Source organism: Anser cygnoides, chromosome 2 (assembly GCF_040182565.1).
Source record: "Anser cygnoides isolate HZ-2024a breed goose chromosome 2, Taihu_goose_T2T_genome, whole genome shotgun sequence".
Taxonomy (NCBI): domain Eukaryota; kingdom Metazoa; phylum Chordata; class Aves; order Anseriformes; family Anatidae; genus Anser; species Anser cygnoides.
The window spans coordinates 35,122,567-35,194,655 of record NC_089874.1 but is presented as its reverse complement, the minus strand read 5'-3'; the positions used below and the strand labels follow the sequence as shown (position 1 = coordinate 35,194,655).

The window sequence follows — 72,089 nt, the reverse complement described above, 5'->3', positions numbered from 1 at the left end:
CAATGCACACTCCCTCTCTTTTGAAGATCCCTGGCAGAATAATACACCACCTGTTCAGCCCCCCTTCCTACCCCCCCTCCTTACTAATTAAGCTCTGAAACTGTTTCCAAACAAAATTGGATTTCTTTTCTTCTGCTCCCCCTGCCTTCATTCCCTGACTGCACCTTTGTAAACATTTTTGATCGGGTGTGAAAGGCACAGAAACAGCCACAAAGAAGAGGACCTGTCACTGCAGCCAAAGCCATTAGTGCTGCCTGGTCAAAGCTGTCTGGGCTCATACTGAGTGACTATGTGACATGCCCAGAGGTAGAGAGCAACAGAGAGGATCCCTTACTGGTGTCCCAAGGGGTCTCAAAAATAACGGGGTGGACAGGACAAAGCTTCTTGGCTCTTCTTCTGACCTGTGAAGGCTACTGGTTGACTCACTTTGAAAGTAGGACATACAAACAGCTGACAGACATTTTCCAAAGAGGGGGTGGCCGTGTTAAGTGTGTGTATTCTGAGTTTGTTTCCACCAAGGAAAAGGCAGTTGGAATTTTAATCCACGCAACTTTCTTCTCTGTAGTCGTACAGTACCTTGCACAATGGGTCTTTGTCCGTTGCCAGGGTACTACTGCAATACATACCATAAATAATCATTGTAATAGCAGTTATAAAGCTAAGATTCTTTTAATGGTCTCTAGAGCTGGAAGTTTTTCTGGGTAATTGGCATTTTTGAAAATCAGGTCACCTAGTTAGGTGCCTAATTCTGAATGCAGAGTCTTATTTTACCATTCATTTTCTTTAAAGCATAAGCCTCCAGCTTGGCTCATGTAGATAAATATTAAGTGAAGGGGAAGCAATGGAAACACTTGTCAAAATAAACCAAGCATAATTATTGGATTCCATTCACAAGTTTTTGGAGAGGAAAGACTAGGCGAGCCATCAAATAAGAACAGCTTCAGCCAAGATCTACAAGTAGAGGGACATTGTTCTGCTTGACAGTTCTTCACTGAGGTGATTAGCAAGCCTGAATGATGACCCTTTGGGCTCAGATATACAGTTAGGGTATTGCACATCAGCTGAGCTATCAGCACACTTCCTGTGTGCGTGGCCTTGCAAATACAAAATAATGTGACTTGGCTTCACTGCCTTCATTGGGGCTAATCAAAGTCACGTTGTCTTATATTTGCTGTCACTAAAACCATACATGTAGATACCAAAGGGCTTAGACAGACAATACTGGCAACTACTGAAAGCAACAGACTGATTGCAGTTGGGATGCATATAACCAAAAGCAGAGCTATTCCTGAGACAGCTTGGGTGCCGTCCACCTTTTCATAAAGTACAAGTCTTGAAGTAAGCAGAATTGCACCTGAAAAGTGCCGTTTTTCTCTCCTGGTTATAAAGGGAGCCAACTCAGTCACCTCAGATGGATAGATGGACTCAAAGCAAATAACTTTACCCGGTATGAGTCCTATTCTGTGCATCTTAAGCTCTCAGATGATCACTTATCCTCTAACCTGAAAGTTCAAGTTTGGACTCCTACATCCAAGTTCATCCAAGCACAGCAGAATACAAAAGGATGTAATTAAATTGAACTTTGGTTCAGTCCAAAAAGAAAGTGCTATCTGGGTTCAGACCCTTTCAGGCAACCCCAGATCATATTTCTTTTCTGGGGTACCTCCAGGGCAGAATTGAACTAGTGACCAAAGGACAGGCCATGCAAAGGGAGCCTGCATTCGTCTGTCAAATATATTTCACAAAAATGTTTATTAACCTAGCTAGGCTCTTGCTCTGCTGAACTTCCAAGCTCACTAAATCACAATTCTGTCACATCCTGATTCAGGAGCCAATGCAATCAATTGCAGCTAATTATACATCCAACTTGTGAGTTTTTAAAAGAGTTGTATGGAGCTGGTCACAATGTATAGCTGGAACATTGCTGGAAAGCAGGGTTTTGGCAGGGTTTTTGTGTGAAGACATGGTTTCAAACTAATGAAGAAGTGCAAATATAGTTTCAAAGCAGAATTTGGTTTCAATATTTGTGGTTCTACTCCTACTTCTACTGAAATTAATAGCAAACCTGCCACTGACTTCAGCAGAACAGCCAAGGTCTTTGTTCCACTGAAACTCCAGCAGCAAAATACAAGAAATTCATTTTAGCTATTATATTTTGGAAGGCTGACAACAGCCTCATGGAGAACTGAACCTACATCTCCCAGGGAGACACATAACACTTAAATCACTAAGCCATTCCCTTTGATATCCTTGCAGTATTATAAAATTAATCTTTTGTAGCAATTAATTAGAGTAGTTATGAGGAAAGTCATGCAGTCTGAGACTCACATTTATTGCTCAGTGTGGCCTTGTTTGTTTAGTCAGATTCCCTTAAGCCATTAATAGAGCTTTATGTTAATTTCCTTAATGCTTCCAATCAGTATGTTCAGAGTTACAGCTCCACTAGGGCTTCACAGATTATCCCAACATATAGCACAAATAAACAATAGATACTATTTCCCCATGCATGTCAATCTTCCCTGATACACTAATGAGATTACATCTATGCCAGTCAAAAATGGTGGCAATGAGTAACTGAAACTTCTCAGATTGTGACTGAATTTTCTTACTCATTCAGCCCTGAAGAGGTTAAAAATCAAGAGCTGCCTGGTTTTGTTGCTGAAACTGCAAATAAGTAAAGAAAGCAAGTACATTCTTCAGCCAGATTTCTTTTCTCCAAAGGTATTTCTCTGGAAATGCTTGAAAAGCTGGGTAAAGCACAGTCCCAATTTTGCTGAAAGGAAGTGAGCTAAGAGTAGATCCTGAAAATGCCAGACCTAAATACTGAACTGGAATTTATTCAAATGCCTTTCATGTCTAATGTATAAAGCCTGGTTATTCCATCAAAGTCGCTTTGAATCAATCCTAGGTGCTTAAATAAGAAAAACCCTAAGCTCATGTAGGAGATTTTGAGCTTATGTATGTAACTCAACAACTGCCCCAAATCTCCACTGGTCTCACATTCCAGTATTGATATGGAAACAGCCTGTCATTTGTTTCAGGATGTCAGAATATGATTACTACATTTGTCACATCTTCCTAAAGAAGTCAGCTAATGGAAAATTAATGTGCCAAAAATAAATTACTGCACTCCTAAAAAAAACAATCCAACAAACAAAAATCCCTGATCCAAAACCGTGACAATCATTACACAGCGGCTGCTTAGTGCTCTTTGTGTTGTCTGTTTTCTTCTTCGCACTCCAGAGTGGCGACTAACAGCTGCAGAGCTGGAGCAGTGATCCTCGAGCCCTTCATTTCTTCAGCCTTAACTGGCAAAAACAGGAGTTTGAGGCTTTTTCAAAAAGCCAGGAAGCCCTTGGAACAGCCTGTAAATGGCAGACTGAAAGCTGTAAATCTCACGTACCAAGAGACGAGACGCTCCACCCCATGGAAGGGAGAAGCTCCTGCATGCACACAACAGGTCTGAGCAGAGCACGCAAAACCTCCAAGCTGCTTCAGGCACCAGGAGCATGGACCCCAGCATGGGGTATCTGACCTTCCTACCCAGACATTTAGCCACTGCATCTGTATGTCTCTCCCCATCTCCTCAAAACCTGCTAATCACCCACCATTATTCAGTCTCAATGTCCACTGATATATTTGGCACTGAGAGTTTAAACTTGGACATGTCAGCATTACTTATAAGAAGAAGTTTGATCCTTAAATCTCTCTTCTTTGCTGAGTAGAGAACAGACTATTTTAACAGATTTTTGTCTTGGCCCTGAATAGCAAAAGCAATCAGCAGTCAGCCAGTACCTACATTTACATCTTGGCCTCTTATTATTTACAATATGGTGGTTTTTTTTTTTTTTTCCCTTAAATCTTGAAAAAAAAGTTTTACAGCCTCGTTTCATTTTTCTTCCTACTCAACTTCCCACTTGTAACCAAACCTTACACACTGCAGATATGCCCACTGCAGTTCAAAGGCACTGCCTTTCCATCAACTTTTTGGAAGAAGCTGTGCTAAAGAAAAGCTGTGGGATACAGAACCTACCATTAGAGCTCATTGAACTCTGAGATCTTTGCTCCAGAGATGAACTTAGAGAAAAAAGATGAGACATATATTCTGAGAGAAATGGATATGTGAATGTCAGTGGTATATCAGTTTCTAATCAATATTAAGCCTCTAAATGCCAAGATCAATAACAGCTGCAGGATTATTGCTGTCACATAGTTTCTCAAACATATCAGCTAATAATGACTTTTGCTGTGTGTTTTTTATGTCTAGTGGATGAGGAATCTCTACTTTCATCTTTGATATTTTCAATATTGAAATTCAAATATTCTCTCATGATCGGATGTCAAAGCCATGAGTAAGCTAACCCCCTAGCTGCACAGACAATAAACACACCACAAAAATCCTACACTCTTTTCAAAATGCAGTTCTGCAATGTTGAGTTGATGTGGTGTCAGAGGCTCTTTTCAGTAATGTAAGTGGTCAAAAGCTGTTGGTTTGGGGAAATGTCTGCCAGCAACCAAAGCAATACCACAACAGTTCAGCATGATACCTAAATGGGAAGAGTTGTTCTGTATCATATTGCTTCCTGTACCTTAAAGAATAGCTGGCAAATTGCCAGTGCCTACAGATCCTCAAAAATATGACAGCTGTATCTGTCTGATTGAATCAGTTACTTAAGCATGCTGTTCTCCTGTGTTTTTCCGTAGGGAGATGCTGACTTCGTGCATCTCACAGATATGTAAAACAATTGCATTGTCTGGTGAAGTTGTATCTTTGTTGTAGTTGGCATGGTATAGAAGTGGGCAGGGTTTAAGCAAAAGCGTAATATATTTTATAAGACTAGCCACTGCTGTAGGAAAAAAATTATACACTCCTAGGCACATGATTTTTTCTTTAGGTCTGAATAAAAGCAGCTGTATTGTTTTTTAAGCTAAATGCATACTGGGAATAACTAGCTTTAACTGGATAATTGCAATTGTTAGGCTGTCTGAGTGAAAGAGCAATTAGTTCCACTGGAAAAGGGATGGATCGTGAAGCTTCCAGTTTTTCAGCTGTAGAAACTTGGTACAGGAAATTTTAAGTGTTGCATGGTTTTGCTCCTTTGGTGTACCATTCCTTGCAGTCTAGGTAGGTATAGGAATGTGGAGTTGCAGTGTGCCCTGGTTGAGAAGTGACAACGGTTTTTGTAGTGCTCCCAAAGCAGAAAAGGAAATGAATTTTATGTATTTCTTTCCTGTCTCATCTCTCATTCTGATAATGGTGTAGCTGAATGTGGGCTCTGTTCATCCAGTGTGTATGGTCTCCGTTGTCACAGGAACTGGAGGAAAAGACCCACACAGTAAACTCTCTTTACCTAATTATCACCCACAGTGCCAACTGCTACACAGTGGAGAAGGTAAGATTTCCTTTATTCCCCTGTGTCCTATCATGAGGGAAGAGCAAAGATTTTGTTTAATCACATTAAAATTTGGATTAAGGAATGAGCTTACTTTTTTTTTCTGAGAACAATACGTTCGTATACACAGTTTATAGCTGATGTACACATGGTGAGAGCAAAGACACTTTCTTTTATTGTTTTATTTAATAAATGTATAACAGGAAAACAGACATGACCACAATAAAAAGTGGGCAAGATCTTTAAAAATGAACTGAATTTATAATGCAATCCCCCTTTCTCTCTCACTTATTATATGTGAGTTTTTGTGACAATCAAAGCCTGTAAGTGATTGGGTTTTGCTCTGTTTGGAAAGTGTTTTCCTTTGTTGGCATTGAATGGTTTTACAAGAGAAAATAATGAAAGCAAATAAAACCTGTAACCATCCCCAGTGGGGCAGAAGTCAAACGAAGAGAAAGCTGATGTCTTTGAGCTGACTGAGCCACAAAAGACAGGTCTTAACAGAGTAAGGCATTCCAGAGACTGCGTTAGGGACTGTCAAACCTACCTCACTAACACCAATTAACTGGGAGATAGGGGGATCTTAGAGTTTGGATCAAAGCCTTTCTTGTCCAGATGAAAGATCACATCAGCTTTGAAAGAAAGCTCCAGATGTCTATGGAAAAAAAAAAAAAATCTCTCTTCCATTCAGCTTGTTTTTCAGTGAATTTTGAATCACTTTGTCAAGAGGAAGAAAATAACATCCCAGCTGGAGAATGTGTCAGATGTTTCATTTAAAAACAATATGAAGTCAGGAAGGTGGTAGCCAATTTAGGGGGACTGTTTGATCCTTTCCCAAGATTCCATTGCTTTTGAGGCAAAGCAATATTAAATCATTCTCCCTAATCAGTTCTCTATTTATGAACAAGAAATCGTCAAAAAAAAAAAAAAAAAAAAAAAAAGAACCACCCCAAATCACCAAACTGCATTCTCCTCCTTCATACAGGGATGTCAGGGATATCATGGTAAAAGCGTGTAGTATAAGATACAGCAAGCCACATCCAGGAATAATGACCTCACTGTGCTGTAACTTACTAAAAAGGTTACAGTGGTTATCAAGCAAATTGGCTTAATAGCGTTCCATAAAAAGTTATGTGAATAGTAAATTCAAATATATTTGATGCATTAGTGGATCAGAAAAACTTACGGGAAAACAGTATCTGACACCATGTTCATTGCCTCATCCATTCCAGGGAGCGTATAGATGAACTGATAGCTTCAGAGATTAAAACATGCCAGGGCTTCATTGCTAGCAGGGAACAGGCATACTAGGGAAAATAAAGGAAACACAAACAAACATACTACATGACTTTACTTTGGGGACAGAAATTGCACGCTTGGTATCAGTGGGCATTTCGCCAGAGCAAGGCTGCAATATGGACTCATCCTCTGGTTACTGGTCGTAATTCCCCGCATACATTTCTGTTTTAATTCTGAGGAAGAACATGGTAAGGAGACACGCGAATTTCTTTGTTATGCAAGAGGAGCAACAGTCTCAGGTTATTTTAATGTTTGTTAGGAGGGATTTTCCCGCAAGCTTTCACAGAGCACTTATAAAAGGCAAGATGTCAAGAAGAAATCGTTGGAGCAATCAAATTGGATCTACAGGTATTGAAATAAGAAGGTTTTGTAGCTTTGGAAAAAATATCCAACAGTTGTTTTCTGGTAGTTCAGGAATTAGTTTCACTGTGCTATACCAGCTACATTATGCTCAGAAATAATTTTGCCTCTGCCTGCTATGAATCTGGGCATTATTTTGACTGCCTGCAAAAATGTATTTACAACAAAGATGGGTTTATACCAAAGCCAAAGAACAAAGTACTCTGGGTTTCGGTGATGTACAGGTTGAATTCAGAAATGCCTTTCTCAACTTACTCTCTCTGAGAGGAACAGGAGGACAGTGCTCCCTGTTAGAATTCACCTGTGTGCAGTAATCTTGCTTGGATAGGGGTCAGTATGTCAGAGACACATGCTAAAAACTGCAGAGTGGAAAGCATACAATAGCTCAAAATAAAAGACCTAAATTTATGGCTCCTTTGAGCTGGGTGAGCATTAAATATTTGGATCAGAAATGTGAGGAACAAAATCCTGATTTTCAGCTTATTTTGAAAAGAAACAAACTTTCACGTACTGTGAACACTGGTTTATATGGTGTTACTGCTGCTCATTTTACTTTGATTTAACATTGCAGAAGCAGAAGTAAAAATATTCCATGCTCTTAAATACCAATAAAATGCAAGAATTATCTTATAAATAAAAAAGTGCGTAAAATAACAGACTTGGAAATATTCATATAAATATTCAGCTTTAAACAAACCAGTTGACTGAGCAAAATAAATTTATAAATTTAGGGGAGAATAACAGCAGGAAACAATGAGCATTCATTCCCTTTGGAAACCAAAGTGGATAAATAGGTTTAGTCATCTCTGTCCCAGGAGAGTCCCATAGTATGCATTGTTTTCAATGTAAAGTGCAAAGAATTGCATTGCATTTTGAATTCAATTTTAAAACTAATTAAAGGTTTGATTGTGCCACTTTCTCTGTGCTGGAATGCACTTCAATATGTACTCAGCTTAAGGCATGTGCTCAAGGAGAACTATTCCAGTACTTAATATCATTAACTATGATTTTATGTGCTTTGCTGGATCTGGGCCTAAATGTATAGAGCATATTACTCATCTTGCAAGTGAATGACAAGAATTAATGTCATCTAAGCAATTAATGAAATGGATTTACTCCAGATTGAGGTCATTATATCTCAGAGTTGCCTCCTTTTCATTTAATTTAAATATTCAGGTTATTTAAGTCAGATATGTAGGGTTATATGGAGGATTTCAGATTTTGTTTACAGAGCCACCAGAATTCAAAATAGCGTCATAAAAATATATTTAAAGGCCAAGTTAAGTAATGGGGATATTTAAAATCTGATTTTCATATTCTCTCCTGTCCACACTGTATTTTTTTTATTATTATTATATTTTAGGTTAATGTCATTTGCAATAATTATTTGCTAAGTATTTCTGAAGGCAAGCAGAAAAGCTAACAAGCAAGTGACAGTTCTGACCCTTTTATCAGTAAGGCTTCCTATCTTCATATATTTCCCAATGACTGAAAAGCTCTCTTAAATAAATATCTCATGCCCCCGTGTGGATAAATTGAGAGAATGCTGAATAAACCCTTTAAAGTTGCTTTTCTGTTTCTTTTTATTTCCATACAGCACTTCTTTTGCATACCAAAAGAAGAATGATAACCAAACTGCATAATAGCCTAATTTAGATATTTTAGCAACAATAAAGGTCTGCACATAAGTAAAATCTAGAAAATGCAGCACTGTTTTAGGCACTACCATGACCTAACATGGGAGAGAGCGCACAAAAATCTGATAAAAAATTACTCATTTGAAACTGCAATATGTATTGCATTGACCAGTGATTGGGAAGGCATTAGCTAAAACCCATCTGTTAATGACTAGTCACCTTAGGCTTTTAGGTATAATTTAATTAAAAATACAGCCTGAATATACCAAATTATGATCAAAATAATAGATTTAATATCAAGGAGGGGATATATGTTGTTGTGTTTTTCTAAACCAAAGTCTGGCTTTTAGTGTCTTGGCAAAGCAGAGGTGTATCAAGAGGGATCTATTATCACATTTCTTCACATCCCACACTGAAAAAAAAAAAAAAGAAAAAAAAAAAGAAAAAAAAAAAAAGAAAAGAAACAAAAGACTTCCTACATCTGACAGATCCTATGGCTCTGCAATGGTAATTTTCTGGATTAGAACTGAAGATAACTCGGTATTCACAACAGAAGTCCATTCTGATAATTTGTGTTCATCTAGAATCACAGGCCTGCAGACATGTCCATTATACACCCATTAGTCTGCATGTGGAGAGAGAGGTTCCATTCCTTTTGGCCACAGACATACTTTTTGACCTGCAGTAAAATCACTGCAAGTTTTACTGAAAGATGTAAGTGGGGGCACCATGAGTTTTTCTAAATGCCAAGGTCAGTTACTTCCATCAAAATCGAAGGCTTGTGGGCATCCCCTACCTCTCAATTCAAATTCTTTTAACTCTCATAAATAGCTCCCCAGCTTTGCTGCCAAATTTGTGCTGTCTCCTCTCCCAGTTCTCGAGGTACAGTGGGTAGATGTCCAACTGAGCTTATTGTTAGACGCAACTTATTTATTTATTTGCACTAAATAATTGGCAAAATTAACTGTGGAGCAGAATATGGCTGTGATGCTGCAGCAGGCTACAGCATGACACTTAAATTAGCTACCTGCCGTGCTCTTCCTCTTTTGCTGTGATTACCTCCCTGCCACACTCACAACTAATCAAATTAACTGTACATCCATCTGTTCTGAACGAAAATCCATGGGACTGCTTCAGTGTGGGGTCAAGCCCAAGCCCTGTTTCTGCACGCGATGTACCATGCTGACCTCCCCTCAGCCGTCTCTTATGGCCCCATCCTGTGCAGCAGACTGGTGAGATGGACCTTAATTGAGAAATTAATGTACAGCAGGAGGCAAGAAAGAGAAAACAAAAGATGTGAAAGTGGGAGTCATACAGCTGTTTGCCATACCGCGATGTGAAATTGGTCGTCATTATGCCCTCCTGTGTCTGGACAAATAGTTGCTAAATTAAACAGTCTTTAAAGAGACAAAGAGAGGCAGATGACGTAGATGACGTAGCGCCCTCCTCCCTTCCTCTCCCCTCCACCCTCCCAGCTCGTAAAGAATGGCTTTAATTTTTTCTACAAAAACAAATGCAAGAGTATATGGAACTACATGCCAGAACTAGGTGACCGTTATCAGTATCTCCAGTGATGTACTGTTGTAAATAGAAAAATAAACAGCTCACTATTGCAAAAAATTACAGTGCTGTAAATCCACCCAGGGATTGTGGTGATATCGTAAACTATAAGAGCAAAGCTCAAGTGGCCTTATACAGTCACCACAATCCAGTGATGGAATTATAGCCCTATAACTCAAAATTTACTTAGTTCTTACACTTTATAGAGAGAGGATCTGTGCTTTGGATCGACACCCTGCACAGACTTTCCAGGTTTGCTGTTCCCCTTATGCTCTATCTGCATCTGCCTCTTGCTCTAATTCCTTCACAGGCCCCACACACAGCTCTCACTGCTCCTAGTGCTTCCCCTACCATGCAGCACCTGCCATCACAGCTCCTTTCCTACCAGGACTAAAACTCCTTGATTTTTGTCTCTGAGAAAGTCAGCACATGGTGCAGGGAACTGAATGGCAAACAAGCTGGCTTGGCATCTGATGAGGTTTTTGAGGGATGATGTGGTATTAAACCTTTCTCCAGTACGTGCTTATCTGCTGCCCAAGCCAATACATCAAGAATTAAAACGTGACTCTTCAGGCCACTGCCAGCCCATCACAGAATTGTTGGGCATTACTGGTAACTCCAAGCAGCACTGACGGATATTCTTAACTCATAAATTTGGGACACATTGTGCAATGATTTTGAAATGCTACAGAACAGATAGTGCATGAGCTCCAGTACTCACTTGCACCTTACCACTTGCAGTTTTCCCATTAGAAACCGATTGTTCCTGTGGTCACACCACAGAGACCAGTGGATCAGACCTTCACAAAGATCTCTCCTCTGTATTTCAGATTAACAGGGATGCACAGACCATTAAAAAATAAATAAATAAAATAAATGAGGAAGTAGTGTAGAAGAGTGACTCTTTTTTCACAAGAACATAAAAATGTTGGTGCTAAAGCAGCCAAACTCTCCAGCTAACCTACCATGCTATCTCAAGCAGTATCCAGCAGCACGTTTCAAAGAAAGTTGCACAAAATCTGCAATAACGGAACAACTTTCTGCATTGTTAATCTTGTCTGTTTTCAGTCAGTTGGTACCCCTCTCCCCAGGCCTCACTTCAGTCAGCTGAGAAACCCTTTACCCTCTTCTGGGAGGTGGCCCTGACAGGAAGCTTGTTTGATGGCTTTCTGGCTCCTGGCAGGTTTAATTTCCTTCCCAGGTGAGAAAGAAAATAAGAGAAGTCTGCCCAGAAGACTTTTTCTGGCTCCATCTTATTTGATCATCAGCAGAACGAGCTGGCAGGCCTCTGGAGCATCAGACGGCCTCTTGGTGGCCTGGTTTGTCAGAGGTGAGCCCAGCCCTGCCCTGAGGCAGGGAGACGCATGCCTGAAATGAAGCATGAGTGCATCCCACCTCTCTCCATGTTCAAAATGGTGGCATGGAGACTTCTTGCCCTTTTGAGCTAAGTTTGCGAACAAATATTTCTATGTAAACAACAAAAATAACTGCCAGTCACGGACCATGACCCCAGTGTGATGGCTGTGCTGCTTCACCTTCCCTGTCATTTTTTCACAATGTAAAGAGATGTTACAGACCTCATGGCTAACACTCAGCTCAAGGTTAACTGATGGCACAGTCATCTCCTTCGCCACAACATGCAGAGCTCAGTACTTCCCAGTGAGATGCTACTTCCCACCTCAGGATACTGTCTGACATAACTGTCATAAAACAGCAAGGATGAAAAGAACAGGTTTTTCTCTCCCCCTTTCCCTTTGAAAAGCTACAATAAGAAAAAGAAAGAAAGAGAAGCTTTATTTCAAACAAGCTAGACCTTCTGCTTCCCCAGCTTTGTTAGCAAAATGCTTGCAGCCTATGTCTCACTCCAGGAAACTGGGTGTTTTCCTTTAACTTTTTTTCTCTCCTAAATTGCCTACATTTTTTCCTAAAGTGAAAATCAGACATTGCAACCACAATTCAGATAATAAATAGTGTAATCTTCATGCTCATCAATGCTTATGTACAAGGCATAGGGGAACCATTAAATGAGCACCATATTTCTAGGGGGAAAAAAAAAGTCATTCTGAAAAAGGGAAGAATACGGAGTAAGGGCATCTATATCTGTAACACAGGTTCCAAATTGCAAAAGGAAAGGGGGAACTTAGAATAATAAATCTATTAAAAGTCTCTTGGTTAATAGTTAACTTGAATAAAAGCTATTAATTATTTTTTAAAGTCTTGAAAGAGTTTTTAAGACATAGTTTAATGTTGTTGGCTTTTTTTTTTTCTCATGTACTTTCCATTGCTGCCTGTGGACCATAGACTTAATCAGATTTCTCTTTCTTCTAAGACTTTATGAAGTCTTTCTTGATTTGCAGCCAACCAAAGCACTTTTAATAATGTATGGTAAAAGAGTTTAATTTTTAATAGACAAGAATGGGCTAGAGCTGCTACACACTGTAGTAGATTGGTAAGTACAGTATTATACTCTGCAGAGTAGTTAGTAAAAAAGAAGAATGCATTTATATCCCAAATGCTATTTGAATACATGTTTATTTTATTACTAACACCAATGTATAATTGAAGAACCTGTCTAACCTTAAATTATCGTTCACACCTTTTTTTTAACAAGAAGATAAAGTTGTTTTCAGCCTGTTACCTTAATAACTCAAGCCTTTTATTGTTTTCTGTCTCCCATGCTGTTCTGCTGCTCCAAAAGCTCAAGGAAAATAAAAACATTAAAATGTGAAGTTACACATTCATATTCCAGATTTAGCTAATCAAGGTGTGAAATATCTTCTGACACTGTAGAATGATTCATAAGGCTTTACCTTAAAATAAGATTATTTGTACCATGATGTTTGCATGCATTTGCCTTTTGGCTACTACTACCCAGCTAACAGGAAAGCTCAGAGCGACATGAAGTTGAACATTTAGTTTAAAATCAAAGGTCTGATTCTGCAAATCAGGGAGGGCAGTTTCACAAAGGATTTTTTTTTCTTACCAAGTCGTACTTCACAAAAAAGGGGGCTTTCATAGAAGAGTAAATTCCCCTATTTTCCTGCAAAATCCCAAAAGCTAAACTAATGCCTCATTAATAAAGATAGAAACTATCACTGTGCCCACAGTAATTGTACAGATTTTGAGTCTTTACACCTGTGGTATTTCACCAGAGTCATTTCTGATTTAGTACTGGTTTCCTAATGAAATGAGGCAAATCTGTTTCTCTGTGCAGAAGTGTGTGTCTGTCAGTGACCCTTGATAACTTTCAAATCTGAAGCCAAGTTCAGTTTGGCAGGGCAGAAGTCTCACTGAAATTCTTCTTCATGATAACATGCAAGGCAAGAGAGGACAGACATGCAGCTCATGCAGGGATCCTGAAGTAAGGCTAATCCTTACTGAACCTTGGAGAATTCACGCTAACATTTGCTCTTTAGTCACAAAGTCAAGGGAAACCAAGCTTCACTGGTTACACTGATCAGTGAAATATTTATTCTCAGTATGAGGGAGAAGCCAGGCCTGTATACATATACAATGTCAGGATACTGACTGCAGTGGAGGTATGACTACCTGCTTAGATCCATAAATATTATGGGCAAATATACCTCGGATTGCATGCCAGAACTGAAGCACAACACAGCAACGCCTGCACAAACCCATCATTGCATGCCATAGGATGGGTGAAAAACGAATGGAATTGTTTGCCAATTAAAAAATGTATATATTTTTAAATCTTCTTAATTCAAAATGAGCCATAGAATAGGTCATATAATACATAACGGCAAAATGAATATATTATGAATGATTTATCATTATGGAAATGTGCAGATGCATATTGGTGGCATGAGTCATATAACATGCAATTTTCACACAATATGTTTTTAATAATAGATAAGGATTTATCAGTATATTATTATATGAAACAGAAGGAGCAATATTAAAACTTGTTCTTTCACTGGAATCAAATAACTTACAGTACATTGAGTTGCTTATGACGCTGAGCTACTCATACCATTACTACTAATTACATTTTAATGTCAAATTTTTAAAGTAGATATACATCAAGTCACTGTAGTAACTCATCACAGACCAAACTGAAATTACTGTTGTACCACTAAGCCAAAATAAATGCCCTTTCCCATGCCTACCTACACTAAACAGAGAAAAGAAAAGAAGCAAGCACTACCTTGTCCTAGCTTGTAACATAAACCTGTAGGAAAACTCTTTAAATTAGCCCTGTGAGGCTTATTTCACATGCAGATGGGAGGGCTCATTCCTATTTAACTGTCTGGGGAATTTTCAGAAGTTCAGTTATGGTCAAGTCCTCTGAACAGCCTGGTTGATGAGTGACATAAGATAGCAAGACAAAACAAGTCTGGGACTTGAGTCCTGGGCTAGGAACACTAAAGTTGTTTTCAACAGTACTCAGAGATTCCCATATGCCTTAACCAGACGTTTTTGTGGATCAAGCTGGAGCAATCCAAGTATAGACAGCCCTCTTCCTCAACATCATTTGTTACCACCAACAAATGTGTCTTCCCTCCCCAAATAAATCATTTTAATAGATCATGCCAGGATGCTTCAGCTGCCTCTGCTCCAAGTCAGCTTGGTCAGTTTATGCCACTACTGCAGGTGGTCTAAACATAGCAGAATTTGTAGTCGCAACGATGAGGAGTGCTCCTATTACCGTTTCCAGTACTTGAGCTCTAGGGTCTGATAATTCCTACCTCAGGAAAGGTAATGATCAATCATCATAGCTGCACAACTTGAAATTTCCAAAGAGTTCCTGTCATAGTGCCATCAAAGGCAAATTAACCCATGAGAAAGTACAGGGGATGTACACCTCTCTGACTGCCTGGCATGCAAAATGCCTGAAAAACTTCACTTTACATTGTCTTAGAAAATCAATATACATAGAAGACAAACTGAATGTCACGAAAGCCCGATACAGCTTAGACAACAGCAATAAATTTTCCTATTCTGTCTAGGGAAAACAGAATTTGTATTTGTGCCAAACAATGCAGACGAGTTTTTGGATCGTGCCAATTCCATTTATTTTAGAGATCAAATATTTCCACACAGTTAATTGAAAAGCCGTTGATCAAGAGAGGTTCATAATCCAGCAGCAAGTTAAAGGAAAAACCAATGGTAAATGACCACATGTTCAATAGATATTAGCACAGGAATTGCATGCATTATTGTTTTTATTGTTACCATTAAAAAAAGGAATTTGGAAAATCCATCTGTTCCCACAGATGGAAGCCCCATGACATGAGGCTCCAGAGAGTCAGGAACCCACCACACTCGGCCTTGGTGAAAAGAGACAACTGCTGCACCTGACCTGCCAGAGCACTAAGAGGATGTGGGCTCCTTTTAAGGTATTCTCCATTAAAATCTTCCTTTTATTCCCTCTGTTTTCCGATGAATTTGGCCTGGATTTGCAAATAGTTCAGGCACCCCCAAAACTCCATTTCCCCACCCCTACAATATTTGTTATTTTCCAGACACAAGAGGTCACTTACTCTGAGAGGGCTATCACCATGGAACTCTGAGGGCAGATGATGCTTTCTTACTTCCTACATAAATTTGTTTATGTACCCACATACAACTACACCTCATGAATCATTACTGGTCCAGTATCCTTTTCCCTCCATCTACCACACCACACTCCAAAACAACATCTTTTACAACAGGCTCGGAGAATGCAAGGGGAAGTATTGCCCCTGTGCAGAACTGTGCTTAGTTTCTCGTCATACTCAATTTTTTCCGACAGTTTTCTGAAGGAAGTCCCAGATCTTTGAACCCAACCTTTTCTGCTGTCAGCCAGGGCCAGAAGGATTACATACAGCAAAGAAACAAAGAGGAAATGAATGCAAATAATGTCTCTAACAACAAGGGAAAGCTGAACACAAAAGCCAGTGACTAATTAAAATGTACTCTTCTCTCACATAAGCTCCTAATTAGCTTACTAATAACATTCTCATATGTTTTAACAATGTAATGGTCTCCTGCCACATAAAAAAATGGGCAGAATCTTTCACACCTTCTCCACCTGAGAAAATCTGCTTCCTTTTCACTTGCAGCTCTATCAATGGTATTTCCCTTTCCCCTAGGGAAAGGGGATACTTCCCCACACACGGTGTCAGGCAGGTTCACCTCTGATACCAGTAGCAAGCCACAGGTCCCCATACACAGCTCACCTCACACAGCTATGCTTACAGATGTTATCTCTACATCTGGCTCCCAGGTCAGCACTCTCATCTGGTTCATTCTGTAGTCTCAGTCCTACTGGAGGAATGGGTGGCACAGCAAACCACAGTTTGGCACGGCATAGCAAAACATAGACTTCCAGACGAAGTCTAGTGGTCCTTGTCTTAGGGATAGGATTACAAACGATCCCTGAACTCATCCCTCAGAATTCAGAGAGAACTCAAGACAGAGAGAACTCAATCCAGGCACACCATTTGTCTGGAACAAACATGAAAATTATGGGTGATGGACTAGCACTGAGGCCAAACTGAAAGAGAAGTATTTCACAGGAATTACCAGGTAAGACCAGTCACACAGCCTTTCTGGTCCGTTGTTTACTGCTCTCTCATGGTAACATGCCAGATGCTTCACTAGAAAGTACAAGAGTTAGCTAGTAGGCATTGTGTAGCATGTCCCAAGCCCCATCATGTTATCACAAAATCACAGAACGGTTGAGGTTGGAAGGAACCTCTGTAGGTCATCAGGTCTAACGCTCCTACTCAAGCAGGGCCACCTCGAGCAGGTTGGTCAGGACCATGTCCAGAAGACATATCCTCTTCCCAAGAAGGCTTCAAATTCCCTCTAAAACTGCTTACTCTTAACATCTTCAAGGAGACACACCCAACACATTGTCATCCTACCCTAGATGTTCCCCAGTAACAGGAGGAGCTTACTGTTCCTTGTGCTATTGGATAAGGATTAAAGTGTGGGAAAGGAAAAGATGTTGTCATTTCTCCTGAGGAGATCAGCCATTGGAATTTTTTTTTTTTTTTTCTTTTTTTTTCTTTTTTCACTTTAAGTGCCTCTAGTACAGAGTTTAGGAGGTATGGTTAGTGTTCCCTGTTATGTCAGTCAAGTTACAGTAACAATCATCTCAGAGAAGTTTCCAACACTTGACCTGCAGTCCGAAGGGAGGTTTGAGTATCTTTTTAGCTCTAATACAAAGCAGTTTAAGGCCTCTAGGATCTCAGTCTCAGAGAAGCTAAAACAGAAATTACTCCATGCATGTCACACAGCTTTAAACCCATGGAAACAGCCAACTTAATTCTAAAATGAGGTTATTCACAAATGCTTCAGCTTTACAGTGCAGTAAATGCTATCAACTTGTCTAGAGTCCAGTTTTCCAGCATGAATATTTATCATGAGCAGATTTCTCATTATGCAGCTGATTTTAAATATTAGCATATGAGATTTAGGCAGTTTTTAAGAATTTAAGAATAACAAATGGAAGAGCAACAATATGCTTTCTTATGGCAGCTTGGCTCACCAGCCTATCTAGCAATCAACTCAGTGTGTGCCTTAAGGCCACATATAACATGCAGCCTGAATCACCTTCCAGGACAGAGCATGCACAGGTGGTCCAGTGCTTTCACTGCATGCAGCAAAGTGGCAGAATCCTTTTTTAAAACTACTGTTGGAAATTTTGCCCTAAGAATATAAATCTAACACAACCTTTGAAATTTCTAAAACCTTAAATGATGGACAGGGTTTTAAAAACACGTTCCTAATTCAGTCTGAATGCAAATTAACATGTTTAATTTAGAGCAGAGACACTATGTATATCAATAGATCTCATTCATGTATAATGTCTTTTATGTCTCTCTTGGGAGACTCCGTCAAGGGTGGAGAGGCCTTGCAGAGAGATCTTGACAAATTAGAGGGCTGGGCAATCACCAACAATGTGAAGTTTAACAAGAGCAAGTGCCAGATTCTGCACCTGGGAAGGGGCAACCCTGGCTATACGTACAGACTGGAGCATAAGAGGCTAGAAGGCAGCCCTGTGGAAAGGGATCTGGGGGTTCTGGTCGATGGCAAGTTGAATGTGAGCCAGCAGTGTGCCCTGGCAGCCAGGAGGGCCAACTGCACTTTGGGGTGCTTCAGGCACAGCACCGCCAGCCGGGTGAGGGAAGGGATTGTCCCACTGTGCTCAGTGCTGGTGCGGCCTCACTTCGAGCACTGTGTGTGGTTTTGGGCACCACGGTGTAAAAAGGACATAAAACTATTACAGAATGTCCAAAGGAGGGCTACAAAGATGGTGAAGGGTCTGGAGGGCAAGATCTATGAGGAGCAGATGAGGTCCCTGGGTTTGTTCAGCCCAGAGCAGAGCAGGCTGAGGGGAGGCCTCATGGCGGCCTGCAGCTCCCTCACGAGGGGAGCGGAGGGGCAGGCGCTGAGCTCTGCTCTCTGGGGACAGCGACAGGACCCGAAGGGAACGGCATGGGGCTGGGACAGGGGAGGGTCAGGCTGGGTGTCAGGGAAAGGTTCTGCACCCAGAGGGTGGTCGGGCACTGGGACAGGCTCCCTAAGGCAGTTGTCACGGCACCAAGCCTGCTGGAGTTCAGGATGCATTTGGACAACACTCCAGATATATGGTCTGATTTTTGGGTGGTCCTGTGCAGACCCAGGATTTGGACCTGATGATCCTTGCTGGTCCCTTCCAATTCAGGATGTTCTGTAATTTGATGATTATATAACCTGATCAACAATGTCAATATATAGCACTTGTTTTAAATGTCCCCATATCTAAAAACGAGAATTATATGGTCCAAAAGGACCACTGAAGCAGAAGAATGCATACATGGAGAAAGGTTCCTGTCATAGTCTTTCTGAGGACACTGATACAAAAGAAAGAGGTGTTTTTTTGTCTACAAATAGAGATAGAACATTGTGGCTGTTGTCTCTACTGTCATGGCTCTCAAATTTAGCTAATTAAGACATATTTCATGCAAAGAAAATAATTGTAAAGTCAGCGTGTCCCTAACAAGAAGCTATGTTGATTAAAAAGGTTCGCACAAAAAAATTCCCAACATTCTTCAAATATATTCAAATTACTTCATTAATTAATATTAAGAATTGAAGCTTTTGAGATTGATGTCATAGGAAACAATGTCTTTTTGTTTTCTGATGATATAAAATGATGGCAATTTGCTTTTCTGTACAGATTCTGAGCTTTCTAACTGAGCTCAATTTGAGAAAAATGGAAGTCATTTCAACCCAGAAGTTTATTCTACTTGCTTTAGCTATGGTGGTCTTTCTAACATCGAATAGTATGTGCCTAGATGAACTGATGAAGTCCAGTCTGCAGAGCAGAGATGATGAGGATAAATATTACAAGGTAAGATTCGTATTACTAAGACAGTATTCGGGGGAACTGTAGGTCAAATCCTGAGTACTTTGAATTTTTTGACAATGGCTCTCTTAACCTCTTTGCACAGTATTTGGCATTACAGCACTAGCAGTATGAAAGAGGCTTGTTGAGAAAATTTTCGGGAAATTCATTTGCTCTGACACACATACTGTGTAAATCAATTCGTGTTTCAATTTTCTTGCAATACAGCCTTGCGATTAGGTTGAGACTTTTTCTGAAATGTTTCTTACTTACACAGTGGGGCCTCAATTAACATTCCTGTCAGGCATTTTATGCACATAATATAACAAATATATTATTAATCCAGAATTAATAAAGGCATGCTTGTAATACTCAAAGAATAATGATAAACAGAGAACATTATAAATCTAATAAAGTTAATGTTCTTAAATTCTGCTCTGGAAATTGACTATAAAAATATCTTTGCAGGGTTGCACATTTATTATATCTCAATAGATGCCAAATCAAATTTGCACAGCTCATCTGTATTTTTTTTTCTTGTCTGCCCTGCAAATACTTCCCGGGAAGTGAGAGCCAACTTCTCTTTTTGTCTTATTGTCATTGGTGTAATAAAGATCCCTCAAAGCAAAATACACCTTTAATTATTTTAGTGAAATCCCCTGGTGTTCAGATCTCTCTTCAGGTTCACAGGTGCAATCAGAGGCATAGTTTATTTGACATTTTAATCATGGAGTATGAACTAGAATGGTTCATTCCTTGGTGGTGGGGAAACCACCAAATGTGGATAAGAAACTGAAATTAGGATTAGTAGCATTTGTGTCTTTAACTGAAGTAGAAAATCATATTTGTACATGTTTGCTGCTAAGGCAGAGAAATTTATTTTTGTCACAAAAATCAGAATGAGTTATTTTCAATACACCCAGGGAAAGAACACTGATATATAGGAAAGGGGCAGGTTGATATAGTTATTTTGCAGGTAAAAGCTGCACTTTACATCGTATGAGAAGTAACATACTGAGCTCAATTATTTACTGTAGCCACAGAAGTTAGGTTTTGTACTGGTTGGCTCTGACAGCCCAGGAGCAACTCATGTATCTTGCGTATTAGTGGAGGATTAAAGTAATTTAAAGCTCAGGGCAACCTCTGTGCTACAAGGCCAGAACAGGTTTGAGGTGGACTTGACCCAAATACTTTCCGTTCATTTTGCTGGCTGTTAGCCCATTATAATCTTGGGTCAAAAGCACCCACACAGTGCTTAGGAAGAAGTGAGACATACCTCCAGGTGGCTTGGCCCATCCTCCTGTTCATCTGGACCAGATGAGTAAGAGGTTGTATCTGTATCAAGTCACTAAATATAGCCAGCATCTTCTCCCCAAGATCATCTTCCCCTTCAGCCAGTGATATTCGCAAATGTGGACCTGACAACACCTGTCCACACAAAACTGATGGCAGAGTTACCAACACCTGTGCCCAGAATATTTCCAATTTACTCCATTTGAACAGTTGCAGAAGCTGATGTGAAGTGCTCTTGCAATCAGAGGACTGAAAAGGTATGCAGGACAACGTCTTCAAATGAAGTAATCCACACTAGAATGGAGTTCAGCAAATACAGTTAGAAGCATTAGATAACAGAAAAAGAGAAAAAGAATGCTACACAGCAGATTTCTAGGGAGATATGAAAATGAATACCTTGTCTGATTGGTAGCTGAAATAATATGCTATACAGATGCTCGTATCCTTTTACTTTTTCTTCAGATTAAAGACAGTATCTTGGAAGAAAAACAGAGGAGTCTGAATTTTGAAGAAATGAAAGACTGGGGATCAAAAAATATCATTAAAATGAACACTCCTACAGTAAATAAAGTGCCAAATTCAGTTGCTAATTTACCTCTTAGGTTTGGAAGAAACTACCCAGAAGAAAGAAGCATTAAACCAATTGCTAATTTGCCTCTGAGATTTGGAAGAGCTTTTGGAGAGTATCTACCTAGGCATGCTCCAAATTTATCACAGAGGCTTGGGAGATCTCCACTTGTTAGAAGTTCCATTCAATCACTTCTAAATTTGCCACAGAGATTTGGGAAGTCACTGCCTGTCAGTCTGTCTCAAGGTGTCCAGGAATCTGAACCAGGTAACAATAAACAAGTATTCAAGCCATTTATTAAAATGTATATTAAATCACAAGTTAGCAATGATCAAACACAACCAGCCTTCCTCAAGGGATATTCTCTAAACATTTCAATATGAGACCAACTTGCCAAAAGAAGGATTTGCTGTTCATGAAATCAAAAAGCTTCATCACAAGAACTAGTAGAGAATCTCTATGAAATCTTTGCTAATGAGAAAATACCAAATAGTCAAAGCCAAAAAGCTCGTATGAGAAGATTAAGTTTGGCAACACTTTTTTAGATCAGGTTTCATTTTAAAAAGTTTAAAGCTTTGGTGAAAAAGGTTCAGAATCATTAAAATATCCCATTTCAGCACTATAAAATGACCAAAGAAAATTACTTAAAAATTACTCTTTCATTTTCTAAATGTATGCAAATTAGAGGGGAAAAAATGAACACTCAGTTGCAGCATTTTGAAATGGTCAGAAAAACTTGTTTTTTGATTTTTTTGATTTTTTTTTCCTGATCCAAATCTATTTTTTCAGATTTTCTTACTGAGGTAATGTTTGAGATTTTGATTTTTCATTCCAAGTTAAGATGAGAAGTTTTTTTGATGTCTCAAAAATTTTCTCAAGTTAGGAAAAATATTTCCTGCCCTTTCTAAGAATAATTTTAAACAGTTCTTCAATAACAGTCCTTCTTTTCATAGCTGCTGTTTTAAATCTGAACTGTCTATTTGTTTTGGAACCACGTTTCAGTTGGCTAACCCTGACTTGCGTCTGCCACATGCATAAAGTGGAAGTTTAGGCCAGGAAAGATACCTGATCTATCAGAAGCCAATATTCCTTCCTATTTAACTGGATTTCTTTTATTCTTTACTCACCATCTAACCTGACTATTATAGATTTTATTTTTCTGATATTTTTAGGGATATGAATTTAAACAACTACATTAATATCGGAATCAGAAGACTGAAAGTGAAAGACTTGGAGAAGATGCAATGTGTATTCAAAACTAAAAGTCATGAGAAGAAACATATATGAGAACTGAAATGCAAACCTGTCTTCATGTTTTAATGTATGTATTCTATACAAATGATTGATGTATAAGGCAATGATTGTAGTGAGTGTTGTACTAGTTTACTTCAGTGGCAGTACAGTATAAATTCTATTTACTTCTGTGCAACTGATATCTTGTTGGTTGTAAAAACTAATTTCAAAACAATAGCTGTATAACTGAAAGCATTTTAAACAAAATTAAAAGAAACATAGTAAAAATAAAGAAGCATGGTACAAATAAAAAGAATCCTACTGTGTGAATAACAAACAGATGCAGGACCAAAACCACTGGTACCTTTTTGTCATGTAGCTGAAGAAAATCAAGTAAAATGTAGAGAAAGCACTTTTCCTGTTGTTTATGAGTCCTGCAAGATATAAATCTGAAAGGCGACTAGTCAGGAAAAAAACAAGCTTCTTGGACCCCCACAGAGGAATAACATCTAACCAAAGTCATACTGTAATGCAATTACCTTGTTTTTTATATGTGAGATAATGTCCTCCCTAATGTCCTACAAGATCTGCCCTGTGGGTGTCCTGATTCCTCTGTTAATGTGAACAACATTACAGTTACCAGATACACATGCAGAAGGGGCTCCTCCATTATAAGCCCATATTTCCATTTCATATTTCTTATCAAAACATTCTCTTCTAAGTGGAATATTGTTTCTTTAGGCTTCCTCCAAAATTTCAGTAAGTTTTCAGTAAGTTTTGAAAAGAAACTGAATTTGTCCCCGTTAAAGGGAAGCCAAATCTGTTGGAGTACACCCAAGACCTATGGGATTCTTCCTTCTAGTCCCCAGAGGCCTCAACTAACCTGATGCCAGGTCCAGCCAGTGGTGGCACTGTGCATCCCCAAAAAAAACACACAACACGTATACACTATCTATAGTCAGTATAGCTAACTGTCAGACCAGACAGCAATGCCTTTGCATACACCACATACACACCAACAGGACTCACACAAACTTGCAAATGGCATGATCCTGTTTTCACTCACAGGTTAATCAAACTCAGTGCTTGCTAGCAGATCTGTGAGCAGAATCTCCCTCCAGCAGCTGTTCCAGACCTGTGGTCCCTCCAGCAGCTGGTTCACAAACCCCTGGTCCCCCCCAGTGTCCTGACCTATGCTCTGGTAGCCAGCTGCCACACCTATTTTGCTGCTCACCAGCTAGTCCAGCTTTAAGTTCATATTAGGACTGCACACACACATAAAAATGAGTCCCATTAGATGTTCAGACTGTCTAATAGCCACTGCCCAATCAGTCTCTCCCATTGGTAGCCCTCAGGCCTGCAAATCCCTTTGAGCCCTGGTCTCCATCTCAAGAAGCTGGCACTCAGAACAATCTACTCACCACATAGCCTAGCTTGAAACTTGCTAGTCATGCATACACAAACGCACACAGACCAGAGAGCACACTCATACAGGAAAACATACAGATATTAACACAAGGATAGGACAAACCATGATGATCAGGCACAAGACATGACCAGACAAGCACAGTAGATTGCTTGCATGCAGCCAAATTCCTTTATCCTCCCTCTTCTCCATTTTCCCATGCATGTTCTTCCGCCATCTATCTTGACCCCTCCCCTTGACTGTCTTTGGCCCTCCCCTAAACCGTCCCCAAATAAGTTCAGCACTTTCCCACATCCCTTTAAAACATCCCATAGTAAGTTTTATGTGATCCCCCAAGCCCTTTCAAAAACCCCATCTTAAGTTTGCTCTTTCCCATGAGATCCATGATAACCAGCTACAAAGCTCTGGCTGAACCTCCATGAGGCGTTGAGTGGTTCTTTAAGGCCCCATCAATCACTGATCTAAAAGTTCTGCTCTTTGTTACTGTTTTGTTATCTCCTCTTCCTCAGGGTTTGGATACTGAGAGTTTAATTTATTACTTCTCCTGTCTCTTGTTTTAGCCTTTTATGCTGTATAACCAGTAACCAGATATCCTTACATTCCACATATCTTTAGAAGACACCCCCCCGAAAAAAAAAAAAAAAGGAAAAAAAAAAAAACATGATGAAATTGATCCTTTTTAATAGAAAAATTCATAGCTGGGACATGGCCTGAGCTCTGCCATTCCTCTACAAAGTTAATATGGCTACTTGAAAGACAATACTAATCAACTGGTGGCTGAAGAATCTTATTCAATCCGAAGTAGTGAGACTACAGTTCTCAGAATATCTAGTCTTGATATTCATTCAGACTTGAAACATCAAAGAGGTCAGTCAAAAAGATTATGAAAGGAATTGTGCCTTTTGAAAGTAGAGGCCCAAAACAATCTTTTTTCAGAAAATACTTTACCTAAGAAGTATTGGTGAAACACCAGTTTTGCAGCGTGACACGTTGACACTTGGGCACTGCTGCCAGTTCCATGCTGAAGGATGCTGGTTAACACATTGTCTGTATGGGGGAAAATCCAGGCCCCAGCCTATGAAGCAGAAGTTTTTTCATCGCCTGCCACCAGGACAGGACATTATTCTTTCTGTAATCAGGAAAACTGCGGAATTTCTTAGTGATTTACGGACAAATGAACAGCAGAAGGAAATTCCCCGAACTTTGTGTTCTGGTCCTGCAAACCTCACTGCGTATCATGTGAACCGAGAGCAAACAAGATTTGTGAGAATCCCTGAGCAGCAATAGGAGCTGCTTTTTTAAGGCACATATCACCTAGCAACAGGGAAGGGCTATACATCAAATGGCATTAATGATGGCTGCTATGGGACGAAAGGAGGATCCCAAACATTGGCCCAGCAGCAAGTACAGTTAGGTTGCCCTCTTATTGCAAGCTCCACAGCATGGACACAGGAGATGGCTTTTGATTTATTTTCCTTCAGCAGAGGAAGAGCTAGGTGAAAAGTATATAAAGGAGGAATTATGCTACGCTGTGCAAAATTTCTGTTTGGTTTGAGAGCATGTGAGCCAAGAAAACAATCACTGGATAGTGCAATGGGAAGCAAAGGGGTACAACAGGCAACATACATTGCTATAGCTATTACTCACCAGATTATTTATTATCCAAATACAGATATTATTCATGAATTGGGAAAAAGCAAGGAAAGGACTAAAGTAAATCAAGTGACAGACTATCAAGGCTTACCGGCATGAATTCTAGTAGGGTTCAGGAGCTCCCAGCCTTCCCTGCCATATACATAATATTTATGTCTGTTATTAAAGCCTCCATGCAAAAACAACACCGGGCTTATTTTAGATTCTGACTTAAGCTTATAGAGAGGACAGCTGACAATCTACTGATTAATTTAAAAGTCTGAGTGCTCATCATGCGGTTGATTGCAATAAATCATTTGGACAGATGTAGTGGAATGTAAAGAGTGTTTTACTCTCAGAAGGAGCTGAAGACTTGGGCATGTGGCATTACAAACTCCTATTCCTCTGTCAATTTTCCTTCACAGGGGCAGGAAATCAGTCTCTTGCACTTCCAAAGACCTAAGGTGCCAGGCTAGGCTGGTCAGTGGAATTGAGACCATTTCTGTCTTTATACTTAGAATCTGGCACACAGGTACATGATCAGTTTGATCAGCTCTGACTGCAGGCTCTTGGCAATAGGAGCAGCCCTGTGTCTCTCCACCCTATGACCGTAATATCCTGCCACATCTCTAGTGCCAGTATGAGCCATCATGAAACTGCATGGATGGAAACTAACCCTACAAAATCCCCGGTGCTTTGTTTTTAGCTAGCTCGGCTTGCATTGCCCCATAATCACCAGTGGCAATCCAAAGGAAAGGGGAAGGTTGAGCTTAACACAGGCAATTTTTCAATCTTAGTTTCGCTTCAACTGCTTTTGCAGCTGCCCACTGCATTTTCTTCAAAAGATGACAAGTGTGATGGCCTTGGTCCAAATGCTTACAAAATGACAGGCTACTAGAAATTTCCAGACACTGAACAAGACATTTTGAAAATTACCCCCTCTTGAAAAGTAACCATTAACAGGAGTTGGAAATGTTTTCACTAGTGACAGTCACTGAATTACATCTAGCACAGATGCATGGGCATCCATAGATATCCAATTTGCACTTGTGGATGTAAAGTATAGAGGGGCCTCAGAATACTTATGAAAAAGAAATCTGTACCATTAGCAAGGGGAATAGAGGCTTACAGGATCCTTATGTGTGTTTTAACTCAAAGAATCATGGACAGTGTAATTTTTTTTTCTTCTTTTCATATCTGTGCATGTGAATCCTATGAAGTAATTAGCTAGAAGTTCAGTTGTATGACCATAGGAAAGCATAATCAAAATTACAGGAAAAGCTACATAGACCACTGCTTCTTGGGCAGTGAAAGAAATGATCGACAGGGTAAAAAATAAAGAACTATAAAATCATGATTCATGCATAGAAGAAGAATAGAAAACTATTTTATTTCTGACAACACAAGAACTAAGTGAATCAAAAGAAATTATGAATGAGAAGCTTTAGTCTAAACTAAAGGAAAAGCTTTTGCAAACAGAACACAGATATGATGGACTTCATTGCCACAGTATGCTGTGCACTGCCAGTATCTGCCACGTATCTTTGGTTTCTGCCAAAGACAAGGTGCTTGGCTCAGAGGAACTTCTGTCTTGGCCAGTAAGGCCATTCTGGTTTTGGAGGCAGTCTGACAGCAGCTCCTGAATAAGCTTTTGCCTGAGTTGGAAACAAAACTATTGATATATCCAGGTCTGATGCAATCAGCTATACCTTTTGGCAGGCTCTGAGCTTAAACCCTGTCCTTTTAGAGCTGCTGTCAGGCAAGGGTTTAGGTAATCTCAAAAGAAGTTTTGCCTTGTTTAGGTGATACACCCCTACCTTTTGTCCCATCCACAATATGTACCTTTTTCACTCACACAGCATGTGATGGAGAAATACTGAAAGATGGAGATATTGATTGCTTTGGAAGGTGGATCCTACTTGTGCAAGAAATATAGGAAGGGCTGCTACCAAAAACAGAAGGAGGACTTCATGTGAGATCCTCAAGTCTGCTTGTTCTGTAACAGATTAAATGGATGTGTAAATGCTGCTTCTAGTACTAAGTAATGGTCCAAGAAAGAGAACATTGGCTAAATTGTGATTTCTGATGGTACTACTACATTTAAATCCTAAATCAGCAGTATTTTCCTCATTGAGATGAGTCTTTCAAAAATGCATTACGTTTCTCATGGGGAAAAGCAGCAGTACCTGGAACCAGTTGATGACACTCTAATACAGCTAATAAATGAACTTCAATGGGACTTAAGTGAAGGAACAAACTCTTTTGATGTCAGCAAAACCTGAAGAGTGAGCTGGACTTCAATTTTCGTTCTAAAAATCTAGCAGAAATGCTTATCAAACTAAGAATTTTGATTCTCTTCCGTAGTATTATAGAGAATATCTTGATTTTCCCAAGAATAGCTCCTGTCTGTTAGTGCTACTCAAATCCCATCCTTGCTGTTGTTTTCAGGGACTTTAGGTCTTGGTAATATAAGAATTTGGCATTACTCAGGGATATATGTTGCCTAAAGCAGCAAAATTATGAAATGGTGGATAGAAAAGTGTAGAATATTCATATACAGTACAGTCACGCTTTCATTATTAGGATTATTCAATGACTTGTTTTGTTTTACCTTTACATTTTCAGGATTACCAATAACAAAGGGAAAGCATACAGTAGGTGATATGTGCACAGAATCACAAAGATGGCAGCTTTAGATTCTTGTTCCTTTCTGCTGTAGAGCAAAAAAGCCAGTATTTTGTGTTATCGGATTGTGGTATAGAATCAGATAACTGCAGGAGGATGTTTATGTGATGACTGGTACAGACCACATTCTTCTGCCTTACCTGGAACCATATTCAATTAAAATAGAAGTCAGTTTATGGTTCAACAGAGTTGAAAGCAAAGCACGTATCAGACACTTCCTGCTTTAATTTTTCTCAGATTTCCTGCACTTCAGGCTGATGTGGGGGGTTGATCTTGCATATATTGCTAGAGATAGTCAATAACTAAACAAGAAACATTACCAATCCTTTCAATTACTGCTTCACATTCTACCTATTGTAAAACATGTATTCTCTTTTTCCTCAAATATATTTGATACCTCAGCCATAATGAATGAATAAATGGTTAAATGTGAAAAACAGGAGTTAAATTTTATACACTGTATATCACAGGACAGATGCATAAATATGCACAGCGCAATATTTATATTGTAGGGCACATTAAGTCATTGTATCTGACTGCAAATACCACATTTATACATATACAGGTAAAAAGTGATAGACGAGCAGTGGTTCAAAACCAGAGGCAACTACTAGGCATATCCTAACTCAAATCTCTGCTTGGGTTTTGACCCTTAGTTCCTAAAACCACCCTGCCTCACATCAAAGAGAACACATTAAATTACTTTGCATCACTGAGATTCAAAGTATACAACAGGTCAACTTATATCTCTGAAGAGCTTTATTCTGATTATTTCAGTTGAAAACAAGTAGATTTACAACTTGTGGAGATGCTGAACAGAGCCAGTATTTTCTGATGAGCTCCATGTGCTGTTGATTCCCAGCAGGGCTTAGCTGGTCTGTTTGCATGAATTTGTGAGGGAGAACAGAGAGGAACTTTGTAAAATCAGCTGCTTCTCTTAGCTGTTCAATTCTGTGAGTACATGAAGTACATCTGCATCTTGAGGTAATAAAATTACATATAGGCCCAATATGTAGGATTTTATTTATAAAAGAATGGAGAGGAACTTTCCCTGAACCCTGCTGTTAAAGACAGAGGATCAAATTAAAAATAAAAACGTATGTTGGGTGCTGTGCTTGTCTTTGAATGTGGTTACCTTTTTGACTAAGTGCCTAGCTGCCCTTAGAGATCATCATCAATTCTGAGAGGTGCAAGTTTGCTCTGTCTCTCAAGAGGCATTTCAAATGAAATGGTACATCCTAATTCAGCAGCTGATTTCTTTCGGCAGCTAGGAATGAAAACGCAGCAATTTAATTTAGCTGCCTACAAAAAAATTAAATACCAGGGAAGGTACACCTGGGTACCTATTGTGCTTTTATACAGGGCTCACATATGGCTTGAAATAGGAAAGTGTGAATGCAGCTGTTTCTGAATTGTTTTTGAACTAGAAATGTCAGTTGTGTGTGAAAAAAGCAGGTGGGGGGAAAGAAGAGACCACTGTCAGAAGATACTTCCCCCACTGGCTCAGCCACTGCTGCATGCTTCCCCAGGCTCCATACCAGGAGACATTTCCTAACAAATCTGTGCTTATGCTTATTTATACTCCACATGAATTTATGCATCCCCAAGGGTAGCCTGGAGGGTTGCAGAGTCCACCCCCATTTGAAATTTATAACCGGTGGTAAATGTTTTCTGGGTCTTATTTCCCTCTCATGCTAAGTGCAGCTGGTGCATGGTGGAATTGGCACAACAGCAGCACAGGCTGTGCTTGCGCAGTAGTCCTCAGTGGGGATTCTCCTAGTAACCTCAGAAATCTGAGAGATAAGGGTGTGGGAACTGGGGCTGACTGTGAAAAGTGACAGGTAGGAGAAAGTCTGAAGGTCATGTACAAAGTAATGGCTATTTTTTTTCTCCATTTTCCAATATATGTGTTATTAAAACAGCAAAATACTCTCACCTCTTTAGTTTAATCTTGACAGTGAATAATCTATTCTGTTCTCATTTTATATAATACTGTTCTCTTAAATAACTGTGTTATAGGCTCTATATTTTTTTTTCTGTTATGTCTGCGACAGAATTTCTCATTCAGATCCTTACCAGCTAACAAGCATTAGAGCTACCACTGTGCATGTATATGTACCTATTCTTAGTGTGTATACTTGATCATCAGAAAAACTGATAAGCAGCAGTAGCAGCTCACTTTGGCCTTAAATGAAACTGTACAACCCTCTATAAGCCTGTATTTGATATCATTATACATACAAGGGATACATGATAACCCTTAAACTGCAGGGGGTCTTTGTAAAATATGGTCTGATCCTGTCCTCACTCTGGGATAAATCTAAAGGAACTCCACTGGGATTGGCTTACGTATTGATTGATTGACTTGACATGGAAACTTTGAGCAGGATTTTTATAAATAAAGAATCACTGAATTGAAGAAACTGCATATGTGAACATGTGATGTCTGTCAGGTGAACAGGCCAAAAGTGAGACACAGGTCCTTGGACTAAAATGAGCTTAGTGGCTAGAAAAGAAATTCGTACACACTTCTTTTAACATGCAAGTCACATCTTCAGACTCTGTTATAAGGTAAAACTAAGAAAATGGTATGTAATCAATTTGAGAGTCTACGTAGTCAACTTCTGTGCTCAAATAAAAGTTATTAGTAAATACAGTGTATACAGAAAAACTTGCTTGGGGATACAAAATTTTATGTTTGTTCTGTAAAGTAAAAGCGAAATATTAGGATCATCGAAATGCAATGCAGGCATTTGAAATTCCCACCGTGGCAAAACTGCAGCACAGGCGTGTGGCCACGAGAGGGCAGAGAGAACATTCATTTTACGGCACGGTTTTAGAGAGAATAATTTAATCCCTTAAATAACCTGTGCTGTGGATTACCCTAAAAACCTGCCGGAGGAGTCAGAAAATGTAAACTACAAAGTTAGTTTTACAAAAGCTGTTTCACGAATTTTCAACGTTAACAAAGTTTAGTCACACTGAACTTTAATCTTTTAAATAAATTGTTCTAGAAAAACTAAATTAAAAAAAAAATCACAATGGTATTTGATGTAAAGCCTGAAAAGAACATTTCCTGAAGTGTGTATTAAACAATCAATGTTATTACTGCTTTATATCTTTTGCCTTTTAGCACTGACATAAGGATAACAATATAAATCATTTCTCTCTTCAGTAAACAGCTTGCCTAGGCTCTTTTTGGATCTGGATGCATCTGTAATTCACACAAAATCAGGGCCATCAAAATCAGTGAGAAGTTCACAGAATGGCATTGCAGTCCTCTTCATTTAAATGCTCATATCCCTCTGTTTTCCCTACCGCAATCTCGGGGATAATGTGAATTAGAGAAATGACTTTCCTTCCTACTTCACTGAGCTGGCCTCAAGTTTTCTCAGCCCACTGTCATTTAGGTAACAGAAATAGAGATTTAACCATTCAGAAATGATCCTTCTATTTTCTGTTTCCTCTGGCTAAATTACATTACACCGTATTCAGTTTATTCAGAAGCATATTCAGTTTCAGTGTGGAGAGGTACTGGTTTAATAACTGCCTCTGCAAATCTTCATCTTTTCTGTATTAATCAATGGGAAGTTTGAAAGAGTTCTGACATCAGGTCATATATCTGCCAGAGTCAAACACAAATGACTATTTTATGTGTCTGTCAGAGCCATCAAGTGACTATCCTTTGGGAGCTGAATATTTTGCTTGAGAAGGAAGACTATGCCTCCAATTCAAGAGGTGCCTTGTTGCAGGACTCCTTCTCTTTGCCCCCATCAAAAGGGGTAGTTTTCTTTTTCCCACTTTCCACATAGCTGCCTCCAGCATAGGGACACCTTCTACAGTCCTTGACTGTAAGACTGTGGGAGCAAGTAGTTAATAGGCCACTGAGGTAAGAAATGAAAACTGTGGGCAAGATCTCAAGAGTCAAAGACAAGTAAAAACGGAAGGAACTCATGGGGAACTCATGACACGACACCTTCATATGCTTAACTAGATACCTTAGTAAAGTTGTCAGCCTATAACTGACATTTTTAAGACTGGGTTGAGGTCAATTTCTCTTAGGTCTCCTACATAAGCCAGGAAGAATTCTTAAATGATCATATGCTTCTTAATGTCACCTCATTTCATCTTTTGCTTTCTGACTTCCATGGCATTTTAGAAGTAGATCTGGTTGTAACAAGTTTGTTCTCCACATTCTTCAGGATACAAGATGAGACCCAAAACATAGCAGTGTTTTACTCAGCAGTCTTTGAAAATCCTTTCAAATACACACTTCACATACACAAGTCCATGAGCCATGATGGAATGAGTGCTAAGGGAGTTGGCTGATGTCATTTTGAGGCCACTTTCAACCATGATCAATCATGGTAGTAGGGAGAAGTGCCTGAGGACTAGAGGAAAGCAAATGGCATTCCTATCTTCAAAAAAAAAGGCAGGAAGAAAACTCCAGGCTGGTCAGCTTCATCTTAATCCCTGGGAAGATATAGGAGCAGCTAATCCTGGAAAACATTTCCAGGCAGTTGAGGGACAAGAAGGTGATTGGGAGTAGTCAGCATGGATTCACAAAGGGGAAGTCATGCTTTTGACCAACTTGATAATGTTCTGCTAATGAATTACATAGTCTGGATGGGGACACTGAAAATTGGCTGAATGACTGGGCCCAGAGGTTGGAGATCAATGGTACAAAGTCTAGTTGGAGGCCAGTAACCAGTGGTGTACCCCAGGGGTCAATACTGGGACCAGTCATGTTCAATGTCTTTAGTAATGATCTAGACGATGAGGCAGAGTACACCCTCAGCAAGTTTGCTGAAGACACAAAATAGGGAGAAGTAGCTGATACTTCAGTGTTGTGCTGCCATCCAGAGGGACCTTGACAAGCTGGAGAAATGGCTTGGCAGGAACCTCATGCAGTTCAACATGGAGAAGTGTAGAGTCCTGCACCTGGGGATGAAAAACCTCAAGCACCAGTACATGCTGGGGGTACATCTGGAAAGGAGCTTTGCAGATGAAGAGCTAGGGGTCCTGGTGGACACCATGTTGAACATGAGGCAGCAATGTGCCATTGCCACAAAGAATGCCAACTGTATCCTGGACTGCATGAGAAAGATTGTTGACAGCAGGTCATCTCTCCTTTAAGGAAAGGCTGAGAGAGGTAGCACTGTTTAGCTGAGAGAAAAGAAGACTCATGGGGGATCTCATCAATGTGTACAAATATCTGAAGGGAGGGTGCAAGGAAGGCAGAGCCAGACTCTTTTCAAGTGGTGTCCAGTGACAGGTCAAGAGGCAATGGGCACAAACTGAAACATGGGAGGCTCCATCAGAACATCAGGAAACATTTTTTTACTGTTAAAATGATGGAGCACTGGCACAGGTTGCCCAGAGAGCTTGTGGAATTTCTCTCCTTGGAGATGTTCTTAAAAATGTCTGAACATGGTCCTGGACAGCCTGCTCTGAGGGACTCTGCTTGAGCAGAGTTTGGTCAAGATGACCTACAGAGGTCCCTTCCAACCTAATCATTCTGTGATGCCGTGTTCTTGTGGTATCCATCTTTCCCTAACTCTTTCATCACATCAGTGCAGAACAACCACTGTGGCCTGGTAAGGGGGAAATACAAAGAGGTATTATGGGTCTTAGTCCTCCCAGCCAGTTTTTACAAAGAAACTCACTAACCTAGAGATACAGGTGAGAGATGATCATATAGCAGAGATAAATCCAGATTCTTGGCAGACAGTGATAGATTTACATGTGGGGAGATCTCTTCTGTGTTAGGATTTGGAGGGTACAAGTGATGACCTAAGATTTTTCCCCCCCCAGTCAGCACACCCTCTATAATAACAAATAATGAATGTCATTCCTATGGTATCTTAAAACCACAACTCCAAATCTTCCATGATGTTTTTGGAAGGAAATAATAGCATTTTTCAACAGTAGAGTAATTAATTAAATGAAGGAAAAGATTCTTCTGAGCCTTTCCATACATTTGGCTCTAGACTAAGATGAAGCTTGAAAATGAAACACTGAAAATATTATTTTTCGGAATATATTGAACTTGTGAACTCTGGGAATTACTGACAGAGCTATAGCACTTGTATATGGCACAAACATTAAAGTGTAGTTCACTTTAATGTGATGGCCAAGTCACCCATGTTAAAAACAAACCAGTGGTCCAAAACCATAATAAACCAATTACCAGCTCTCCTGGATGATAACACAACAGTCCATTTAATCGGTATTCAGAAAAGCTATTTATGTATTATCACTTGCCAAAAGACTTGCTTCCAGCTTTCTTCCTGCTGCTTTTCCAAGAAAAGTAGGATCCCCAGCTAATTTTACCCTGCTTGGTGAAAGATACAGCATAACAAAAACATTCTCTTCAAACGCATCCATTTATTTTGACATTAATTCATCTCAAACAAAAACCACATTGAGAGGAAAGAAAAGGTCAGCAGAATAAAGTAAAACAGATCGAAATCTATCACCATGTCTGTCAAACATGCAGGCAGAAACATCCAGCAAACCAACTAACCAGAATCCAAATTCCACTAGTGCCAGGTCCAACTATTTTGAAGGATGGTGTGAATCCCCCTACACACACACACACGCACGCACAAGACATAAGCAAAGAATATTGCTATCTCTGAGAACAGGAAAAAGAAGCTGCAGTTCACAGAAGCCCTGATGTTGTGCTGTCTGGCTTATTGGAAATGTTCTTGTCTCAGCCAGTTTGTGAAGAATTCAGTAACAACCCCATGACTTCACTCAGTTCTTCCCGATTATATTTGACATGGTCAGAATTTCTGTAGTGAACTGGCTATATTTTTGGTTTGGTCTGTGACTATATTTACTGCTTTATTCAGGAGAGGTATGTCATGGTTTTGGCTGGAATAGAGCTAATTTTCTTCACAGAGGCTTGTATGATGCTGTGTTTTGGATTTTTGATGAAACTAGCAGTGATAACACCAATATTTTAGTTGCTGGAGGAAGAGGGGGGGACGTTCAAAGTGATGGCGTTTGTCTTCCCAAGAAACCATTACGTGTGATGGGCCTGCTTTCCTGGGAGTGGCTGAACACCTGCCTGCCGATGGGAAGCAGCAAATGGATTCCTTGGTTTGCTTTGCTTGCACACATGGCTTTTGGGCTTTTGCTTTACCTAGTAAACTGTCTTTATCTCAAGCCGTGAGGTCTCACACTTTTACCTTTCCGTCTCTCCCCCATCCCACCTGGGGAGAGTGAGTGAGCAGCTGGGTGGCGCTTAGCTGCCCACTGGGTTAAACCACAACAGGTGAAGCAAATCATCAGCTACCTGGGTCTCAGACCCATGCTTCCAAGCGTGCTGTAACATCCTCCTCCTTCATGCACTAGGCAGCCATCTGCTAACAACACCAGCTCTCTCGTTCTGTGTATCACCCTAGAAGATCCCCAGCACTCTGTCACCGTGATGTCAAATACTACCAGAACCCAGGCAGATGCATACTCATGGTATGCTGCACTAAACAAGAAGGTAGGTTCAGTTTGTTGTTTTGCTCTGTATTGTTTCTGACTAAACTTTTCTGCAGAAGACAGGCAGACAGTAAAGCTTGGGAATAGAGGGGCTAATCCCCGAAATATTTCCCCTGCTTTGGAATAAGATCTCTCTGGCATTTGGTAAACACTGCATTCGAAAGTTCATTACATTCAGAAATTAATTTTTATATAGGTTTGATTCCTCAGGACATTATAGTTTTTCTGTATATTCCTGCCTTCCCCCATTGGAAGTTTTTCCTAACCAAAAGGCTCATAATGAGATAATTTATTGTCTTAACCACGGATTTCTGAAAGCTCTGGGGCTGAAATGTGAAGGATTGTGTTTCCTGCTTTGGAAAGACATCATCCTGGAAACTAGTGATTTCCTTTGGAGCTCAACTATGTGAGTAATTTCCCCTGGATCAGGAAGGACTTGGGACTTGGGTCCTGCCACTAACTGGCTCCACCTGGCTTATTATTCCATCATCTCTCACCTAGAGTTATTCTCCCCTATCTATTGCCAGCTCTCTAGCCTGAGTGGCCTCACTGAGCTATAGAAATCTTAGTTTCTGCTGCAGAAGAGTTGAGCCAGTTTCCCAGGGAACAGCACTGGATAGAGTGGGGTGCTTCCACGCACATTGGACTGTGTCTAGAGAGTGGTGCTCCCAGCACAGGGATACCTCAGTCATTCGTCTGAATCCTGCTGCTAACAGTAGTCGTCAAGGGCTGTGAAATTCTGATTCCCAACCCAGCCATATGGAAATACTGTATGTACAGTGAACTGTGTTTCTGGAGCTGATGGCAGGTTTGGGGATTTGGGTGGTGGCATTCGACAAGTGTAGCTGCAAGGACATGAGGTGTATAGATACAGAACCCTATTGATGAGGGCTTTATTATTGACTGCTGCTTCTCAGTGGGGCTGGTGTTGGTATAACGGGTCAAACTGCAGGTGGGTGTAAGTACATTTTGGAGCTGAATGCAATGAGATCAGGATCTGGTTCTATGGACGATGGTTGAAATGCCAGGAGACTGATGAAGTAAAACTGGGGCACAGATCCCTGCCTCAGCAGACAGCTACTGTCATGGAGCTCCAGAGAAAGAAGCTGAGAACTGTGGCAGCTCCCTACATACACAACAGGCAGGGACAAAAGAGCTACTAGTCATATGCCTCACCTGAAATTCTGTAAGCCAGGAACACATTTCCCAGAAAGGTTACTAAATCTGGATAGAGAGGAAATTCACCCAGGCTCTGAAAACTGGACTCAGGACTGTGTTACATTACAGAACCACAGCAGTTGTGCTGGAAGGAAAGTTTGGCTTCCATTTTTTTGCACACATACAGACTCTGAATTAACAACTCTGAATGTTTTTCTCTTTGCACAACAGTAGTTCTTGAATCTGAGTAATCAGTATGAGATTCCATAGCAGACCACCCAATGCTCTAGAAACTGCCAGCGTGACAGAATTAATTTTAATTTTTTCACTTGAACATACTATATTGGCTTTTTTTCTCACGACACATCTGGCCCAAATGCCCAGATGTCCTAGAAGAATAATATTTCAAATATTTTCAAATTTGTTTCCTGTTTTAGTAAGTGGAAGTGAAATCTTTTGCATTTCGCTGGCGTGTTCCTGAAGAGAGCTTGATGAAAATATCCCATTTGTCAAAAGTCAGGATCACAAACATGTACCAGCGAGATGAATTTATATTGCTCCTTTCTCCCTGAGTCTCTCCTCAGACTCATGTTGCCTTTGTAAGCTCCATATCCAAAAACTAGCAGACCATAAAATGCAGAGCAAGGTGATTGAAGGTACAAGTCAAAATGTATGGAGGTAGAACAAAGGTCTCTCAGCCTTCTTCACATGATGAGCCATTGGTCATTAGTCAAAAGGAGCCTTGTCACCACTTGTGGAGAGCAGAGTGAAGGCAGTGCTTCCCTTTGTACCCATAAACTTATACTAAAAGTTATTACATAACCCTACTGGGTATGTCTTATGGGGACAGTGCTTCCTCTGGAAAACCTAGGATTCTCCCATAAAAAGCAGGAAAGAGATGCAAGGGAATGCTCTGCTGGTTCCTGTTAGAGGAAGAGGAAAGAGTAGTGCTTCTTCACATATACTTAATTTAAGAAGTTCCTGGTGTTTTTTGAGAGAAGACTCCCAGTGCTGTGAACCAGAGTTTCAACAAATGGAAAGGACAAGTCCCAGTGCTTTTCTCTTGCACACCTGAGCAGCTCAGAACAGAGGCAAGTTGTTCAGATACAAACACCTGCATAAGGTTCTAGACAGCAGAACATTGAACCTGGCAGTATATTTGTGCTGGCCTAGTATAGCACCTCTCCTCACAAAGAGCTAACCAAAGCATGTGCATTTGCCACCAGTGTTGAAATATAAGTGAAAGGAAGACTAAAGCACTCCTTCTCAGCACAGGGCCAGAAAGACAAAAATTAAAGAAACTAGGAAAAAAAAATATCTCTTTGAAAGTATTAAGGGATCAGTATCACCTTTTACAGAGTGGGACTGGAAATCCATATGATCACAAACAAGGCTTTCTGTGCAAGTCCAAACTTTCTCAAGTAAGGTTTGTAACTTGTAAGGTTTGTTTCTAACTGCTGCTCATCAGTAACACAAAGCAATTGTATCATACCTCTTTAATCTGTCTCTTGGTTTTGTTTTATTCTGTAACATGTTACAAATGACTAGTAGCTGTAGTAAAAGCAATCATTGTTTCCAGTCCACACTTGACAGAATTAGGCAGAACTCATCTATGTTTCGTATTTGGCATCCGGATGCACTGAAAAAACCTTTGCTGATTCGGTATTTTATCCCTCTACCTTCCCCTAGACCCTCAAATACGCAACATGATGATGCTGCATGACCAGCCCTGCTACCACAGACAAACTGAGGGAACTGAAATCCTATCGAGAACCTTTGAGTCCAGCGAGGTACTAACTCCACTTCAAATTCCTTCACGTCCAACTGTCTCACAAGACAGGTAAGAACAGAGTTCATAGAGAAAAATGATTTCATTAAAAATATTTTATATCTAATTGCTGTTACCAGAAAGTATTTTCTTTAGGTTATGTTTTTATGGCATGACTTTTTTTTTTTCTTTTCATTATAACCTCATGCAATAGCCTGTCAGTTCCCTGGGAAATATGTTGGTTACAAGTGAAAAGAGGACTAATGAAATATGTTATGCTGTGGCTCTAGGGCTCAAAAATCTCTTGAAACAATTTTCATAAAGAATAAAGACAACATGTATATTGCATTACTAATTTGGAAAAAAATGTATATATTTCACAAACTGATCACCAACATTTATCATGTTACATTTTGATCTACTCCTGTTTTGAAACTTTTTTTTTCTAGATTGCAAGCTGACCTAGAATTACTGAGATAAAACTTTAAAATTAAAATTTAATGACAAGAAGCCTGCTTTTTGCTTTGGTAGTTACTAACATGCAATAAGAAAGTTTCAGGAATCAATGCATTATTGTATTTTACAGGACCAGTCAGCGTGTTAGGTAGGGCTCAGTATATGGCAGAATTCCTGCAACTTTTAAAGTTCTGGAAATCTGAACTTCTATGTTGTTCAGTACTCATGCCAAAATTATTTTTTTATCTAAATTTCTATTTTTTATATACACAGCATTCAATAGTTAGACATAAGTCCTTCATTGTTCTTTGACATGAGACTTTATCTCTGTTTCTAGAAAACTCAATTCTGAGTTTTCATCTTACCTACAGCCTTCTGTTTTACTACCACTGCTAATTTCTGTTATTTATAACATCGCATATCCAACATCTGAATTCCAGGCAGAGTATTTTGATATTATTGAATTATCATGCCTGTCAAACTACCTTGAGGCCTTCCACTTACGTATCTCCCCTGAGGCAGCTTTTGGTGTTTTAGGGCTTCTATTACAGGAGTTTGGATGAATTTCCATCTTAACTGTTTTAACTGGTGTCAGACTTGAAAGTCTGCTGAATATTAGGCCCAATCTAAGTTTCAGTGAATGTACGGGAAAGATTCACACTGGCTACATAGGATACCCATCAAAAGGAAAATATAGGCTCAGAATTGTCTGCATTGTTAGGATCCTAACACATTAGCAAAGCATCTTTCAGATTGCTACTATTTTAGGCCCAACACAAACAAGAAACAAGCACAGACATGCCATTTCTTTTCTTTCTGAACAGGAAAGCCTCTATGGTAATACAGACAGTGAGCTACACTTTTCTGCTAAAGTGCCACACTCCAGTGAACTCACCAGTTTATATCTGAAAAGGTGTTTGCATGTCTTAGAATATCATACACATTTTTTAAATGGTGCGCTTTTTTCTAGTCACATAGTTATAAGAACATAAATAAATTGAATACAGTTGCTGTCAGCTATTAAAAAGACTGCATCCATGAATTTTATTACCTTATCATCCTGGATTACAGTATTTGTCACCAAGATTTGCACTGATAAACATCCCTCAGAATAACCAGAGATATGTATATTTGTAAAACCCTGTAAGTTTTTATATATATACACAACAAAGGTAATCCAAGATTTTTTTTCTGTGATTAGACAATCAGATTCAGGTTGACATACTAAAATGATGTATGTAGTTATTTGTGTGCTAATTGGACAAGAGAAAATAAAACAAGGTTCATCTCTTTCCACTCTCCCCCTCCCTCCAATTCACTGAATTCCAAATCAATCTGTTACTCACTGACTACGTCATAGACTACATCTATGTTGGCAAGTACAGTGGAGTATGGGAGAAGACCATGACATAGTTGGTGTTGGAGACCTGAGGTCTAGAACAAAATGCATTTCAGGTGCTTTCTACTTCAGATTACCTGTAGTGTGATTCCAGGGACTAAATGCTTCAGTACACTCCCACTGCATTTCTGGAGCACGTCTTCCAGTTAATTTCATCCAGAAGGAACCCAGTTCATGCGCTCCAAGCCAAGGCACTGCTGAATATAGACCATTGGAAAATTCATGTCAAAAGTGTATTCCTGATCCAAATTAAAATGCCAGTGTGAAGGCATCCTATGTGAACTCGTATAGAATCAGGTCTTAAGCCTCTCTCTCTACAAACACACTTTCCACAGACCTTCTAGAAGCTGTCAGCAGCACACTGTCACATACGTTGGCCTCACATGCTGATCAAAACAGTTACTGTAGCCCTTCACAAGCTCACAGTCTAAGACACGTTATTCTTTTCCTTTTTTTTTTTTTTTTTTTTTTTTTCCAGAACAAAAGAGCTAGAAAGTTAGAAGTCAGTTGTCAGCATTCAGAATAAATCTAGATCACGGAATTCAGAAATGGAAAATCTTTATTAAGTCATTGACTATATTGCTAAGACTCTGAAATTCACAATATACTCTTTAAAACTTTGTCCACCTGAGGCCTCATTTGATATTCTCTGGACAGAAGCAGTCATCTTTAATATCACTCGATCAATATCAGCTGCTTTTTTTTTTTTTTTTTTTTGAGAATGAGACTTTGAGACATTTTAAGCTTAATAGAGTCCTGTTTGGACTGAATGATGATCAGCCCCAGAAATCTGTGTGTGCAGTGTTCCTCCTTACTGCCTAAGGGAGAGTGGTTGTTATGCTACTTAGTAACCTGGAGATAGCAAACAACAGGAATGATTTATTAATGTTTCCAGCGTGAGTACATTTAATGAATACAAATACCACATCCATGCAAATGACACAACATCTGCCTACCTACATTCATAAAGGGGAAATGAGGATTTAGAAAGAATTTAAGAAATGGATGCTTGTGTTCCTTCAGAAACTTAAGCCTTTTGATAATCCTCAGAACATCAGATTTTTATTTTCGTTCATCCTACAATACAAATGAAGAAGTACAAATGTACAAATTTTTATTTTAGTTCACCTTACAATAAATGTATTGTCCCTTGCATCATGGCAGAATGGATAAAGGAACAGCATTAGGTAGCTGTAGAGTGGTCCTGATGCCCAAAGAAGAAACTAAATGACAGGATGGCACTGTGCTGCCAAGAAACCACAGAGAACAAACCACCATACAGCAGCATTGTGTCTGTATCTCATAGATCATCGTCTCTCACAGCAGAGAAGTCCAAGCTAGCTGGGAGCAAGCTGGGATATCTGTGTGGTTCACCTGGTCCTGTGTTGTGATAGCAGAGCAGTGGCTGCACCACAGTCATGGTATGCAACCATGTCCAGATGCTTCACTCATCAGTAAAGAAATACATAGCATCAGCAAGAGGAGGTAGCAGAGATGAGGCCTAGCTACATACAAGAATCAGAACCATGCATGATGGAATTGCTGACAACACACACAGATCTGGCTGCTAGCTCCCAACCCGGTAACATAAATATCACTCTCTCTGGTTTCATACGAATGAATACAGCACATGAATAAAAGATCCTGAGGGTGACCATGCCTATCACATATCACAGCAGTTCATTAACTACTTCACAGTGTTTTCAGAAAATCCTGCACAACTAAGTCAAATTTATAACACTTATTTTTGCTCTTAGCTCTTGAATAAGAGAGCCTGTATGTATCCCTGACTGGAAAACTACTGCAGTCCAAAAGAAAACGAAGCTTCAAATTTTCTGTGAGTTTGGTGCTGATCTTTAGAACACTTTTAACCAAAACTATGTGAGGTGATAATGCACCTAAACACATTGAACTGCTTGATTTCAAATGACACAGGTGTATGAAAATGTATTGCATATACTTAGCCACTAGCACATCCATGTGAAGTATCTGATACAGCTTGCATTCAGTGTGAATTAGAGCTACTAATGACAGAATGGAATGGAATAGGTTTAGTTCAGTTGGAAGGGGCCTACAAAAATCGAGTCCAACTGCTTGACCACTTCAGGGCTAAAAAGTAACATTTCTCACCCCTCTCTAGAGACTGAGAAAGTTTTTGAAGGCACAAATAACAAATTCTGAAATCAGTGGAAATGAGATGCTAAAGCTTCCACCTGTGACATTGTATATGTTCACTGTCCATACGCCACTCAGTAGTATTTACTGAAGGAACAATGCAGGTATTTGTGTGCAGGCAGCTAAGATTTATATTGTGAGATGCACATGCTGCACATAACAGCTTCTTTCTTCTCTCACTGATCAAAACATAATAGACTTGATTCAACCTTCATTAAAGAATTGACAGTCACTGTTCTACTTACTTCTCCTAGTGCCAGTTCACCAAAATAGCATTATCCAGAATAAGGGTGAGTAACTCAGAGCCAAGAAGATAAAGTCAAAGTTTTCACTGTTTAAAATACTTCAAGGAACCATCACCTTTGCTGCTGTTAAAGGGTGTTTTGGGGGGTTCTTTCTTTCAGATATAAGAAGTTCAGGGAATCCCTTTCCTGCTTCAAGCTTCCTGGGGGAATACAAAGTGTGCATGGGGGAACTGCATTACCTGTATTGCCAGAAGACCAGAGGGCAAAGGCCAAGTCTCCATGCACATTTGTTAGAGGACATCAACATTTTGGTAGTGCTGTTGACCCTTGACCAAGGTAAGTTAGACAAATAATACAATCAAAATGTTTAAGTGAAGGGATTTTAACAAGAATAGCAATAGACACACATTGGGTTAGACAGCAATTTAGACTGAGACATGCAAATATCTGCATTCTATAAATGGAGCAATTTAAGCTTCTACCCTTTTCACAATGCCTGAAATATTAATGTGTGAATATATTGGTACCCACAAATCTCCACAGAGTGTTTTGTTGAAACACTTAATATTCCAAATTTCCATACTTCATTTATTTTTTGCCCATCATTTGATAATGATTTACTGTTGGCTGTTGTCCCAAACACCCTTCCTGGCCTTTAAAATGTCACTACTGGCCTAATTTACCCGAATGCTTAGCATCCACAAATCCCATAGGCATAAAAAATGAAAAGCAGGCACCCAGCTTTTTCAGAAAGCTGTTGTAAAAGCCAAGATCTGTCTTCATCAGACTACAGATGAGGAGAAGAGATCTGGGGTGTGCTTTCTGAGCCAGGGCTCCTTCTCTTGGCCTCTTTGCACACATGGTTTCCTCTTTAACAGCTCCACTGTCACGTCAGCTTTCTGGATGCTCTTTTGCTGCTACTTTTTCAGAAAACCGCCACTCAGCCACACATGATCCAGTCAGACCCAGCTCAGCAGTGTGTCTCTCACCATTCCTAGCTCTGCACCCACTACACAGCCACCACCCAAGCCCAGTTGGGTTCCAGGCCTGTCTGCCTCCGCTGGCCTTGCTCTGTCCAGGCCCTGTTCTTGACTCCAGGTCTGAACGCCAAACATGATCCCTGCAGAGAGAAGCTTCACTGAAGATGGTAACAGTTCCCATGGGCCCATTGGAGGCCTGAAGCTTCAATTTCACCGGGCACGTGGAGTGCCCACCAGCTTAGGGTTGATACATAATCAGAACATAAGGCACCTTGCACACCAAGTCATATTCCCCACCCTTCCCTGCCAGGTCAAACACTAGCCCAGTGCTTTCTGCCTATGAATACATACACGAGCCTCTCTGGTCCCAAATTGCACTCGAGTTTAGCTTCTCCTTTCTCTTTTCCTGACCTCAACCTTGACTGTAGCCCAGAAGTCTCTGTTGGCCCAGATAAGCTGAATGACTATCGCAGTTATCAGGGGAAAATGTCAACAGACACCCTAAGAGGCCCAGCCTCAAATTCAGTTCATCAGGTTGTCAGTTAAAAACCAAATCCCAGCTCTGACCCTAATCCATGGTCTCTGCCAAGAGATCTAACATAACCAGCTGGCCTTTGCTTGAGTCAACCCGTCAGCTTTACCTGGTAACCTCTTTGAAAAGGACTACTATAAGTTTGGCTCATTGGCCCTTATAATTTTAAGCCTGCTCATATCCTAAATAACCCTTTCTAGACCTGTAAAACAAACTCTCTAGATACGAGGGAGTACAGTTCCTCAAGACAATACACAAGTCTACACTCTTGCGGCTGCAACTCTGTTTCTCTGTGAGACAGACACACAGCATATCTTTGCTTCTTCCTCTAGGAGTTCAAAATATAATAGGGTTGATGCCACTTACAGTGAAAACAGTTCCCATCGCTCCTATTGAGTGTTAGGGGTGCATGGTTGGGGGCTATAGGGGCCAAGCTTTCACGGATGGAGATACTCAGCGGTCTCAGGAACTTCAGATTCAGGCACAGGTGCTTGACACCTCTCAAAATTCAGCCCTGCATAATTTAGATGTTGAAACTGTGAACAGATTTCCACACAGGTAGCATCTATGAGTTTTGGTATTAAGAATTACCTGAAAAATCAAGACACAAACATACACATTGATTTGAATTTTTATGAGCATATAAAGCATAAGCATTTTACATTTACATTTTCTCTTTGCACAGAGGCCCTCCCATTGAGCAGTACTATGATGTCATCCTGCTGAAAAAAAGTGATGTGCATATGAATGACGATCTGTAAGTTTAAACTGTGTGTTACACAGATTGTGAATTTAACAGCAAACTGAATATTCATTCCACTCTGGTGATACTATGCATATGTGATATGAAGTGCACATATGATATGTGAAATCTGAAGGAACATGTTCCATAAAAAGGGATAAGCTAGTAAATAACAAACAACAGCAAACACAGCTAGAAAAGAAATTCAGAATATGGCATTGTGCCCCTTCAGTTTGGTGTCTTTTCAACAAGGGTCTCTGAATTGGTTTTACAGATCTTCCATTTTTATCACCTTGTAATACTCAAAAATACTGTCCTTTCTGCTAGTTAGAATCTAGATTAAATTGAAGTAACTGCGGTAACCATGACACCGTGTGTATTTCAGTCCATTTTTCTGGTATATATATATAGAGAGAGAGAGAGATGCGTTTTAGGAGGAGGGTTGGCAAGGATTGTTTTCCTCACTGCTACTGCTTAAGAGAAAGATTGAGTGAATTTGGATGGGGCTGCACTTCTGCAATCCAACATTTTGCCACTTGATGGCACCAGCAAAACATTTAACATTGCTTAAACCACTGAGATTAATTCAGTTTAAAGTAATTTAAAGTTTAAATGTAAATTCTTCAAACGCAGAAAATGAAAGAAGCTACACCTCTCACGTCAGCATTAATAGCTACAGCACATTAGAAACCTGAGAACAATTCTGTGATTATTTTTTTTCAATTATCTTTATAGGGCTGTGAGGGGTATTGTTTGACCCTCACCAGTCTCCATTTAGCCCCCTTGCATGTGAGGTACCTGCTCCCCATTTTGTGCAGACTCAACACACTCCAGAAAAGCAGGAGAGCTAATTGTAAACAAGCCACAGAAGCTACACAAGGAAACCTCCCACCCTGCTCTTTGTAGTCAACTGCTCTTTGCAGGCTCTTCTTTTTACTACCTCATTACAGTAAGCAGGACAAGAAGAGTTGAATTTGGTTACCTACAAGAGTGCACAGGCCAAGACTCCTTCATACTGGGATAGCATATGGCCTTTCACCAGCAATGCACATTAGAGGTATTGGCTGTGCTGCTTTTGCATAATTTGATTACAAGCTACAAGGAAGTAGCAAGTTTCCTTGCAAGTTTCTTCCTGCATATCTCCCAAGCACTTAGAGACAAGAACTGGCCCATGACCTTTTGAAATTGTGCATACACTTCAAGTTTGAGATATACAACAAATGCAGAAACAGGCTCACTCATCCTTTAACACTGACCACTTCCATGGGTATTTGTTTTTTTACGTTGCATAGCAAAACTGGTTGATTCTGGTTTATTTCCTAATCCATCCCAGAATGGGATGGAGTACCAGAAAACAATTTGGCCCACTGTGACTTGCTAGTCAAATAATTGTCCTGTTACATGACATGTATATTGGTATCCATGAAACAGCAGAAGCACAGGCAGATTGTGGAGTAAAATTTAAAACTGTTATTTGCACAGGGTAGGAGTGTTTTCAGTAATTCCTAGGCTGCTCAACCTAAAATGCATCTTAGTAAAGGATGCTCTGAGACCTGTTCACTTCACAGCAAGGGTTTTCCTCATGCCAGTTGCTTACCAGAACGGAACATCCACATACTCAGGACAGGCACATTTCTGGGGATTTGATTCATTAAGACGAAGTAACCAGGAACTGCTGTAACTATATGGCCTTGTGCTGGCTATATAAGGAACAAGTAGGTTTTATACAAGCATAGGTTAGACTCTGCCCCCACACATACTCAAAAGTACACAACCTTGGACACTGAATGTTTGATCATTAGCACACTGATGTACTTTCTCCATTATTTTGCACTCACATCTTCATCTGAAACATGCTGGGTCTCTAAAATATATTATGGTTTATGTTTTGTTCTGGTTTAAACATTTGTTTCCATTTAAGATTATATTTTCTCTGTCTTTTAAAGACCTTTAAATTGAAAGAGAGAGTGTATCCTTTAAAAAGAAAAGTGAAACACACCAAAAAAATCTGTCATGTTCATAGTTCAAGGTCTTTCAGAGCAAATATTCTTCCTGCTGTCAGAGACTATTAAGCGGTGACAGCCACATAGAACCTTTCTTGAAAAATGCCCATTGAGTGCTGCTCTGCAGGTCTACTTGGGAGCTGTTAATACTCAATTTATTTACCTTATAGCCTGTGAGGGCTCCTTTGAGCCATTACTGTCTTTTGCGGGAAATGAAATACCAGACATTTGCAGTAACTCTGTACACCTTCATGAGACAACTATGCTTTTGCCTTAAATATGCACCCTACATATCCTTGTGCAATCCTGCATTAGAATGAATCACTTGGTTTGCACAGATGTATTTTTGCAAGTGCATTAGCAGTGGGCTACATGTGCCACCCCTGTCAAATGTACCGGAGAAAAGTAGTTGCCTCCTTCCATCTAAAGGTGTTATGAGTCCTCAAGTTCACATCAAACAAGACCATAAAAATTCTGAAAGGCCTTGAAAAACATCCTTGAGCCATTGCTAGAACCTTAGCAACACACACACACTGCATCAGTGCATTTACAACTGTCCTTCCAAAGACAATTCACACCAACAAAGTTTTGGGTGCATTCAGCAGCACCACAGAATGAATCAAAACTGTGTTTTCTCCACGTGGGTTTTAATCTGCTTTCACTGCATATCATGCCACACAGCAGTTCCATTCCTCTGCTTTTGCCCCAGCTCCCTGAGCCCTGGTGGTTCCCTGACGTGCAGCTCAAAGTGCCCAAACTGCACTCATTGCTAGGGAAATGGGACAGTGTCCAACGGGACCACTCCATGGACTTGTTCTGGGGCTTTCTGAACTGGCAGCATAAGTCCCTCCATCTTGAGCCTGACTTCTTTGACCGTGATAGACTCCATATTCTTTGTGGACTGAGCATAAAGGGGCAGATAATGATTACTGAGCAACTGCATTTTGTGTGTCACCAGCAGACTCCAGTCTACTAGAAGTTCACTGAAAGCCTCTCAGACCCAAGTCTGGAAATATTACTACTCCTTTCTTCCTTTCCTGTTGGAGCTCGACCTTTCTATAGTGCCATCCATTCTGAGTGGCTTCAGGACTGATAACCCAGTTTGAGTTTTAAAAATGTAAGGGACACTCTAAATAACTGGACACCTTTGAAAATGTAAAGCTTTGCTGGCTGTTACAACCTGAGCTCACAAAGCTTCTCTGAATCACAGCAGTCACGAAAATGCATAGTTATCCTTATTTTATTGGTGCCTCGTGTTATAATGAGAAGTGATCTACAAAGGTATTTAAACAGTTCTGCCATGATAGAGCACAAAGCAGGCTTATTCTCCTTATACTTGCATATTTGTATCAGGAATATGTCCAATGAATTCAATGAAGAATGTAACAATTCACACTGTAACATAATGTGAAGGGAGAATAAACACTAAGAATTTTCCTCCATGTCTAAAGCACTGAGCAATTTCTGTTCTAATTGTAGAAATGGAAAACCAATTAGAAGTATCTATGGAAAAAGCATCTAAAGATTGTTTTTCTGTAAGTGTGGCTATTTCTGTAAAAGCTTTCATTTTTCAAGACAAAGTTTGAATCAGAGTCCCAGATCATTATAACAGTATACAAACGGTTGTCAAAATCCAACACGTAATGTTTAAATGCTGTTATCTTCGTGGCATCACGCACTAAAAGGGAAGCAGATCTTTTGCTTAGCTCAGTTGAGGCATGAGTTATGTTGGCATGGTTATTTGGGAGATGTAGCACTTCTTGGTGATCACACTGAGTCCCATAGAACCACAGCAGAGACTTCACAATGAAATGCACAAATACTGCTTGTTGTATCGGAACAACACGTGAACAAAATTATCTGGCACATGAAAGTTTATCTTCAAAAGAACCATTTCAGTGTGGAAAGAAATGAGCACAGGATTGTACTGAACTTCTTTAGGCACCTTCTGCTAGGGAATGAATCCTGGACATCTCTCTCCTCACTGAGAAATATGAGGGGGTTTGGCAATATGAAGATTTTGGTATATGGCCTGTAGAATCAAGAAAGTTCAGATGAACACCATGCAAATAATAAAGCTTAAGAAAAGATTATCATCAGACAATTTCTCCTACCCATATAAAGACCCTTTCAAGCAAGATCAGGTAATTTAGGCTTCCTCATGAAAAATGTGAGGATTTTACAGCTCTAGGTGAGCCAGTTAGATTTTTTACTAGATGATAAGTCCAGTAATAAAATTGTCTTTTTGTTTGTTTGCTTGTTTTTCATTATACCACACAGAACCATTAAGCAAATTAATTTTTTTTTTTAATCTTAGACATTTTTCTGTCTTGGTACAATCACCAAGAGACTCTTAGCTAGCCTCAGTGATGAAATTCTTGCCCTTTAAATTTAGTGTTTTCTTTTGGCTGCTTTTTAAAAATTCATTTGAAGCATAAACTAAGTCTCCATAGTAAAATATAAATAATTTATCAGCATGGAATTAATAAGTACTTTCCCTGCAAGTGTGAATAGGATGCATTTTGTGTTTTGCATTACTGATTTATTTTTACTAATAGCACATGCAGTTGTTAATTAATATGGAGTTTATTACACAGAAGTGTAAGAGGCTAGATTTTTTCCCTCACTCCTTTTAAGAAGACATTCTGCATACCACTTGTTCCAGGCACTGTTTCAGCCTTTGGCACCTAGCAACACCAAACATTTCTCGTGGAATGAGTGATACCAGTAATAACATTGCCTGCGCTGCTTACACATTGATTTGTCCCTAATGTATATTGATTGCACTAATTCAGATAAAGTATGGGAGGTGCAAATGAAAGTGGGTCTTTTCAAGTAACTCTTTTTCTTCCCTAATACAAGCTTCGTAAGCCACCAAGCAGTTTGGCTAAGTAAGTACATTTCACCTTTATTGTACCTCATCACGTCCTTAATGAGATAAAACGACAAGACCTTTCTCTTATAGCCATAATTGCACTGTGTAAGTTCCTTGGGAGTAAGCAGCGGCAAAAAGCTCTCTCTCAAACAAAGCATATAGTGATAGGTTTAGCAGGTTATCAGTGTTTGCCCAGCACACCCACTCTCCTAACAAATACTGATCTTGCTGACTTGCCTATGGGCTAATTAGGGTTTTCCTGGCTGTGTTGTTCATAGCCTCTTTACCCAACGAGAATGAAAGTATGCAAATCTAATGTATGTATAAAGCAGATTTGGGAGAGGGAAGCCTAGAAAGAGCTCAGCTTGGTAAAACGACTTGTTACCTCATGATGGACTGACTCAGGAACAGATGAATTTGGCTGCTAATTAAGGTCAAGACTTTGCTTTCAGCAGCACCTGGGGAAAGGCATTTGCTCTCAGTAAGCTGCTGCATGCAGTTATGGTCGAATTTAGAAAAATCCAAAAGGGGTGCTATTCTCTCTTACTTGGAATAAACCTCATTTAAACCTTTCATTTTCCTCAGAAGCCTTTTATTTTCCTCAGAAGATTCCTGTTATTTCAGGATTTTATTTTTTTTATTAGTTTGTCATGAAAAACTGAAAGCTGAAAAAAACAGCCACAGCAACCTTGGAACTCTCTGTGAAGTCCTGGTTCTCAGTACCCCATAAAGCTTTCCAGTTTAGCTTTATCCTTCTTACTCTCATAAATAAATACTTCCTTATACACAAATTTTGATTTTGCATGCTCAAACTCAGCTACTATTAATTTCAATTGAAGCTGCGCAAGAATTGGAAGTTCACATTTCCCTTCCCTTAAGCCACGTAACAGTAAATGTGAATTGGTCTGACTGTTTACATACAAAGTTGTGGTTCTTTTCTTGCTGAGGAACAGCATAGGCAATAAAGAAGCAACTCCTGATTCCTTCTTTCTTTAAGCTACTCATGGGAATGCTCTTTCATGCAACACCCCATTAGAAGTGATATTTGTAAGGATGCACCTTTTGATTGTGATTATTTTATGGAAATAAATGGTTGGCAACTAACGAAGCCACTGAAGTCATCTGCAGAGCTAACAAGAGTATTAATTATTCTGGTTTTACATCAGTGCCCTAGCCCAATAGTCCTAGTCCTAGTCCAAATGGCAGATGACACTGCTTCCGTTGTGATGGGTTTTCTTCACTCATTATTCCCACCACCACCACCATCTCTTTTCACACTGTTCCTCATGACAGTCTTTCTTTGCTTACCCCTTTCACCTCTGCCATTTTTGGAGTCTACAGGGAATAAAGAGGAAAAGATTTCTCTTTCCTGAGAGAAAAAAAAAAAAAGAAAAAGATTTAAAGAAAAAAGATTTTCTTTCCTGGAAAGATTTCTCATCAATTCTTCAGTCATTTATGATTTCTGGAGTGGGTACCTCTCTCTGCAGAGCAATCCTGCCCTGCATTCTATCGAGGGCAGAGTAAATTCCTGAATATGGTGATCTCTGATATGGTTTGTGATAGTCACAACAATTGTGTTGTTCTGAAAGACTTATTCATACATAATTGTAGCTAACAGGAAGACTATAAGGATAGAAGCAAACATTTTTACTTGCATTTGGGGTCTGACAGAGGCATCCTTTCTCCATTTTGACTGGGTCCATCTTTAAGCATCAGGGAGAAATTGCTATAACCAACAGACCCACTTCACTGTTGTACTTCACTGTCGAGAGGCATAGCCACTGCGCCTTTGACTGGGGAGTGTCAGTGGCCCGGGTATGCAGTTCTGCAACTTGCAAATATAAATCTAATGATTCTCTTTCATGTAAGCAGAGAATATAGGAGCAGGCAAGGGAATGATCATTGTGAATTCATGGTAGGGTACAAGCAAAAGAGGATTAAAGAACAAAGATGTCACCTTCCTGCTTCTTACTTCTCTCCCAGTTCTTGCGAAGTGTCATATTTAATGCTAAAGCTCTGTGAAATGTGAAATAAGGAAATGTGAAATAAGGAAATTTTCTTTCTTTTCATTCATCCTCCTGCCAACTGAAACCAATCCAAGACCGCTGTGACTGCCATTTCCCACTTCTCATCTCTACCAGACACACATCTCTAGGTATGCCATGTTCCCAAACTTCAGATCACCTGAGGATCGAGACACTGGGATCGATGCAAGCAATCATCAGCCCTTCCACCCCAATATCCCTAGCAATCCTTATAATGTGGTTGTTCTAAGGAAGACCAAAGGTAAGACTGCTCTCTGAGGATTTATCATTTATTCTTGAATCTTATTTAGAAACTCTGCTTAAGTCTTGTGACTCCTTTCTAATGAAGCTCCATACAGCCAGGATCTGAGAATATCAGTGACCAAGCTAAGCATCTTGGCTTAAATTGGAGCTCTGCATGCTGATTGTTGCATTCTCCATGGGAGATACCTCAGCACTGAGACTGATGAATTAACCTCTGTCTCATATGAAGACCTTGTAGACTCAGAAGTCAACAGAGCTCTTAAAGCTCTTAAGTGCTATTCCCCATAAATATGTATCATTCAGTGTATCTGATACCTTCTGTCAGGCAAATGATTCTTCACAGTCTGAGGGAGTGGTGGGGAAAGGAAAAAAATGCATCAAGAGGGATCAAAAACTAACAAATTCTGGGCAAATGCCATGTCTGCCACACCTTTGCTGAGGACAAAAGTTACCCCTGAAAGAAGTTCTGAATGATTTAAAATATTTTATCACCATACAGATGGTGGAATGAGGTCTAGAATGACATAGTAACTGATTTTTACAGAACACCATGTAAGCCGTTGTGACATGTAATTTTTTAACCCCAGCAGAATTTTGTCCTGGGAGTGGCTTACATAATGCATCAGATGAAAAATTTTGCTTTTCCTTGGGGACAGTCTACTGCATTGGGATTCTGACAGGTACTTCATTCTGGATGACTCTGCTGACCACCAGCATAAACCGATGAGCAGTCTTTAGCAGCTGTTGACCACAGAGGCTCAAGGGGAATTTGGGACAGCAGAAAGCCAGCGCCACGGCACTGCTCCTCAGAAGGGGTTTGGCAGTAACTGTGTGGAACAGAAGAAGCACACGCTGGCGTGTCTAAGAAGCTCTTCAGTACTGTAAAAGATGATAACGTTAAGTAGTAGGTTAATTTGCACTAATGAGCTGCCATTCCCAGTCACTGCCAGTACTGTACAATTAAGTATCTAATTGGATATATGAGCCATTTTTTTTGTGGGGTACTTGTCCACCCAAACCAAGTATCTCTCCACAGAACATATAATGCCAGGAGCAGTCATTTTCAGTCGCTTTTCAATGATCATTTTTCAATGTAAGAAACATTAATCACATGCGGAGGTGGGTTTATTGTGACTACAAAGCCTATTTTTGCACAACAGAAAGATCACTGGAGGCCAAGATCTATTTCCAGCAAAGCTTAGCAGGTTCGGAATTACTAGCTAAGGGGGCAGCTACTGCTGGCACTCAGAAAACACTTTAACTCCATTTGCTGTTCCCTCCGTATGGTTTGGTTTCCTTAAAGATCAGGATGCTCCACTCCTCACTGACTGAAGCAGAAATCTCTGGTTAAGTACAGATGACGCAGATCACATGTGGGTGACTTTTACCACTGGAAGGTTATGTTTTAAAAATTTTCACAGCAAGGTTATGTTTAATATTTTTTTTTTTTGCCCTTTCTACATCTTGCTTCTACAAAACTCAGAGTAATTATTATGTAGTCAATGACAGAACCACGGTTGGAAACAAAGCTCTTGCAAGCATACACTGCAGTTTCATTTTTATCAGACATCTAGAATAATTCAGTTATTCTGCTGAAGGTGACAATATGAGTACAAAACCAGCCTCACAATTCATCAAACTTTATTGTTTGCTGTTGTTGTTTGTAAAAATCATGCACAGAAAATGCAGTATGAATCTGCTGGTGTGTGAATTAACCCAAAGCTCCTACCAGTTGGTCATGGGCACGTGTCAGTCAGCTCGATCAGGGGTATAAGATCCAGCCCTCAGCAACTTGTCACCACCAACCCCTCTGCCTGAGACAACCATCTGGTGGTGAAGATGGTTTCTGCTGTCCTTCAGCCTAAACAGTTGTTAAACAGCTGTTCTCTTCCTACAGGGATATAGCCTGAAGTTTGATGACAGATAAAAGCCATGAAGAATGTAGGAAAAGACAGTGGTAAACAAAGAAAAATACAGCCTTTGGAGACGCACAGTCTTATGAATGTGGCAGGGGAAAATCAAAGTGGCAGTCCATTTTCAGGCTGTTATTGTGACTGCAAAAGAAACTTTATATAGCATGTAATGTTCTGCCTTGGTGTGGCTACCATGCATAAGTTGATTCCAAGTTCTTTGAACTGAATTCAAATGAATTACGTGACTGTTAAATCTTCCTATTTGAGTAGAAATACTGTACTGAAGATTTTTATTAGCATTTTCTAATATGCTAATTTAGCATACTAAGCATACTATGAGAGGGATATTTTAAACTTTTAAAACATTGTTTTTCTGTGCATTTGGTTTATGCCTTACCTGTTTCTTCTTATCCTTCAGCTTCCTAAGTTTGCTGAGGAAAAGGGTCAAATATACTATCCAAACAAATATATCCAACAAATGTACTATCCAAATTCAATATACTATCCAATCCAAGATGGTGGCCCCTAATTCCACTTTTAAAGAGCTAGAACATAACCTCTCTCCAAGAACAACCAGCATGCTACGAAACACTGAAAGGGCTCAGGGGATCACAACATACAGTCGGAACTTCACAGGTAAGCAATTTTTTTTTTCATTTACTTGGAATAGCAACGAAAGACCACAAGGTGTCACCCTCTAATTCTCTCTAAAAAAAATAAAATAATTTTTTTGTCATTTAGTAACAAAGGTCATAAAAACTGTAGATTATCTGAGATTTTTCAGGGGGGCTGAGCACTAATTTTCATTTTCCTAACTGATAAAAACATGTGACAATAAAATATGTCTCCATTAAGGAAGAGGTCCTATGAATCCCCTTATACTGCATGACTATTACATGAAAGCAGTTGGCAGACTAACTGGAGAACTAGGTACAGACGTGGAACTTGTAAGTACTGCCTTTACTAAAAATCTGATGCTTTCACCACAGTAATATTGACAAGAGTATTACCAGATTCAACTAAAAGAATTAAGCCCTCCCTTTAATAACACTTAAATGCAAGGCAAGAATCATTCTAAGAGAAAGGCTAAAGTTCTGTATACTAAATCACTCCTGACAGAGCTTCCTGACAGAACTTATGTAATGGATTAGTGATTTGTTCAGGGTATGAGGTGCTGGGAGTAGGTTACGGTGACATCTGCATATTTTTTTTATCTTATCATTTAAAATTGCCACCAACTCATGACAGCAATTCAAAGGACCTTTTGCCTTGGAAAGTAGAAGTAATAGTCTCCATAAAATGAGTTGGCAGCTCTTATGAACCGTGCAGTACTGCAGAGACTGAAACATCCTGGCTAGACGTTTAGCTGGTGTTAATCAGCACAGCTCCACAGCTCCACATCAGCTTATTGTCTTTATTGCACGGTGCTTTATCTGATAAGTGACTTAGTATCATTGCAGACTCCTGTGTCCTTACTAACTATACCAGTTTAAGTTTGGCAGAGTTCCTGTGATTCATCCTTCTCCATTTATGTGAGTGGTTTGCTTTTTTTTTCCCTAAGGATGCATCAGTAACATTGCCAAATTCTATTTCATTGCAAATACTTACTTTTAAGAACATAGGCATGAACATAGATAGGGAAACTCCATGCTTATTGTCTTCAAAAATTTTGATAGTCAGTGTGGCCTGTATGAAAGTCTAAAAATACTATTTTATTAAATGCTACCCATGCAAACAAAGCATAACATTGTAGATACGAATAGCAAATCAACTTGTTTTGCTTTTTGCTAATGCATCATTACCTGTAATGGCTTAAGCCCTTTCAGTGACACCTGCACATTGTCATGCTGAGTACGTACACAGTTATAATTGTTACCAACTAAGCAATTTTGCACGTAAAACAGATTCCTGCTCACCCTTTCACAGCACTGCTGGCTTTACAGTACTTGCAGGTTCAAACTTCTTTGCCTCTAATGCCTTCATATGTGATTGCACAAATATATGAGAAGCAGGTCAGCCAACGTAAGATGCTGTCATTTTCTTTTTTTATAGTCAAAAAATTGCCCTGGATAAAAAGTCCCCAAATTGTTGTGCTTTTTTTCTATTTTATTTTAATTCCAAGAAATTAAACCCCTTCTGAAATGGTATTTACAAGTCTTTGATAACTGAATTGGAAAAGTTGTCTGGCTTTTTCTCCAGCATGATGAAGAAACAAATGTTTTGCTTTGTGATGATGAAAACTTCAAAGAACACCTTCAACAGCTTGTCTCTGGAAATGAAAATCCAAACAAGCAGCTTACATTAATTCAAAACAGAGCAGTATTATTGCCCTCTGGCTTCCAAAGTGTGATCAGTAGAGGCCATGCTGATTTATCTGAGCAACATTATCCCACTTAAAAGACACATACATTAAATATCAAAAATTTGGACTGTTCAGCACAGTAATTGCTGAAGTCCACTCTTTGGGTACAGGACTCAAACATACTTTGTATGAACAGTCCCTATACAATGTAGCTTTGACTCTGCACTGGTATCTGAAGCCTCAACATGATAAATGACAGATACAGGGTAACAACATTCGAGCAGTGGTGCATTGCCTATGTCATTGATGAAGACATTGAAAAGCACCAGTCCCAAGACAGACCCCTGAACAACACCACTCGTCACTGGCCTCCACCTGGACATAGAACCACTGACCACTACTCTCTGGCTGCAGCCATCAAGCCAACTCCATATCCACTGGGTGATCCACCCTTCAAATCCATACCTTTCCAATTTAGAGATAAGGGTGTTGTGTGGGACCACGCCAAAAGCCTTTCAGAAGTCCAAGTAGATGGCATCAGTTGGTCTTCCCTTGTCAACTGATGCAGTCACTCCATCATAGAAGGCCATCAGATTGGTCAGGCTTAATTTGCCCTTGGTGAAGCCATGCTGGCTGTCTCCGATCACCTCCTTGTCCTGCATGTGTCTTAAAATTGACTCCAGGAGGATTCATTCCATGATCTTGCCAGGCACAGAAGTAAGGCTCACCGGTCTGTAGTTCCCCGGGTCTTCCTTTCTACCCTTTTTAAAAATGGGAGTGATGTTTCCCTTTTTCCAGTCACCAGGGAAATCATGGGACTGCCATAATTTTTCAAATATAATGGAGAGTGGCTTGGCAACTACATCAGCCAATTCCCTCAGGACCCTGGGATGCATGTCATCAGGTCCCATAGACTTCTAGTTGTTAAGTTGCGTCAGGAGGTCCCGAACTGGCTCTTCACTTACAGTGGGAAGGACTCTGCTCCCCCAGCCCCTGCCTAGAGGTTTGGGGACTCAAGAGACATTGGAAGCCTGACCACTAGTGAAGACTGAGGCAAAGAAGTTGTTAAGTACCTCTGCCTTCTCAATATCTGTTGTTAGAAGTTCTCTGTCTTCATTTGTCAGAGGCGATATGCCCTTCTTAGTCTTCCTTTTGCAGCCAGTGTACCAGTAGAGCCCCTTCTTGTTATTCTTTGCATCCCTCACCAAGTTAGGTTCTGTCAGTGCTTTGGCTTTCCTGATCCCATCCCTACACGTCCGGCAAGTGTTTCTGTACTCTTCCCAGGACACATGGCCCTGTTTCCAAAGTCTATGCATTTCCTTCATTTGCCTAAGTTTGACGAGCAGGTTCTTTTTCAACCATGCCAGTTTCCTACCTTCCCTGCTTGATTTATTGCGTATGGGAATAGAGAGCTCTTGTGCTCTAAGGAAACTACCCTTAAAGAGTTGCCAGCTCTGATCAGATCCTCTGTCCCTAAGAACTGTGTCCCAGGGGATCTTGTCCACTAATTCTTTGAACAGCTGGAAGTTGGATCTTCTGAAGCTCAGGGTGCTGACTTTGCTCTTAGCCAGGCCCATTTCAGTCACTGTTTATACTATCATACTGTTTAGAAGACCACAAATTGGAAAACAGATGCTTACAGAAAAAAAAAAAAAAAAGAGATGACAGCACAATCTAATTATATCCATTTGCATCTTGTGCATAGGGATGGAGCAGAATTATTTTTTCTTTTCCAAAGCATAAAGACCAACTCTAATCTCTCTATATGGCAGGGCAGTAATGACTGTCTGGACTGATTCCCTTTGCCAGCCTGTTTTGCATACTATCAGAGTGAAGTAGTAGCCAAGAGTAGCCAAGTTCTCATACCTGGCGCAGTACTCCAGGTTCCTAGGAATGATGCTTCCCTCGTTTTCCACAATGTGAGGCAGTAAAGATAGACACATAACTGAGTAAATTTCACTAGTCCCAGAAAATGGTTACACCAATCCCTGCTAAAATAAGAGACTTAAATTACACTGTTAATTCTGTTCCTTCCTCCATTAGAAAGAAACATTTCTCTCTAGTCTCTCACAAGTGAGACCTCTTGAAGGGCGCACTGCACGTTTACTTCAAGGCCGACGTCCCCACGAATCTACTCTGCAAGAACAGTGCTCCTGCCAGGAGCAGGCCCAACTGCCTCGCCTGTGTTACCAGAAAGATCATTGTCTGGATACAGGGCTGCCAATAAACGAATTTCAGAAAATCGCTGACACGTGGCAAACAGAAGCACTGTACAAGAGGCAGTTTTCAGGAATGTCTTAACTTGAATCCCTTCCAAAATCTGCACATTCCCTTTCCTGTGAAGATTTCAAGCCCAAACATTTGGACCAACATACAGTATGGGAAAACCCAGTTAGCCTAAATAAACCAGTCTTACCACAGGATGTAAACAGCAAGGGAAGAAGAATTGAATTGCACAACCTCTGGTATCAGGAAGCCAGTCAGCCTGCATGGAGACCAGAGAGGCAAAGAGAGACAGCACTGCCTGAATGGATCCCTGGCTATGAGGTTCTTGAGCGCCAGACAGCACTGCTGGAGCTGCAGGATTCCTTCTCTAAGACAGCAGCACTAAAGCGTTTTCATGATTCTATACATGGAGAGACAAAAGATCTCAGAGATAACATTACTGAGGGAAAGAAACACAAATTCTATGGATTCAATGCTTTTTATTTCCATAACTGACGCATTCCCTGGTCTTTTTAAAATACTAAAAAATAAAAAGTACTTCAATATAACATGTCTATTCTTGTGTGCTGGTTATGGCTGAGATAATTTATTGTCTTCATAGTAACTCACATGGTGCTATGTTTTGCATTTGTGATGAAAATACTGTTGATAACACATCAATGTTTTAGTTGTTGCTGTGCAGTGCTTGCACAGAAGTAAAGGATTGTTCTGCTTCTCATGCTGCTGTGCCAATGAGGAGGCCAGGGGTGCACAAGCTGGTAGGGGACACATGAACGACAACAACAACAAAATCACCAAACGCACTATTTTTAAACATCTTAAGTCCTGTTTGCAAAGCCTTTCAAAAATAAGAACAGTGCAGTGGAAAGTTTATTGGAAAACCACCTCATGGATTACCAGCTGGTTTTGCAAAAGGGATGCAAACTATAAGTTTAAATTGGTGTTTTCTGTGAGCTAGGAGATCAGTATCACTGTTACCAAAAATTCAGTAACATAACTAATATTGGTTCAATGAATACCTTAAGGAGCTAGAAGCCAGGTGGTGATTAGGAAAGCAGAAACAGCACATGTGCATTTCTTTTTGTTTGTTTGTTTGTTTGTTTTAACTGGTTTTAACTTTGTTTTAAAAGAGGGATTATTCAATTGTTTCCCAGAGAGGACCTGAAGAAGGAGCACAGTACCTTTCTACTTTTATCAAGACTTTCTTCATTGCAGTCTTCTAAGTTGTCCCATTGAGAGATCAGATATATTCCCCCTCTCCCTTCAAGCAAATTTTCAGAGTTTAGGGTTATTGAAATCAGGGTTCAGGATTATTAAAATCAGGGAATTCGTTACGTAACAAGAAAGACATGAGAAACTGAGCTTCTTCTTTCTGGAAAACAAACAAACAAACAAAAACCAACCAACCAACCAACAAAGAAACAAATAAAATAGAAACTACAACTTAGTGACAAGTATATAAAATATACTTGCTACAGAAAAGTCCTATCAGTCCTATCGGTCATTTGTATCATATGTCTATAAGTCCCAAAATGAAAATTTTTGTTTGATCAAACTCATAAGATCAAAATAAGGAACTTGGGAAGCACATTCTAATTTACTTGTTTAATTTTCTGCTTGGTATATGTGGAAGGCAAAGAGCTTAGTATCATTTAATAAAAAGGCTTAGAGGCAAATCCTTGGAGCATAAGAAAAACATTTGCAATGCTAATAGATTTGGTAAGTGTTCTCAGTGCTATGAGACCATGCTTTAGGATAACAGGCCCATCTTCACAGAATCACAGAATTGTAGGGGTTGGAAGGGACCTCGAGAGATCATCGGGTCCAACCCCCCTGCCAAAGCAGGTTCCCTAGAGCAGGCTGCCCCGGTAGGCGTCCAGACGGGCCTTGAATATCTCCAGAGAAGGAGACTCCACAACCTCCCTGGGCAGCCTGTTCCAGTGCTCTGTCACCCTCACTGTGAAGAAGTTCCTTCACATGTTGGTGCGGAACTTCCTGTGCTCCATTTTGTGGCCATTGCCCCTTGTCCTGTCCCCACAAACCACTGAAAAGAGGTTAGCCATGTCCCTTTGTCTCTCAGGTATTTATAAACATTGATAAGATCCCCTCTCAGTCTTTTCTCCAGGCTGAACAGACCCAGGTCTCTCAGCCTTTCCTCATAGGGAAGATGCTCCAGGCCCCTGCTACAGATGAAATTCTTCAAACCATTTGATTCATTAAAATGAAAAGTAATTCAAAAATAAATTAAAAATGTGGTAATTTGACTGATTTCTTGCCATCTATAAACAGAAATTGAGGTCACTGGATATAGTGCTCTTGTAGTATGTTTTTGTCAGATGGAATCAGACTCTCTCAGACAATGCTCCAGGACATTTATTATACCTCTTTTAGTCTAAGCTTTCCAGCAAACCCTATCAAACTACACAATAACATCAGATTACATTTAAAGTTAAAACATAATAGACTTCAAAAAAAGGACACCCTTTCATTTGTCTTTTAATTCAGTAGCCCTTAATTTTAAAGTTATTTTCCAAAACCTAAAAAAAACAACAACAACAAAAAAAAAAAAAAAAAATAAAACCACCTGTTTTTAAGAAAAGCTAAACCTCTGACAAATTGCTAGGTCCTGAATCTCTGATATTTGAAAGTCCCTGTGAGTTAAATTAAGTAATTTTGGACTTGAGTCCAGAAATATTCTTTTTTTTTTCCTTTTTTTTTTTTTCTAATCACTATCTTAAATCATCTACGTTTTTTTGCTACTTTCACTATATGAACTGGTTTGCAAGGATTTTGGATTACTTTTCTCATACTATAACAGAAGTTGATTCAGTCCTATCCTGTGACAACTCTTGCATCTGGAAGTCCTCTCCTGCTGTTCCATGCTCCATTACAAATTACCTGACTTTATGCATTTATGTTTTGTACCCGCTACTCCTCTATGCTCATCCTGACCAGATATCACTGCTGTTTTTCTTGCTTCAAACTAAAAACTGATAACAGAGCAGTTGTATTCCATGCTTCTGCCTACGTTATGTTGAGGTCCAAGACCTCATTATACTCTTCAGTCACTCTATAGGTAATTCAACCTCTATCAGTGTGTAAGCAGGTACTAGAAAAAATGCTTGAGTGAAGCAGTCTACTTGAGTTAACGTTCACAGTCAGAGCTCTGTGACCATTTTAAGTTGATGAAGAGTGACTCTTTATCCCGGATCTTCTTAATCTACCCAGCTCCCCACAGTCTGGGAATGACACAGAGATTTCTACCTGCCCCAGTCCTGGAGATTCTACTACGTGGCTGTAAAATGCATACCCATGCTTGTAATATAAATCTGCGGCGTGAAAGAGATGACAAAGTACTTCAATATTTTCACACCTGTTAAACTCATCAGTAAATTTAACAGTCAGTAAGTCATTGCATTATAATGGTTGTGCGATTGATTCAGCTAGGAAATATGTTGGCAATTTTCCAGCTGCCCGCTCTGCTTTGCGCATTGCCTGGATTGGCTGGCCTCTCTCTGCCTGCGTTACCTGTTTTCTGCCCCGCGGTCAGAAGTGTGCTATGTCCCACTTTAAAGGTGTATTAGTTTAAATGTTAATTCAATCACACTTGGCCCATTCAGTTTTTTGATAACTTATCACAGTGGTGTGCACGGTGGCCTGCGCTTAACTGGATTCGAAAACAATATCCTGGCCTGGCAATTTTCAGCCTCTCCGTACACCTGAAAGCTCTTATAGTGGGATACTCCTTCTCTCTCCCCTAATGTCACATAGTTGCATCTAAAAAATTGACTCTATAAAACCAGAGGAACAGCAGATATAAAAAGAACTCTAAGCTCTGCCTTCATCTGCTAAGATCAAATCCATCAACTGCACTCTGCATCCTTAGGTGCAGAAAACATTTCTATATACCGCTCCCAAACATTTTTATCTTCATAGCATAGGCATGTGACAATACAGCAGCAGTTATTTTTATTTTGACAATACTTTTTGTCTTTCCAATAATGGAAAACATGCATCGAATGCAATCCAGATATTCAGTTAAATAATGCACGTCATTTACAAAGTAAAAAAAAAACAAAACAGAAAACATCACAATGTTAAGACAACTGCACAAAGCAAAAATACGCTGCCACAAGAAATGACTATAACCAGAACTTAAAATACAACCAGGACTCATTTGATAAAAATGTTACACAATAGTATATATTATGCACATATTTAGCTTTGTCTTAAGAAGGAGCCTAATACGTAGACCTTTAGCAATTGCAGTATCTCAGAGATGACACTGCCTTTCCAGCTAGTCCAAACAGTAGTTCATTTGCCCTCTACATCTCAGACTGTGTACAATGCAGCAAGCAACAAACATTACAGGCACAGCTTTTATCAGGAGTTTTCATTCACTCTGTGTCTTCCATCTTTGTCCCTCACCCGTATGGGGTACAGCTGAACAGGTTCCTGTCTTCCATCTGAATTTCCTGTGAAAGACACAATAAATATAAGGTCATCAGTATATTTCAAATGACAGGACTTGTACCCTAACAGCGTTGAAAAGTAACCCTCAGAGCACACGTTGGCCACTGCAGAATATTTTTGAAGAATTTTTCAAACCCGGACCAGATTTGCTTTTTCATGTTGTTAAACCAGGCTTTGGAAAATTATGCAGAGAGATACTCTGAGCGATTTAAAAAGCAAAGACAAAACAACCCAGGTCCTCTGAACAGCCTAAAATAATAATAAATCCTAACAGTACAAAGTAGCCAGTATTGTTTTGTGACCTGGCAAGATTTATGACTCAGGGTACAGATATGTCTTAAAACCAGTGCACACTACAGTGACGACAGCACAAATCGCTGACCCACCAACACTGAATGATGTCAATACAAGGAACTGGTTATAACATATTTATCGAAGACCACACAAGAAGTTTATCACAAAACTGAAAAATAAACCATACTTTCCCAAGTTCCAGCCTAGTCCTGTAAGGCCTTCTTTCTTCTATTATCTGCAGTGTACCTCTTAAGAGAACCGGTTGGCTGTTTTGCTCCATTTTCTTTAATACTGGACTTCAGTGCATATTTGGTTTATCTTTCTTTCCTTCAGGACAGAATTTCATAGCAATAATTTTGGCTGCAAAAGAACCGTTGTTCTAGTTTATAATGATCTGAAGTAGTACAAATACAAAGGCATTTCAGGTGTAACCACAGGGAATAACTGTCAGACTAAAACGCAAACGTTCCAGGCAAACCACATCAAAGCAAACATTTCAATTAATTTTAATACATGGGAAAGTAATTGTGCATTCAAAATGAGTCAAATGAGTCAATTTAGTTTACTCCTGCAATGCAAAGCCGCAAAAGCCCTGACTTTGTCTTCTGCATTGCCTCTAGATATCCCACAATATATTCTGTCCTACAATATAACTTCTACAAACAATACAGTATGCAAACCCATGAATATTCCATTTTGTAATATTTACACCTTCACAGAATGGTACTGCATCAAAGCAGCGGGCAGTCACTCACACAGCAGCATCTGTGTGGTCAGGTGTAAGGCAGATATTAGAAGATAAGAAATGAACTTTTATAAGAAAATAAGAGTTCATTTTACAGACTGATCTTTGGTATATCCACCTTTAGCACTGAAAGCCTCCCAGGTTCAGTATCTTCCCCGAGAGCATTTCATTATTTCATATATTTAACAAAACCAGATTCAACTGTCTTCAGTCAAGCCACAGTTTTCAAAAACAGCTTACCTGAGGAAAAAAAAATAAAAAAAATATTAAAAAAAAAGGAAAGAAAAGAAAATTGCTACAATGTCCTTCCACATGCATCACAAGGGGTAACTGTGAAGCTCAACATGCAATGCCTAGTATGGAGTACACATTTTTAGACACCAAAAACTAAAAGAAATGAAGGCAATTAGAGATGCCTGAAGTATGCATTCTATGAACAAAAGGAAATCTTTTGAATTGATGTCAGTAATTAGCGCACATCAAGTCCTTAAAGAAGCTTGCATCAGACCACATCAAGTGCTTAAAGAAGCTTAAGAATTTACACCACTGTGATTTCTTAAAGCAGCTTAAAAGGCACTTTCTGCTCTTTCTCTTTTAAAGATAAAAGAGGCCAGGGGTCATGCCAGGAGTCTTGTGGTATTAAGTTACATACATCTGACACCTGAAGTCATATGAGACACACAACCCTTATCAAAAAAAATACAGTCTATGGTGCTTGCAACAATGATAAAAAGTCTAAAAACGTGAGTCAAGTGCAGTATGAAGGTTAAAAACCAAATGGCAAATAAAGTAATGTCTTTATCGTCTCGTCTAAAAGACGGTGTCTTTAAATTTAAGTTAGCATATTTTCAGTCAACCTCATAACTCTGGGAGCCTGGTTTGAGATCTGAGTTTAGCAACAGAAGTCAAGATGCCGTTTTAAGGTGATTCCCTTGCACGTGTTACGTTACCCTGCTCCCAACAGAGCAATGAATTTAACCACATCATAAGCAAATGAGTTTCATTATGGTAAGTTTACAGTTGAGGACACCGTTAATTGCTAAAGCTTTGCAGCAGACTGACATGGTGTACGTGTATTTACTATGTGCTGAGCGGTAAAACGCTAGAAAGTGGACAAAATTATGTGTGACGCTCCAGGCATGACAAGTAGCGGATAAAAACGTGCCCCCATCAAACGAGGAGCGATAATTTGCTTGTACAATTACTGTATGCTCGTGCACGCCCCGCAGCGCACTGAGGCGCTCCCCAGGCCTCTCTTGGGGTCCCTTCCCCTTGGCAACCGAGGGGCGGGGCCGGCCGTTACGTCACGGCCACTGCCCCCCGGGGCCGCCCTGACCACGCGCTCGGGGCGCCGCGCGACCTTTGCTTCGCTTTCCGCTGTGCGCATGCGCCGTGCGCCTGCCCCCTTTCCCCGCCCGTTACGTCACAGCGCTCCGCACGGCGCCTTCCGCAGGAAGCGCGAGGCAGCCCGCCGGCCGCAACCTATCTCGCTAGCCTGCGGCGCCGCGACATTAACATTGACAGACAGGCGTTCTAACCAATCAGAAGCCGATAGGGGGGCTCTGATTGGCTAGCGCGCCAGAGTGGGCGGGCGGTAGGTTGCGGCGCGGTTTGGCTGCACCGACACCGGGTTACATAGGGCGGAGTCCGGCGTGTCCTTGGGCAGACGCCGGGCGGTGCGGGGCGGCCGGGGAAAGGCGGTGGCGGCGGGGCAGGTGCGGGGGCCGCGGCCTGCGGGGGGCATGGGTCTAGGCTTGGTGGGCCTGGGCTCCGCTTCCTGCCGCTGGGGCTGGAGCCTGGGCCTGGGCGCTGCCGTGTCCCGGCGGGACCGTTAAGGACCGTTAGGGCCGGGCCGGGCCGGGGGGGTCTGGCTGTGTGTAACGTTCAAACCCAGCGGGTGCCGCTGGAGTGTAGGCGTTCAGAGCAGTTCCTGGGTGCGCGGGCCGCGGATGTGGTGTTGGGAGCCAGCACGGGTCCCGGCAGAGCCCCCGTGGGGGAGTTGACCTTGGTGTTGGCGCGCTGACCTCTCCGTGTGTTCCCGCTCTAGCGCTGAAGATGGGGGACGTCGAGAAGGGCAAGAAGATCTTCGTGCAGAAATGCTCCCAGTGCCATACGGTTGAGAAGGGAGGCAAGCACAAGACCGGACCCAACCTACACGGCCTGTTTGGGCGCAAGACTGGGCAGGCTGAGGGCTTCTCGTACACAGATGCTAATAAGAATAAAGGTAAGCGTAAAGCTGCTTCTCTGGGTTACTGGGGGCAAAAACGTTCAGTTCTTGATGATAGTCTTAGAAGTATCAAAGTCGTAAGTATCTGTCAGAAAGTAAAATAACATGGAGGACAAGGAAAGAAATGTTTCACTTTTGACAGCTCCAAACATCTTTTTTTCTTCTTTCCAGGTATCACCTGGGGTGAGGATACTCTGATGGAGTATTTGGAAAATCCAAAGAAGTATATCCCAGGAACAAAGATGATTTTCGCGGGTATTAAGAAGAAGTCCGAGAGAGCAGACTTAATAGCATATCTCAAAGATGCCACTGCGAAGTAGAAGTTATCTGCTGCCTTATTTATTTCACAAAGGAGATGGCAATGGAAATATCTGTGACAAGATTGGTTTTTAAACATTCTATTTTTACATGTACTATGTCTAACCTTAAAATTGGTCTTACCCATCAGATAACGTTGCTCATGGTGGGATGCTGGACTACACGCTTGTTTGGCAGCCACTAACTTATGGAAACTATGTAATTGGATTGATTTAAATGAATATAATGTTCAGTCATTCTTGATCATGGAATTAAAAAAAAAAAGACAAAACAACACTTCTGGCCTCTTCATTGTTTAAAAAAAAAAAAAAAGCATTGAATGAGTAATTGTTAATAGTATAACAGGTTTGGCAGCCTAACTTTTTGAGATGAAAAAGGAGGATGGGCCTTGGCATCTTCCACCATAAGTCTGCGACATTACTTTAAAGATTTGCTTAAAAAAAAAAAAAATTAAAAAATATTTTTCTAAGTTTGATCAGTACAAGGTGTTATGTTATATATTAATCTGTCTAAAGCTTGGAATAAGAATACAATTTCACTTTCTTATTAATTGTGAAATGGTAACTGTGCTCAGGCACTTTTATCTAGGGGAAGCATGTTACTTGATTTATCTGGGCTTTGACAGTTGCATGCACCAGTAGAGTATAACTCCAGAAACCTCTTCATTTTTGTAAATGTTGTTGAAACCATGTGTTCAGTAAGTCTTCAGAAAACAGCAATTTGTAGTGTAATGAAAGAAAAACATGATGTTCTGGAAAGATAATCACTAAAGACCAAGTTGAGAGTTAACAAAATCTTATTTCAGCAGAAGCGCTAACCTAAAATCTACTGTTAAAAGCAACTTCTGATGAAGAGGTACAGGAATAAATGCAGTGGTAGACTGTAAACAGTGGTAAACAGTCTTCCTCTGTGCCTGCCTGGAGCCTATATCACTACAGAAGGTTCTGTTTCATGTGTAAAGCAGTATTTTAGCATTCTAACTGCATTTTTTTCAAATTAAGTGAATTGTTCAGCTGAATGTATTTACTGTGTATCAACAGTAAGGCACAACTTGGAGTGATCAATCTGATAAATTAAAAGTATTGAAAGTTTTGTTCGCTGTATGTGTCTGAAATTAAGTGAGAAACAGTGGGGGCAAAGAGGAAAGTTGGGTGTCTGGCTTTGTCATTACAAGACGAGCAAAAGCTCAGCATGAAAAAAGTAAATGCTAATGGAGCTAGCGTGAAAAGTACTCTGTGTGGCAAAGTTAGAAAGTATTTCAAACTAGAACCAGCACAGCTAGGCTATCCTACCTGTTTTTTAACACTACTTTTGTTGCACTTCCCAAATTGGATGGGGTGGAAAACTCAAAATAGCATGAAAGCTGTAGGTGTGCTGCAGAATTGATATTTCTGAGTTAACGTCAGGTAGAACAGCATGCTTAACAATCAAGTTTTGAAGGGCTGTTAGTCACAGTACACGACAAGAATTAAGATTAACCACTGAGACATTTTGTTAGTATTACTGTATGTTTTGTGACTTTTTAAAACTGAATGCACAAGTAGTGCTTCCTGCAAATAGGAAGGCAGACCTAATATTAACCAACATCAGTTTCCTCACAAAACCTTGTTCAGAGAGATGCTCAAGCTGTAGTTAATTACTATCAGATTTTTCAGAAGTAGCGTTTATTGTGGCACCTTTATGGCTATGCAGAACTCAACAGCTTTCACCATGCCAAAATCCTCATGGAGCAGCCCTAGGTGCAGAAGGTAACCTTACCCAGCTCTGCAGCATTCTGAAATGATTAAGATGCTTTGCATAAAGAGTGTTGTGAAGCTTTCTGTTCCATCAGCACCTTTATGAAATGACAAAAGACTTTTTTTTTTTTTTCAAGCTGTTCTTCCCTAGTTAGGCTGGAAAAGAAACAGACTAGAGAGGATTTTGCAGTAAGGTGGCATTTAAGTCTGCACAAGAAACAATTTACAAGAATAAAGTTATGTAATTGGAAAACCTTCAGGAGAAAGCAGTGATCCTTTGATCAAAGGTAATTGTACACAGTTTAACTTGTTTGGTTCTATCTGTCTGCATTTTGGAGGCCTTTCTATAGGAGGCAGTGCAAGCTCATACATACCACTGGAGGGGGAGAAAACAACTTTTTCATTCTAGACGGGTGATGCATCCTTATTTGCATTTTGGAGGAAACCTTCGTCACTTCTAAAATTTCATCTTGCTCTCTATGCATACAGCGCTGGTTAGCAAGAGTTCACAAGCTTTGTTGTAGTAAATAGCTAGCATCCGTTCCATCTAATACAGTTGGACGGGCACGCTGCACAGTATTTCTACAAGTGGCTCTGCAAATTAAAATTATCAAAAGGAAGAATGTTAGATTGTCACTCATTGAGGTTAATATGAATGTAAGTATGATTTTGTTTTTTGGGGGAGAGATCCAAATGGGTTGTGGAATCATACTTGAGTTCTTTGATTTCAAGTTTTACAGAATAGGAGCAGTGAGGCTTGCCTTTGTTTTATGAAGCAGCAGGTGTAGTGTTTTGCTTTTTGATAATGCTACCAGTCTAAATGTGACATTTCAGTAGTTTCTTAATAGTTCCAAATTAAGGAGTCAAAGCACCATTGCCAAACATTGCTTAACCCCATAAATATCGTTCTTGGCTGCAGGTTACATATTTGATGGGGCATGCCTTTGAAACTGATCTGGCAATGTTTTCACGTGTAGTTATGCAGATGCATTAAGATTGTCAATAATGACTAGACAAAAGGTAAAATTTTAAAATACACTTTTTTATAGTGTGTGTTACAATATCAGTGGTCCAAAACAAATACATTGATACATTGGGCTTCTCTTACAGGGGAGAACAGAAATTGAACTTGTAATAGTAAAGGAACTATTAGATATTCTAGTCTCTCGTATATATCAAAGGCCAATAAAATTTTCTGGATTGCAACTAGCCATTTGCCTTTATCTAAAACACATGTAAAAAACATCCAAAAATCTTCCAGGACCAAAGCCAACAAAATTCTGTGTTGCTACATGTAGGATGAGTTGAACGGTTTAAAACTGATGTCCTGAAAACCAGGTTATTCCGAGAGGGGAGCAGCCCCGAGCTAGCAAGAAGAAATGCTAACCCTGGGAAAGGGTGTGAAATCCTGTCCATTTCCAATGCTGTAACGGCTGAGTCAGGACTCCAGATGGTTACATCCATCTGCTCATGATTCAGAGCTTGCATGTAAGTACTTGCATGTCTTTTTCCACAATTACTCTTTTAATCTGAAATAGAAAAAGCATGACGGTCACCTTTTGAATAATTAATTTCTGGTTAGAGGTCTCACAGGAGGTGAGGGACTTGGATTACATTTGTTTTGGTGACAGGATGCCAATTTACATCCCTAGATTTCTAGAAGACTGCTTCAACCACCAAGCTGAACATGCAATAGGACAAAGATATTCTGTACTTCTTCTAGAACTGTCATTATGCAAAAGCAGAGCCAGAAAGAAAATGAGCAAGGAGGAGCTAACTATAGAAGAGCATTCAAAACACATACCTTGGAGCAGGGAAGAAGCGGTGTTCTTTCCGGGTTGTTTATGCATTTAATTTTAAACAGCCTTGTATAAAAATAACCTGGCAGTGGAGATCAGAAGTCAATCAGAAGTCAAACCACTCTAGTGGTTTTACATCTCACTATCAGGGTTCACTGGAGCTTTCTGCTGCAGGACAGTGTTTGCTTAGGCAATGTGAACCCCTGCCTTGTTCCCAATCACACGTTTTCCAAATGCATCTTCCCTTTCCTTATCATCCAGGTCTCTGAAACACATTTTTGTATGTTAGACTGTGCTGTCCCCATCTCACCACACTGCCAGTCTGTTGGTCATAGGCACCCAAAAGCTATTGAAAGGAAGCATCAAAGAGCGTTCTCGTCTTTATGGTACCCTGCAGAAATTCACTGCTCATGCCCCCAGTCAGTCATGATTACCTGATGACAAATTCTTTTAAGATGTCTGATGGTTCTTAATCTGTGGTAATGTCTTTTATTGGCCTTTTTTAATTCTAAGCTAATGCAGCTAACTGAAGCTGGTAGTTTTACATGACTTTTGGCTGCACTCTTTTTTTTTCTTACTGTGAGCTGCAGCCTGGGAGCTGAGCAGTAGTTTTGCTCAGCTTTCCCTGATACGTAGTACTTTCAGACAAATAGGAAAAATGCCCCACATACAATGAATTAAAAAATAAAAAATAAAAAAATACCATTGGTGTCACCTATGTGTCACCGGTATCATTAAGAGCCTGGTGCCCTTACTCAGATTCCATTGCAGGACGGTGCCTACGTTGACAGGAACCAGCCTTTCACAGAAACACACAAACACAGGATGGTCGAGGTTGGCAGGGACCTCTGAACATCATCAACTGGAGAACAAGTCTTATGAGGAGTGGCTGAGGGAGCTGGGGTTGTTCAGCCTGGAGAAGAGGAGGCTCAGGGGCAACCTTATCGCTCTCTACAGGTACCTTAAAGGAGGCTGTAGCGAGGTGGGTGTTGGTCTGTTCTCCCACGTGCCTGGTGACAGGACGAGGGGGAATGGGCTAAAGTTGCACCAGGGGAGGTTTAGGTTGGATATTAGGAAGAACTTTTTTACTGAAAGGGTTGTTAGGCATTGGAAAGGGCTGCCCAGGGAAGTGGTTGAGTCACCATCCCTGGAGGTCTTTAAGAGACGTTTAGATGTAGAGCTCAGTGATATGGTTTAGTGGAGGACTTGTTAGTGTTAGGTCAGAGGTTGGACTCGGTGATCTTGGAGGTCTCTTCCAACCTAGATGATTCTGTGATTCTGTGATCTAGTCCAACCCCCCTGCTGAGCAGGATCACCTAAAGCACATTGTGCAGGATGACATCCAAGCGGGTTTTGAATATCTTCAGAGAAGGAGACTCCACAGCCTCTCTGGGCAACCTGTGCCAGTGCTCTGTCACCCTCACAGTAAAGAAGTGCCCTCTCATACTCAGATGGAACCTCCTGCGCTTCAGTTTGTGCCCGTTGCCTCTTGTCCTGTCGCTGGGCACAACT

The 72,089-nt window shown here is 40.1% G+C and overlaps 3 protein-coding genes and 1 long non-coding RNA gene across 6 annotated transcripts; 3 read left to right on the top strand and 1 right to left on the bottom strand.

The window, feature by feature from the left end:
- The first annotated feature begins 19,338 nt into the window (after positions 1-19,338).
- On the top strand, positions 19,339-23,082 carry NPVF (neuropeptide VF precursor). Its single transcript, XM_013171878.3, has 3 exons — positions 19,339-19,592; positions 21,342-21,714; positions 22,620-23,082. Exons 1-3 carry the CDS (start codon positions 19,392-19,394, stop codon positions 22,625-22,627), a joined length of 582 nt encoding a protein of 193 aa, XP_013027332.3. The 5' UTR covers positions 19,339-19,391; the 3' UTR covers positions 22,628-23,082.
- Positions 23,083-35,256: 12,174 nt separating this feature from the next.
- SPMIP4 (sperm microtubule inner protein 4) lies at positions 35,257-59,840 on the top strand. The gene is given in 10 exon segments (XM_066991124.1): positions 35,257-35,924; positions 38,771-38,921; positions 43,284-43,460; positions 45,322-45,397; positions 50,244-50,272; positions 52,358-52,542; positions 53,299-53,425; positions 54,876-55,093; positions 55,313-55,404; positions 58,803-59,840. Coding segments are annotated over 10 exon segments (1,758 nt in total). The 5' UTR covers positions 35,257-35,899; the 3' UTR covers positions 59,481-59,840.
- Positions 59,841-61,353: 1,513 nt separating this feature from the next.
- LOC106030153 (uncharacterized) lies at positions 61,354-66,069 on the bottom strand. 3 transcript variants are annotated; one of them, XR_001203547.3, is made up of 4 exons: positions 65,560-66,069; positions 64,616-64,737; positions 63,940-64,112; positions 61,354-63,460 (listed from the first exon to the last, which is right to left on the bottom strand). It is a non-coding gene; the product is annotated as an uncharacterized lncRNA (long non-coding RNA). The 3 variants fall into 3 exon arrangements; XR_001203548.3 differs by having other exon boundaries at positions 65,697-66,069; XR_007165683.2 differs by having other exon boundaries at positions 65,703-66,068.
- Positions 66,070-66,077: 8 nt separating this feature from the next.
- CYCS (cytochrome c, somatic) lies at positions 66,078-68,134 on the top strand. Its single transcript, XM_048070319.2, has 3 exons — positions 66,078-66,212; positions 66,545-66,721; positions 66,896-68,134. The coding sequence occupies exons 2-3, from the start codon at positions 66,553-66,555 to the stop codon at positions 67,042-67,044; spliced, it is 318 nt and encodes a 105-aa protein (XP_047926276.1). The 5' UTR covers positions 66,078-66,212; positions 66,545-66,552; the 3' UTR covers positions 67,045-68,134.
- The last annotated feature ends 3,955 nt before the right edge of the window (positions 68,135-72,089 follow it).

Excerpts from the sequence above, each read along its gene's own strand:
- NPVF (XM_013171878.3), top strand. The coding sequence starts at position 19,392 with ATGATGGCAATTTGCTTTTCTGTACAGATTCTGAGCTTTCTAACTGAG. Across the intron at positions 19,593-21,341 it reads ATGAGGATAAATATTACAAG|ATTAAAGACAGTATCTTGGA; the intron begins GTAAGATTCGTA and ends CTTTTTCTTCAG.
- CYCS (XM_048070319.2), top strand. The coding sequence starts at position 66,553 with ATGGGGGACGTCGAGAAGGGCAAGAAGATCTTCGTGCAGAAATGCTCC. Across the intron at positions 66,722-66,895 it reads AGATGCTAATAAGAATAAAG|GTATCACCTGGGGTGAGGAT; the intron begins GTAAGCGTAAAG and ends TCTTCTTTCCAG.